Source organism: Leopardus geoffroyi, chromosome C2, assembly GCF_018350155.1.
Source record: "Leopardus geoffroyi isolate Oge1 chromosome C2, O.geoffroyi_Oge1_pat1.0, whole genome shotgun sequence".
Lineage (NCBI taxonomy): Eukaryota > Metazoa > Chordata > Mammalia > Carnivora > Felidae > Leopardus > Leopardus geoffroyi.
Window position 1 is genome coordinate 14,198,558 of NC_059333.1, and position 70,590 is coordinate 14,269,147.

The 70,590-nt window shown below is 38.8% G+C and overlaps 10 protein-coding genes across 10 annotated transcripts; all 10 read left to right on the forward strand.

Moving 5' to 3' along the window:
* Nucleotides 1-26,114: 26,114 nt before the first annotated feature.
* Nucleotides 26,115-26,679, forward strand: LOC123576014 (keratin-associated protein 6-2-like). Its single transcript, XM_045437049.1, has one exon. It carries the CDS (start codon nt 26,154-26,156, stop codon nt 26,439-26,441), a length of 288 nt encoding a protein of 95 aa, XP_045293005.1. The 5' UTR covers nt 26,115-26,153; the 3' UTR covers nt 26,442-26,679.
* Nucleotides 26,680-30,256: 3,577 nt separating this feature from the next.
* On the forward strand, nt 30,257-30,849 carry LOC123576015 (keratin-associated protein 6-2-like). Its single transcript, XM_045437050.1, has one exon. It carries the CDS (start codon nt 30,295-30,297, stop codon nt 30,538-30,540), a length of 246 nt encoding a protein of 81 aa, XP_045293006.1. The 5' UTR covers nt 30,257-30,294; the 3' UTR covers nt 30,541-30,849.
* A 3,152-nt stretch (nt 30,850-34,001) lies between these two features.
* LOC123576016 (keratin-associated protein 6-2-like) lies at nt 34,002-34,590 on the forward strand. Its single transcript, XM_045437051.1, has one exon. It carries the CDS (start codon nt 34,040-34,042, stop codon nt 34,283-34,285), a length of 246 nt encoding a protein of 81 aa, XP_045293007.1. The 5' UTR covers nt 34,002-34,039; the 3' UTR covers nt 34,286-34,590.
* Nucleotides 34,591-38,093: 3,503 nt separating this feature from the next.
* On the forward strand, nt 38,094-38,705 carry LOC123610650 (keratin-associated protein 6-2-like). The gene has a single exon (XM_045501523.1). The coding sequence runs from the start codon at nt 38,132-38,134 to the stop codon at nt 38,402-38,404; it is 273 nt and encodes a 90-aa protein (XP_045357479.1). The 5' UTR covers nt 38,094-38,131; the 3' UTR covers nt 38,405-38,705.
* Nucleotides 38,706-42,273: 3,568 nt separating this feature from the next.
* LOC123610651 (keratin-associated protein 21-1-like) lies at nt 42,274-42,854 on the forward strand. The gene has a single exon (XM_045501524.1). The coding sequence runs from the start codon at nt 42,312-42,314 to the stop codon at nt 42,543-42,545; it is 234 nt and encodes a 77-aa protein (XP_045357480.1). The 5' UTR covers nt 42,274-42,311; the 3' UTR covers nt 42,546-42,854.
* Nucleotides 42,855-46,000: 3,146 nt separating this feature from the next.
* Nucleotides 46,001-46,566, forward strand: LOC123610654 (keratin-associated protein 21-1-like). The gene has a single exon (XM_045501528.1). The coding sequence runs from the start codon at nt 46,039-46,041 to the stop codon at nt 46,258-46,260; it is 222 nt and encodes a 73-aa protein (XP_045357484.1). The 5' UTR covers nt 46,001-46,038; the 3' UTR covers nt 46,261-46,566.
* Nucleotides 46,567-50,183: 3,617 nt separating this feature from the next.
* Nucleotides 50,184-50,767, forward strand: LOC123610652 (keratin-associated protein 21-1-like). Its single transcript, XM_045501525.1, has one exon. The coding sequence runs from the start codon at nt 50,222-50,224 to the stop codon at nt 50,453-50,455; it is 234 nt and encodes a 77-aa protein (XP_045357481.1). The 5' UTR covers nt 50,184-50,221; the 3' UTR covers nt 50,456-50,767.
* A 3,165-nt stretch (nt 50,768-53,932) lies between these two features.
* LOC123610653 (keratin-associated protein 6-2-like) lies at nt 53,933-54,507 on the forward strand. The gene has a single exon (XM_045501527.1). It carries the CDS (start codon nt 53,969-53,971, stop codon nt 54,194-54,196), a length of 228 nt encoding a protein of 75 aa, XP_045357483.1. The 5' UTR covers nt 53,933-53,968; the 3' UTR covers nt 54,197-54,507.
* Nucleotides 54,508-63,260: 8,753 nt separating this feature from the next.
* Nucleotides 63,261-63,895, forward strand: LOC123610649 (keratin-associated protein 21-1-like). The gene has a single exon (XM_045501522.1). The coding sequence runs from the start codon at nt 63,297-63,299 to the stop codon at nt 63,591-63,593; it is 297 nt and encodes a 98-aa protein (XP_045357478.1). The 5' UTR covers nt 63,261-63,296; the 3' UTR covers nt 63,594-63,895.
* Nucleotides 63,896-68,263: 4,368 nt separating this feature from the next.
* On the forward strand, nt 68,264-68,830 carry LOC123576018 (keratin-associated protein 21-1-like). The gene has a single exon (XM_045437052.1). The coding sequence runs from the start codon at nt 68,302-68,304 to the stop codon at nt 68,521-68,523; it is 222 nt and encodes a 73-aa protein (XP_045293008.1). The 5' UTR covers nt 68,264-68,301; the 3' UTR covers nt 68,524-68,830.
* Nucleotides 68,831-70,590: the final 1,760 nt, after the last annotated feature.

Here is a 70,590-nt window from a genome sequence, read left to right on the forward strand (position 1 = left end):
AGAGAGAGAATCTCAAGTAGGTTCCACGGTCACTGTGAAGCCTGACATGGGCTTCATCTCAGGACGGTGAGATCATGACCTGTGCAGAAATCAAGAGTCAGACACTTAACAGACTGAGTCACCCAGGCATCCCTATGCATGCAATTTTTCAATAGAAAGTAATCAACTTGGTTCTTGTTAAGATGAAACTTTAGGAAGAGTCAAATTATATCCTAAAATATATCAAGGTAGCCTTGTGATTTCTTGGCGTGTTTCTGAATTCTGGGGACTTCCAAATACAAAGTCGGGTTTGGATGTAATTATTCCAATTACCTATTAAGATATTAAAATTGTGTGCAATCTGTTCTAGAGTTTTGTCTTTTTTTTTTTTTTTTTGTACCATACCTACTATTTGAACAATTTTTTTACTTCGATCTGAAAAACCTTGGCTACCATAATCAATCTAAATAGAAACTGTTAGTTTCCTCACTTGAATGTTATGGTTGAACCTGGAGATAGTCATACCAGCCCTGAGCTGACAGTAACTGTATTGTTAGCTTGGGCTGCATTTTGATGCCCATAGACTGGGTGGCTTAAACACTAGAAATTTATTTTTCTCAGTTCTGGAGGCTGGGAAGTCAAAGGTCAACGTTCCCTGGTGAGAGCTCTCTTCTTGGCTTTCAGATAGCCTCCTTCTTCCTGTGTCTATTCCATGGTAGGGAGAGAAGAAGTAAGCTCCCTTGTATATTTTCTTATAAAACAACACTAATCCCTTCATGAGGGTCCCCCTCGTGATGTCATCTAATCTTAATTAGCTCCCCCAAACCCCATCTGTAAATACTATCACACTGGGGGTTATGGCTTCAATATATGTATTTGGAGGTAGGGGAGACACAGTCCAATCTTAACCTTATGTTAAGTGAAAGTCAGGCTAGTCTACCAAGTGTCATAGATGGTATAGGGAATCGTGGAAACTCTTGCAGCCTGTTTTAAAATCTAGTTCATCATGAGTCTTTTCATGGATTTCAAATTCTTGGCTGTATACAGAACATTTCATAGGATTGTAAGGGCACAGTTGTATCTTCTTTGAGATAAGTTTTTTCTTTCAGTATCGTATGCAATGTGTTGCCACAGTTCCTCTTGAAACAGCCGGCAAAACTATGCATTTGGCACAAAATATATCCCGGCTATCAGATCTCACATGGCTTGCCAGTCTGTCCTAATTTTGGAGACTTGTTAGTTGCAAACACAGTCTTAGAACTTGATTTCTTATGTTTCTAACATCAACATCAGCACAACTCAGGCCACAATGCATGCCCTTCCTTGCACTTCTGTTCCGCACGATTTAGGGCCATGGCACAACTGACTTTCCTGGACTCTTCTATAATTTTTTTTTTTAAGAAGTAATGACAAGTTATTGAAATTTATGTTCTCCCACATATTTAGCCAATTACAGTTTGTTGGTGATCCAGAGCTTCTGAGAAAGGAATTGTCTGATATAAAACTGGTAGTGTCATTCCCAACAGGAACACTTAGGCACGCCTAAATTATACTTTGTCATGATTACCCGACTTGCTGTTATACCAAGATGACAAAATAAATGATATAATGACTATAACTGTGTTTATAATAAGGAATTGTGGTGGTTACAACAATAGCCAGAGGTGTAAAGTTAATAACTGGATCATTTTTTTACGAGCATTTCCTGGGTGTGGAATACCTAGCGGAGATGAATTATCAGAGCTTTCATTACTCATTTTAATTACTGTTATTGCCAAGTAATATAAAGTCTGGGCCATTTTCTCACCATGCTTTGTGGGAATCTTTCCTTGATCCCAAAGAGCTTCTTACACCTTGAAATCACCTTAACTGTAAAGAAAACTAAAATAATAAATATTAAAATTATGTTATCATTGCCAAGTTGCAAAGGTCTGAAAATTTAACATTATCATTCATTTCTCCTTTTTCTTCACTACTAGAACCAATCTCTTGCCTAATGTGGTTTGTATTTTTTTTTATAACTCCCCCTTCTTTGGAGTGCCATTTCAACTGCTCTAGGCCAGAAATTTCTTGCCTTTTATTTTGTGCAATGACTTCACGAAGGTTCTCTGTGACTTTAGGTTTTCTCCAATTTATACTAGACATTACCACAAGAATTAATTTTTTGCATCCAGTCCAATTCCATCCTATTTCACAAATAATTAATGAGAGCGCGCGCGCACACACACACACACACACACACACACACCAGTTGCTGCGTTTGAGAGGCAATGGGAGAATATTAGACAAACAGAAGAAAACACATTGTACCCAAGGTGTTCACAGACTTTAAAAGAAAAGAAACAAACAAAAAAAGTAAGATGAAGATTGTAAAAAGTTATGTCCAGGATGCCACGTAGTTGATTTTAAAGAATACTTGTCTATGAATCTTTACTTTGTATATTAGATTTAAAATGAATAATAAAACAAGAGATAAAAGTAATTCCTCTTCTTTTTAAATTTTTTTTTTCAATGTTTATTTATTTTTGGGACAGAGAGAGACAGAGCATGAACGGGGTAGGGGCAGAGAGAGAGGGAGACACAGAATCGGAAACAGGCTCCAGGCTCTGAGCCATCAGCCCAGAGCCTGACGCAGGGCTCGAACTCCCGGACCGCGAGATCGTGACCTGGCTGAAGTCGGACGCTTAACCGACTGCGCCACCCAGGCGCCCCAGTAATTCCTCTTCTTAATTCAAGTGTTTACTCTTATGAAATCCATTAATGTAATATTGCAGATGGACACTGCTCGGTATAAAAAAAGGAGGTCCTAAAAACCTCACAAAAGAGGTGAAGACTGGGTTTGCCAGATAGTCACCTGATGGAAATATTCCAGGCAGGAAAAGTAGCACCAACCAAATTCAACATCATTGTATCCTGAGAAGTTTGGTGAGGTTAAGAACATATAGAGTATGTCATGTTAAGTTCAGCATTTGTGTGTCACTCTTATGGAGACAGGGAGTACTGAATTAGTGAAGACACACAATCGGACTGGTAGCTTAGAAAAAATTATGGTGGTGGTTTGCAGGATGGGCTGGTGCTAGAAAGATCAAATAATTTGTATCAATAATGTGGGAAAGATGATAATGATGATATATGACTAGAGGATGGCCTGAGAGGATGGTACAGATTTTAGAGATATGTGTAGGAGATAGAATCTATCAGGAGATAGATATGCTTGTAGAGAATGAGAAATAACTGGAGAAGGCAGAGGTAAGGCACCCCTAATAATTAAAGGATGAGCAGAAGATATATTAAAAGGAGACAGTGAAAAATAAGGATTTCTCAGAGTGGTGGGGTTGGAGCTAGAAACTAAGGAATGCAAGTGTTTAAGAAAAATCAGACAGATAAAAGAGGAACTGAAAACTGGAACATGGGTCATAATTAGCATTTTTGCCAAGAGCAGTTGGGGTGGATGATGGGGTTGGAGTACAGTTCTGAAATGGAGATGACACGGAAAAGAAGCACAATTGGGTCACAGATAGGTGATGTGCAGGCTCAAAAGAGAATTCCTAAAATACAAATTTAAAGCTAGAAGCAGGGACACATATTTTTAAGATTCAGCATCCTGATGCCTGTTATATGGTACGTGTTTAATAAATGCTTACCAGTTGTCTGATGACCATAGAAAAGCAAGTAAGAACATTAATGCAAATGAAGATTATTGTAATAAAATCTACTTTGTGGTAATGGAGGTGGAAAACACATTTATAATAAATCCTGGAGTCTGGAAGGATTGATATTTCAGATGATTATTATAGGAAAGAGTAATCACAGCACCTACAATAATTAAACAAGGATGAGGAAGCTTTGAATGAAAGGCACGTCTTTAACAGGATTTATGACACTCTATATGTTTCAAAGTTAAAACTTCTAGGAAAATTAATGTTCTTTCTCCCTAACTGTATTTAAAATTTTTTAAATGTTTATTTATTTTTGAGAGAGAGAGAGAGCAAGGGAAGGGCAGAGAGGGAGACAGAGGATCCAAAGCAGGCTCCACACTGACAGCAGAAAGCCGGATATGGAGTTTGAACTCACGAACCATGAGATCATGACCCGAGCTGAAGCTAGACACTCAACTGACTGAGCCACTCAGGTGCCCCCTCCCTAACTCTTAATGTTACACAACTCCTTGTCATAAAAATGGGGTCCATTCCTCCACAACTAGAGAACAGCATAGTGTTACCACAAACACAGAATACCTTGAGTTTGAAGGTGTTCAGTTTGTAGCAAGTATAAGAGTTAATCAAGGTGCTCTACTTATGAAGTGTTAATGGTTCAACTAAATGGTGAAGGTCAAAAAGGAAATTAAAAAAAAAAAGATTTGGGATTGAAAAGAGTCATCAGTGTGTGTTACTTAGAACATGTAGTGAATACAAGCTCTATAAAAAGAAATACTCAGCAATGAATTATTTTATTTATCCCTGTCCTGTTTGGGGATATTAAGGAAAAAGTATAAACATTGGATTAGAAAGACCAACTAAACTTCTGATGGTGAAGAGCTGCGTGATCTTGTAAGTAACTTAATCTCTGACACCAGTCTGTTCATTTATAAAATGGGAAGAACAAATTACAAAACATTTCTCACAGGACTCTTGAAAATAACATGGGCTAAGACGTGTGGGAGTGCTTTATAATCAAATACAATTGTTAATATTTGTGGTTATTTTAGCCATTATTGTTGAAATGTATGTCCTTGTCTCTATATTAAGATAATAAAAATGGAATATTATAATTGGAAGGATCTTCAGTATTATCAAATCTAATGATTCTTTGTCTTTAATTCCTTAATTAATTCATTTTCTCACTTATTCTTTCATTTATTAAACCTTCATTTGCTTTGTGCATCCTTTGAATCACACATTGGGCCAGGTCTTAGGGGTAAATAAACAAAATAAAAGTCCTTTCTGGGAAGCAAATGAAATTCAGTAAGGAAAGTAGACAAAGCAAAAATTATAGTATGATATGCAGGGATTATGATAGGGTAAGGATCAGGTTATGACCTCAGAGAAGGGGTATGTGGATCAAATTATGGGAACCTTAGAGGGCCTCCTAGAGAAGGGGAAGTCCGTGTTGAGTCTCAAATGATGAGTCAGATTTTGCTAGAAATTATTCTTGTGGGAGTATGTCTTAGGCATTTGAAGCAACTTATAGGAAATGTGGAATTAATCTTTGGTATTCCGGAAAGCACTGTGTAGAGAGGCTAATGAAGAGAGAGTGTTGTCAAATATGTTTTAATAGCGTGGACTTGGGTGATGTCAATGGCCTTCAAGGCTGGTGATTGTCTTGATATACCTTTTCAATAACAGCAAATTATACTGAAACTTTACAACAAATTTGGAATCTCCAAATAATGAGCTCAGCTCATTTTATGCAAATTACTGTGGTGATGAGAAGCAGAGTCAGACTGAAGTAAGCCGTACCCATTTCTCACAGTATGGGAGAGTCCCAGGTGTGTGGGTGACATTCATGTGTGAAAAAGTTCCTACCACAATTTACTGATCCTGAAACCGTGGGCTGCTACTTTTATGGAAACTCATATAGAGGCTGTGGCTATGTACCTAGTTATGGCTGTGAATGGAGCTACAGAGGACCGAATTGTGGATACAGTTCAAGATATCACTGTGGATTTGGATCCAGATATGGCTGTGGATATGGTTCTGGCCATTTTGCTACAGATGTTATTTTTCTTGCTGTTAGAACAAGCATATCCTTTGCCTCTGAAGTGATTCTTCTAAGTAAAATCTATGTCAAGTCTTTGTCTGACAAGGCTACGTCCATCTTAGAACTAGGTTATTACTTACTTGAAACCACTTAGGCATAAATAAGTGTTATCATGAATAGAAGCTGAGTGACCAGTTGTTCCACATTGAGCTGAAGATTGGAGATCTGAGTTGGATTATTTTTCAAAAGAAACTCTGTATTTCCTGATTCTGTATTATGAACTCTCTCTGGGTGAAGAAAATCACACTTCCCATTCCCATCAATATGCTTCTTTGGATCCTATCAGTTTGGGTATCCCCTCCCCCCTTTTGTTTGTTTGTTTGAATCTTATTATCTTGGGCAACATACATTACAGATGAATCTTACGTTTTCCATTGGTTCAACCCAAACATTGATCTGTATACATTTATTTTCAGTAATTTGTGGTTGATTATTCTTTTTATCCCATATTGACATACTTCTACACAAACAGGGAAATTAATTTGGCAGTGAAATCTAAAATAGATATTAAGAAGGACAGCTGAGAATTTTGGTGAATACTCTGAAAGAGAACATGTGGTCTTTGAACAACAAATTTCTCCTATATTTAGGGATATTGTGAGATATATAGCAGTATTGCAAGAGGACATGGGGACGGTGTTCAGGATCCAAAGTAATTTTGAACAAGAATAGCAAACCTGGAGGACTTATGCTTTCAGGGATATTGAAACTTATTATGGATCTATAGCAGTTAATTACTGTATTGTTATCTGAGTGCCAAATTGGCTCAGATATAGAGAAATATGCAAATGAAAGAAAAGAGTTCAGAAGCAGGGCATCCCATGTATGGTTTTCCATTGTGACAAAAATGACTCTGTGTGAGGTTTAAATATTATTTTTTCTAATAAATGGTACCGATCATTGAATATCCATATCTTTGAGAAAGAAACTAACCCTATCTTAAGCCATACACAAAAGTCTGTTAAAAAGAAGCATAGATCTAAATGTGAAAGTTGAAATGAGAGACTTCTGACACAAACATTGGAGAATATCTTCAAGATCTTGGAGTAGGCAAAAATTTCTTTAAAAAAGTGTAAAACATCAAGGAAAAATGGATATGTTGGGCTATCAAAATAAGTTGAGAACTTTTGTTTAATCAAAAACATCCACTAAGAGAGTAAAAGGAAAGCTATAGACTGGAAGAAGACATTTACAATATCTATTTACATTTGATGAAGGACTTGTATCCAAAATACATAGAGAATTATACATTTATAAGGAAAAAAGACATTCTAGTAGAAAAATGAATACAAGACTTGGATACTTCACCAGGGAGGATATAAATAGCCAATATACATTTTATTTATTTATTTATTTATTTATTTATTTATTATTTTATTTTATTTTTTTGCATTTGGGTTCTTTTTTAAAAAAATAATTTATTATTATTATTTTTTAATTTACATCCAAGTTAGTTAGCATCTAGTGCAACAATGATTTCAGGAGTAGATTCCTTAATGCCCCTTACCCATTTAGCCCATCTACCCTCCTACAACCCCTCCAGCAAACCTCTGTTCTCTACATTTAAGAGTCTCCTATGTTTTGTTCCCCTCCCTGTTTTTATATTACTTTTGCTTCCCTTCCCTTATGGTCATCTGTTTTGAATCTTAAAGTCCTCATGTGAGTGAAATCATATGGTATTTGTCTTTCTCTGACTAATTTTGCTTAGCATAATACCCTCTAGTTCTATCTGTGCAGTTGCAAATGGCAAGATTTCATTCTTTTTGATTGCCGAGTAATACTCCATTGCATATATATACCACATCTTCTTTATCCATTCATCCATCGATGGATATTTGGGTTCTTTCCATATTTTGGCTATTGTTGATAGTGCTTCTATAAACATTGGGGTGTGTGTGCCCCTTCGAAACAGCACACCTGTATCCCGTGGATAAATACCTATTAGTGCAATTGCTGGATTGTAGGGTGGTTATATTTTTAATTTTTTAAAAAATTTTTTTTTCAACGTTTTTATTTATTTTTGGGACAGAGAGAGACAGAGCATGAACGGGGGAGGGGCAGAGAGAGAGGGAGACACAGAATCGGAAACAGGCTCCAGGCTCTGAGCCATCAGCCCAGAGCCTGATGCGGGGCTCGAACTCCCCGACCGCGAGATCGTGACCTGGCTGAAGTCGGATGCTTAACCGACTGCGCCACCCAGGCGCCCCATATATTTTTAATTTTTTGAGGAACCTCCATACTGTTTTCCAGAGTGGCTGTGCCAGTTTGCATTCTCACCAGCAGTGCAAAAGAGATCCTCTTTCTCCGCATCCTCACCAACATCTGTTGTTGCCTGAATTGTTAATGTTAGCCATTCTGACAGGTGTGAGGTGGTATCTCATGGTGGTTTTGATTTGTATTTCCCTGCTGATGAGTGATGTGGAGCATTTTTTCATGTGTCAGTTGGCCATCTGGATGTCTTCTTTGGAGAAGTGTCTATTCATGTCTTTTGCCCATTTCTTCACTGGATTATTTGTTTTTTGGGTGTTGAATTTGATAAGTTCTTTATAGATTTTGGATACTAACCCTTTATCTGATGTGTCATTTGCAAATATCTTCTCCCATTCTGTTGGATGCCGTTTAGTTTTGCTGATTGTTTCCTTCGCTGTGCAGAAGCTTTTTATTTTGATGAGGTTTCAATAGTTCATTTTTGCTGTTGTTTCCCTTGCCTCCAGAGATGTGTTGAGTAACAAGTTGCTGTGGCCAAGATCAAAGAGGTTTTTGCCTGCTTTCTCCTCAAGGATTTTGATGGCTTCCTGTCTTGCATTGAGGTCTTTCATCCATTTTGAGTTTATTTTTGCGTATGGTGTAAGAAAGTGGTCCAGGTTCATTTTTCTGCATGTCACTGTCCAGTTTTCCCAGCACCATTTGCTGAAGAAACCGTCTTTCTTGCTTTGTCAAAGATGAGTTGGCCATACATTGGTGGGTCCTTTTCTGAGTTCTCCATTCTGTTCCATTGATTTGAGTTTCTGTTTTTGTGCCATAGCCAATAAACATTTTAAAAGGTATTTGTCTTCACTAGTCATTAGAGATATGCAAATTGAAACTACAATGCCATATTATTACATGTCAACCAAAATGGCAAAACTATAAAAGACAATATCAAGTGTTACTAAAGATATGGATAAATGGCACTACCACTTAACTTCCAGAAGGATCTATATTGGTACAACAATTTTGGAAAATTGCTTGGAATTAATTTTTAAAATGAGCCTATTCATAGCTTATGATCAAGTATTTCTACTCTTGACTATTCCCCAAAGAAATACATACCTACGTTTATCAAAGGACATACACAGGAATGTTCCCGGTGGCCTTATTTTTAATAGCCAATGCATGAAACAACTCAAATGTTCATCAACAAAATGCACAAATGAAACGTCTTTTCATAAAGTGATATACTGTGAAGAAATGAGAAAGAACTCATGCCTTTGATATATACAAAATGAAAAAAACTACACAAATGCAATGATGAACAAAGGAAGTCAGTCACAAACCGATGGATGGGTGTAATTCCACCTGTGTAATATTTAAAAACAGACAAAATTAATTTATGATATGAAGAGTTGGGATACTGGTTGTACTTTTGGTTATCCTTTTTGGGAAGAGAATTGGAGCAGTAACTAGGAGGATGTATGAGAGGGTCTCTGAAAATTTGATTTTGTTACATTTTTGGATCTAGACAATGGTCACTCAATTGTGCTCACTTTGCGAGATGTTGTTGAGCAGCACACTTTGATTCTGTACTTTTCTGCATGCATGTTTTACTGCAATGGAAGGTTTGTAAATATTCTGCCATCTGTCTCATAAAGGATTTATCTCTGGCCAACTACTCATTAACGACCATTCATTATGCCATGTCTGTTCTCTATTTGCAAACTTTCTCCCTTTCTCTCTTTCTTTTAGTATGCACAGTAATTTAGTTCTCTTTGTAGCCATCATCCAGGATGCTTCTGGGTTCTTACTTTTCTCTGCTAAAAATAAAAACTGTCTACAAGGTTGCATTTCTAAATCAAGGAACATTTATTCCCTGGAGATGAATTCTGTCTACTTCTCCATCTCCTGGAGATGTGGAATTAATTACACCACATTTTTATTTGTATTTCCCTTTGGGAAGTGGCATTCAGGAGAGGCACAGGGAAGATTTTCATTTTTACTTAGTAAGACTCATGATAGAATGATTTAAGTTAAATAGGTATAGGCATGGATTAGAGCAAGACACCATGTGGGGTGCCTGGGTGGCTCAGTAGGTTGAGCTGCAGACTGTTGATTTCAGCTCAGTTCGTGATCCCAGGATCCTGGGATCCAGTTCCGTGTTGGGCTCCATGCTGAGTGTGGAGCCAGCTAGGGATTTTCTTTCTCCCTCTCTCTTTCTCCCTCTCTCTGTCCCTCTCCCTTGCTTGCTCTCTCTTGCTGTCTCAAATAACAAAGAAACAAAACAAAATAAGATGCTATGGAGAGGAATGAGGGTATAAGGGAAATGATATGTTATAATCATGTGATATTTGTGATACTCTGATTTATAAGAAAACATTGATTACCACTAAGATCTCCTGTTACAAGAAAGAATGATTTCAGTTCCTTAAAATTGGACATTTCAGAGCCTAAACCTAATGACATATAATGATTAAAAATCCAGAATCTGGCATAAACATTCTTGATTTTGATGTTCTAATCTTCTCTCTGTCATTTACTTGATTTGTGATCTTGGAAAATTTATTTTCTTGTCTAAATTGTATTTGAAGAGATAAATTATAGGGAATAATAGTGCCTTTTATAAGAGTGTTGTGAAAATTAAGTGTAGCTTTATAGAGTAGGGTTTATTATATTCTAAGAGTTAATTATCAAAATGTCATCAAAATCATTTGTTGGTAATAGACTTTCAAGGAAGAATTGCAACTACTCACAATCAAACATATAGAAATATTTCCAAATAAGATGTCATCTCAGAATAAAAATTGTTTATACCTTAGTTACTGAACTCCAAAGTGGTATATGACACCAGACTACTTTCATTATATTTTAAATAGTAAATAATTATTTAAAGCATTTCAGGAAAAAAAAAGGCCACTAAAAGTAAGATATTATATTTCCATGGTTTGGCTCTTTTGATTTTCTGTTTCTTCATAAAATAATATAGTAATTATTTCAAGACATCAGTTACATTTGACAATTAGTTTGATTATAATGATCTTAATGAGAATATTGAATACTTAAGCAGAGTAGTAAGATTGAATACACTTCACTTAACTTGCAAGGGAATGAATAGTAAAGAAGTGAACAAAATTTGTACGGGCTACTGTTTTAAGAAGCTTCATGGTCAAGAGAAACAGGGAGACCAATAGTCATTGAAGATATAGGGTGAAGAGGAACTTCCAAAACATTATACCTGGGAACATAAGACTAAAATATATATTCTTCAATGTTGCAACTCCCTGGGGCTTTGCTCATGTACTAATAATCTATTGCTATGTAACTATAGCCTTAGAAGCCTAAAACAATATATATTCACTATCTGCAAGTTGGTCAGAAGGTTGGGAACAACTTAACTGGGACTCTGGTCAGGGTCTCACGAGGCTAAAATCAAGTTGTTGGTCAACCAACTGGAGGCTGAACTAGAAAGATCTACGTGAAAGTTTCTTCAGGTTTTGGGCAGAATTCATCTCCTTAATGCTGTAGAATTCATTCCTGTCATTTGGTTCTTCAAATCCAGGAATGGAGAGATAGGGTGGAGAGAAAGAGAGAGAGAGAGAGATGTGAATGCTGCATTGGATTAGTCAGGTATACCTAGGATGATCTCCTTTTTGATTAACTTAAAGTCAACATTTAGAGACCTTGATTACATCAGCAAACCCTTCACTTTTGCTATATGAGGTGACCCAATCCTGGAATGATATCCCATCATATTTATGATGTTCTAACTGGTTAGAAGAATATTTCAGCTCCTGCCTCTACACAGGGTGAGGGGATTATAAAAGAGTGAAAACCAGTTGATGAGAGTCACAAGGGCCATCTTAGAGTTCTATTGGCCATGGCCTGCCATCTTATATATGATCTATGTTTAACAACAGCTTGTTGCTTATTAAGACAACAAACTAAATTAATTAAAAATACTGTCATTATAAAACTAGTTGAAAGAGAAGGAATGTGAGGGAAAACATGCAGAAAAATACTTGGCCTCAGGAAGAAATGAAGGAAGATGCCTACCTTGTGATGGATAAAAATTATCAAAATTTACCAGTCATGATTGAACAATAAAGAAGTTTTACAAATAGCTGAGAACTTGAAGCTTTGTCTTTGCTTGAGTATTTTTGATCTTTGGTACTATACTAAAAACAAACAACAAAAAAGAAAAAAAAGGACAGAAAAAAAAAGAGAAAATTCCTGCAGTGATTCCACTTTTTCTCTCTCTATTCTCCTTTAGTGTGATTTAATGTTTATAAGAGAGCAAAAGTGGAAGAAATACAATAGGTGTGTGAGCCATTCACAGTGACCTACTTGCAAAACAAACTAATTATATCATTAAAATAAAAATAACAGATGACCACGATATGGGAAATACCAGGAAATAATTCAGTGTTAAATTATCAGATATGTTGAATATTGGCATTTGAAAATGGAAGCATGGACAATTGCTTTAGATTCTAGAATAAAAAGAAGCCCTGTTTCATAGTATTTAAAGTGGTAGGAATGGGAGGGAGCAGGCCACAGTGTCCTTGGTGGGATGTATTTGAAGACTGTGGGGTACTGCATTTCGTTTGCTTTGTCCAACTCAAGAGGCTATAACCATAATGAATAAGTGGAAGATTCAAGGGGTTAGACTTATTGAGATAAGAAATCCCTCTAAAAATTAGTTCTGCCTGAAAAGCAGATTGGCAGTGTGCTTGGTTCCCGTCTCTGAAGGTATTAAAGCAGCCCAAGGCCCCAGTTTGTAGACATGTTGCGGACAGAATTCCAGAATCGAGGAGAGAAGCAGGACTAAGTGTTCTCTCAAGTGCCTTCTTACTGTAGCACTCTGGGATTCTGTATGTGCAGCACGGCATTGAAATACGAAGGCTTGGGGAGAATGATGGCGCTGAATCTAGAAACAGAAAAAAAAAATGTGATGCAGGGAGAGGTCAACTCGTAGTAGTTAGTTAGGAAACCCATCCCATTATGGAGAGATATCTTCTAGAATTGAATAACTTTGAGATCCAAAGTAGGAAGCAGATTGTGTGTGTGTGTGTGTGTGTGTGTGTGTGTGTGCACACTTTGTGGAAATCTAAAAATTCACCTCTGTGGGCCAAACACTATTTTAGATTCTGAGCCATAAATATTTATTTATCGATGTTTATGAAATATGTGTTGAACTGTACCAGGGGCTGTGGATTTAATGGTATAAGATAAAGTTTTGGACTCTAAAGAGTTCTCACTCTGGTATACAGGGGAGATAAGAAGATCACAGATTCCATTTTATATCAAAAATAAAACTTGTTAAATAGCACTTACTAGAGGCCAGGTGCTACTCTAAGGGGTTTACAGATACTAACTTAAATTCTCCTCAACAACGTTAAGAAGTAGATATTGCCATTATAGTCTTTTTATAGATGAGGAAACTGAGGCACAGAGAGGTAAAGAGAATTGCCCAAGATGCTAGAGCTAGGAAGTGGAGAATTTGAAGCTAGGCTCCATGTTTTTAGAGTGCCACACCAAGAGGCCTCTTTTGAAGAGGTGTGTGGCCAGCCTGCCTCAGCTTGTGAGGGGTTAACTATGTGTGACTCTTCCCAAACCCACACTGGGGACATCATGTTGCTAGTTTAAAGTTGGTTAAGATGGAAATAATTATTAATTTTTTTTTTCTGGTGAAACAGTTTACCAGCCCCCACTGGCAGCTTACAGTACAGATGACATGTGTACTGTAACTCTAAAAGTTACACATGGGGTGTTTTGGGAGAAAAAACTTAAAAGAGAGGCATCGAAATCAGACATGATGGGGAATGAGAAGTTCAGGACACCTGAATTCATTCTTTTTTTTTTTTCTTTTTCCTTCCAAGTTTTTATTTAAATTCCAGTTGGTTAACATACAGTGCAATATTAGTTTCAGGTATAGGATTTAGTGATTCATTCTTGAAGGATGAATGGGAGGCAGACTATCAGATGACTGGGGAAATGACCGTATAGGCCAAAGAAGGGAAAAGGAATCAATAAAGTATCATCTTATTGACAGGAGTTTGGCCTTTTCTGGAACAGCCAGATTTAGGAGCGACAGTCCCAGGTTTCTCTTACAAATGTTCTCACAGACTGAGTGTCTTGGAACACCTGGCTAGAAGATGTCATATCAGCTGATCTGCAATAGTCAGCAGGACCTACCTTGTCAACACGAAAGTGGGAACAGAGAAAGATCATGTTAGACAAGAGTGTTGCATCGAAATCCACAAAAATGGCTCTGAGAGGAACCCAGCATAGACAATATTTCCATCAGGAATCCTAAGTACCTTGGGTACTATTTGTTGTTGAAAGCTGAGAGACTCTGGAGAGGTTGGGACTATTTCTGAATAAATGAATGAATATTCCTGGGAACTAGCTATCTCTTTGTTATGACAAGTCTTCAGTAAGAGACTGGGAAATCATCTTGTACGATGTGGATCAGGAGAATCATCTCCGGATCTGGAAGTTATTGGGTAACTACTTGTGAGCGGGGAGACTTTGGGAAAAGGGCATTCTCCTTCAGTTTCATTTTTCTCCTTGATGTGAAGCTGGGATTCAAACAATTGCTGTCTCCTTCACAATATTTTTTTACTGGGACCAAATAATTTTGTTTTTTTATTTATAAAGTCACTGTGCAATGTAAGCATATAGAGATATTTCTGTTGGAGAATATTTCTTTGTTTGAGAGAATGGCTCATTAGTTTCTTTCTTTCTTTTTTTTTTTCCCCCCAATAGTTTCTTGATTTAGCACTGATGGCTTTTGGTAAATTGCCACGAGGTAAAAAGTATACTTAGTACAGTCTTTCCCTTCATGTGTACTATACATAATAATGTTCCTAAGTCATTATTTAGCAGGCCACAACTATTCGTATCAAGGTTAATGAACTCTGAATTATGTCACGATGCCAAGCCTAGTAACATACTGCGTAGCATTTGTTTTTGGCAATAAATTATTGTACAATGTGCTCCAGGCAATGTGTGGTAAAGCTTCTATAGCTGGTTTATTGTCTGAATGCTTGGTCTTGCTTGTTTCATTCATTCAGAAAATATTAAGATCCTTTTGTAATAAGATGTCCAGACTTTAGTATATCAATTTGAAAACATATAAGGATATAGTACAGCGAGATCAGTAGAGTTGTCACCAGCAAATATTGATTGGTTGTATTTTGGGGGGACTCAAGTGTTTTGAGGATAAAATTGTTGAGTAAGTAATTAAAATTCAATAAGAAGATGGAGGCTTATGCTGTTAAATGCTCCAGAGGAGGTTAAATAATACCAAGATCTGTTTAGTACCCAGGCAGTAAGCCACCCTTGGTGACTTACTGAGAGTACTAGCTTTAAAGTGCTAATAGGGGATGGAATGCAAACTGAAATTAATTGAAAAAATTAATAGGTAAGAGGAAGTCCACCTTCTGGGCACAGCCCACATTTGAAGAAGTTTCATTGGGAAGGAAAGCAGGGAGGTAGAGTGAATGCTGGACCAGCCGCAGGGTTAAGAACTAATGCCTAAAATATTGATGGAAACTTGAAGGTCTGTGAACCCATGTTTTTCCTACATACGTCCTCCCAATTCTTAACATTGTACCTGGAGCCAGCTACATAATTTGAAGGCTCAGTGCAAACTGAAAATGTGATACCCCTTGTTTAAAAAGCTGAAAAGTAAATCTTTTTCCTGTATCCTGTGGTCTCTTTTGACATGTTGCGGTTGCTTTTTGTTCACTCTTTAATGTCATGTGCTCTTGGGCACAGGGATACCTACTGAGGGAGGCTAGCCTCTCACAGAGCCTAGACCCCAACCTCTCCCATGCCTGTGCCCAGGCTCCCATGGAGGGAGGGGCAGAAGGTGGCAGCAGCCACTGGGTGGGACTGGGACAGTAGAAAACTGAGGAGGCATTTGGGGAGGGAGTAGGTGGTGGGAGGTGGGACTTCATATGAGAAGACACAACAAGTCCCTAGTCCCATTGTTCCAGCAGAGTTCACTTACAAACCACAAATTCAAAGACAGAAGTAGTAAGGACCTGTGTAGGTTGGCCTGACTGTGCTTCATATATAGCGTGTACTCAGTCCATGTGGGATAAATTGAATTGATTTGTTTAGTGACTATCTCGTGAAGAATCCAATTAAACTTGTGTCGGTAAACATCATCATTCTCGACTTGTCTGGGGAGAAGGCAGGCCAGACTTTGCCATGGGATGGGATCATAAAATTTTAAAGGATCACATGTGTATTGGAGATTTTGGGGGTAGGGTAGGAATGGCCACAGATACTCATGCTGGAAGTCCAAGCTTCAAGATGGCTTTTACTTTCTGGCTTAATTCTGTATGGTCACAGTTAAAGTTAATATACTTTTACATAGGCTTAAATCCAGAATTAAAGCACTTATAAACAGCCATATTCATTCTCTCCTACATCCAAGTCTTCTGTTCGGGAAGAAGAATAGTAAGCAATTCTGATGTCAAGGGGCAAAACCTTGAGGAATAGGTAATAATGGTACTTTGTTCATTGAGGGATGCTTGGAAGTCACAGAAGTATAGTTAAAGTTGACTTGCATTTGGTGTATACAAATCTGTGAGGGTCAAAACACAATGTATGAAATGACCTACTAATATAAAATAGAAAGTTTATGGAGGTTGACAATTTATGAAATACAAATATTGGCATTTTGATTTTTAATGAGATCTAATTTATTGGATTCTGACTTTCTGTCAAGGTCAAATGTAAGCAGTATAGAATTTGAAGTCAAATAAGTAAGTTATATCTCTATCTATCATTATACAAGTATGTGATTCTGGCCAAGTCACTTTAAAACATTTTTTTAATGTTTATTTATTATTGAGAGACAGAGAGAGACAGAGCATGAGCATGGGAGAGGCAGAGAGAGGAGAAGACACAGAATCAGAAGCAGGCTCCAGGCTCCAAGCTGTCATCACAGAGCCCGATGCGGGGCTCGAACCCACAAACCGCGAGATCATGACCTGAGCTGAAGTCAGACACTTAACTGACTGAGCCACCCAGACACCCCCCCAAGTCACTTTTTTAAATGTGAACACAGTAATATTGTTTTGTATAAAATGAGAATAATAAGAATAGTCTTGCCTAACATGGATTAACACACACACGTACATAACATACAAGCCCATATGTACAAATACACATACAATGTAAAAGTCACTGAATTTAATTAGAGGACAAAACACATATTTTGGTCTATGTAAGGTCATGAGTCACACGAAAGATAGGTTTTTTAGTAGAACCGGAGTGATGAAAAAGAAGTCAATTTTATTCCAGGCTCATTATTAACCGGAGATAAACCCCGGTTAAGAGCAAACCTAAGACTTCCTGACAGAATTGGAATGCCTAGTGAAATGAGCTCATTTGAAGCAAATTATTATGTGACTGAGTAGGCAGACTTCGTGTTTCTCATCCACCTCTGACTGTATGTAAAGTTCTGAGACCATGAGTACCATCCAGGCTTGCAGAACCATCCTGCACCTGCTCTCCCCCTCTCATATACTTACACCTCATTGACATTTTCACCCCCTAAACGCCAGGGACTGCTACTGCTCTGGAGACTCCCGTAGAGGCTGCGGATGCAGCTGTGACTATGGCCGTGTCTGTAGGCACGGGTATGGGATATGGATCTGGCTATGGCTGTGGCCCAACGGGTCAAGCCCTGGTTCTGGCTGCAGTTGCCACGGCTCCCATTCATTTTGCTGCAGGAGATGCTTATTCCTTGCTGTTAGAAAATCACTACCGGAGCATCCTTTGCTGCTAAAGTGGCAGTAGGAAATCTGTTCCAAGGAGTAGTCATTGACGACTTTTATTCCTGTGAATGTTTTTGCCCTAGATGGGCTTTAAGGTCGATGGAAGAAAGAAGATAAAATTCCAATTGTTTTCTGAAATTTAACTCTTCCATCTCATGGTTTCTTTCCACACCGTAGCCTTGGCCACAAGTACTAATGCTCCACATTTGGGCAAATCAGTTCCCCAGTGAAATGCTTCTTTGAATCTAGTACGTCTGTCACCAGTTTTGCTTTAAGTCATCAGTGAGTACAGATTTTGAAAGTTCCCTGTCTTTTTTTTTTCCTTTCCTGTGATGTTATGGGGTTTTCCAAACAGTTCTCAAAATTTTTTCTTCAATAATTTTCTGTTAGTGATTAATCACATCTACAGTAACAAAAACCTCACCCACTTGTGTCTACATATGCACAGAAATCAGAGTTGTGTTTATGGAGAATGAAACTGGTAGTGTCTTGTTGAATTGTCTGGAAGAGGGAACAATACGAGTTGAGCGAATGCAGGGTAGATGTCACGTAGGTCTGAGTGGAGTATCGACACCAGTAAAGGGGAAGAAGTGATAGACTTCTGAACCCATCTGGAGGTCAAATCTCTGAATTCTGGGTATAATGAGGGGGAAGATAGAAGGAAGAGAAGCTTAGTGAAAATGTATGCTTAGAATATCTAGATTCGTGTGCCACTTGTGTGGCACGAGTCGGTTGAGCATCTGACTCTTGATCTCAGCTCAGGTTATGATCTCAAGATTCATGAGATTGACCCCAGTGTTGGGCTCTGTGCTGACAGTGCAGAGCCTCCCTGAGATCCTCTCTCTCCCCCTCTCTCTCTGCCCCTACTCACCTTGCATGTGCTCTCTCTCTCTCTTTCAAAAATAAATAAACATTAAAAAAATTAAAAAAATATATAGTCTTCTGGATACTCAGCAGTGTAGAAAGGAGTTGTTATCTAGTTTAGAGACTAAGGAAAGAGATGAAAAGCTTGTATTAATGGTAGATATTGTGGATAATCTATCTATCATCTATCTATCTATCTATCTATCTATCTATCTATCTATCTATCATCATCTATCATCTGTCTTTCTATCATTTATCTATCATCTATATACCTATCATCTATCTATCTATCTATCTATCTATCTATCTATCTATCTACCTATCATCTATGTATCTATACCATCATCATCATCTATCTGTCTTTCTATCATCTATCTATTTATCATCTAAATGGACCCACTTCTCAGTGAATTCATAATCTCACGTAGGAGAAATATGGTAAGATTGACAATAGAATGAAGTGATTATTTTTATGGTTATATGCTATAGGAGATATACAATACAATGTGGTTATTTAGTAGTGTGAGAGTCAGGATTGTTCCAAGCAGAGGGGACGCTTGAGTTGAGGCCTGAGCACGAATAGGACTTGGCCAGGCAGAAAGGAGAGCAGGACGAGCAATCTTCATATGCATTTATGATCACTGCTTGGGGAAGTGTAATCACGAAGCAGATCTGGAGAGGAATTCCCAGGCTTTCCCTCCTCTCTTAAGAGCATCTAGACAGCAGACATACATGAACAGGAGAGGGCAGGGCCAGGAAGAGCATAGGCTGATGAGCCTACCAGCAGAAGACTAAGAAGACGTGGCTGATACTCATCTGCTGTGTGACTTCAGACTAGTGACATAATCACTCTGATCCTCAGCTTTTTTCTGCAAACACTTGCATGTCAAGTAGATGCTCTATTCATTCCATAAGCATATGATAATGCATTGAGATAACGTGTAAAGACACTTTACAAAATACAATGTAGATGGACTGGTTAGCAGAGATTTTCCATTGTTTAATGAGAGTTTAGAGAAGAAGATTTTTTGTGATTAGAAGCTAGAAAAAATTGTATTATGAGGGGGAATTTATATTCATCACAGATTATGGGAATCTCTAGAATGTGTTTCACATGGATATTGAGGATTCACTGTTTAATAAATCTTTAATCTTGACTGAAATCTCTTATTATAAGATGATACTTAATCAAGCTATCTAAACAGACATAGTCCTAAAAATTAAGTACATTTCTGGGGCGCCTGGGTGGCTCAGGCGGTTAAGCGGTTGACTTCTGTTCAGGTGATGATCTCACAGTTCCTGGGTTGGAGCCCTGTGTCAGGCTCTGTGCTGACAGCTTGGAGCCTGGAGCCTGCTTCAGATTCTGTGTCTCCCTCTCACTCTGCCCTTCTCCTGCTCACACTCTGTCTCTCTCAAAGATAAATAAACATTAAAAAAAAATTAAGTACATTTCTACTATGGACTGATCTTTTGACCCTTCTGGAATTTCAAAAAACCCACATCACCTTTTTATATGGTATGTACTTAAACATGTTCCCAAAGGATATGCTTTGTAAATACAATATTGAATCATTCTCTAATTGCTGAACTTGAAAATATGCATGATATCATATCCAATGATATTATGTTGACACTGTAGTTTTAGTAACAAATTACCATACAAAATAGTTAATTCAGGGTGTAAAAATGTCCCTAGGAGAGTAATTTATGTCCCTAGGGGTTTTGCTGCTTCATCATGAAGACTACAAAGTTATTATGTTAAGTGCAGACACAATCAGCATTTCTGCACAAATAAGTATAGATATTTGAAAAACAATTATTTTATGAGAACTTAAAACTATGATGTGAGAAAAATAAGATGAAGGGAATAACATTTATTGAGAACAATTCCTACCTAAAGCACTGAATAGGCATGAAACAAAGAAAACAATTCTGTAATGTGCTCAGACCCAATTTTAGAAAGAAGAAACTAGTGTTCAGAGGATTTAAGCATATATCCAAATCTTTTAAAACTTATATGTGGCACACCAATATTTGAACATATGTTTGAATTAATCCATCCATTTTTTTTTATTGGAGAGATATTGATTAAGTACAAATTACTGAAAGGCATTGTACTCAGAGCTGGTCATTCAGGGATGCAGAGAATAGAGATTGTCTTTTTCATCACGGATCAGTATCCAGCATTGTGAATGGAAAGGTATTGAAAATAATTCAATATAGATGGAAGAATGTTTCAATAATCTAGGGGTATTTTTGCATGAAAGAAGGTGTTGGCAGTGACCCTGAAAAGAAAATGGTCTGTTCTAAAGAATTTGTGAAGCACAATTTATAATTTTGAATTTCAAGGATGAAAGATAAGGAAAGAAACTGAAGGTAAGTGGAATGGAATGTATTTTCTTTAAGTTTATTATTAAGATGAAACATAGAGAGTGATCAGATTAGACCAGTGGAAAATATTCAAAGAAGAAAAAATGAAGGCTTATTGACTGAAGAAAAAATGTTTATTTATTTATTTTTTTTTTTAAATTTTTTTTTTTTTTTAATTTAATTTTTTTTTTTTTCAACGTTTATTTATTTTTGGGACAGAGAGAGACAGAGCATGAACGGGGGAGGGGCAGAGAGAGAGGGAGACACAGAATCGGAAACAGGCTCCAGGCTCTGAGCCATCAGCCCAGAGCCTGATGCGGGGCTCGAACTCACGGACCGCGAGATCGTGACCTGGCTGAAGTCGGACGCTTAACCGACTGCGCCACCCAGGCGCCCCAGAAAAAATGTTTATTAATAGAAGTTCTCAAAAAGTGAAATTGACAGTTTTGTAAAGATCCCTGTTGAAGGTTTTCAATGAAGTTCTGAATCGCCACTCTTCCCCTTGCCCTTGATGTTTGAGTATTCAGTACCATGAATGATCTTTCATAGTTTGTACTCCTTTCCAACTTGGATTTAATAGTTGTTATAGTAAATTTAAATTTTGTATTCTGTTTGATTCTGAAAATGGTGATTTAAGTAAAATCTAGACAAGTAAGATAAGCTAAAAACTCTTCCACAAACAAACAAACAAATAAACAAAATCCTACTTTTTTGTAAGATTAGCCAAAATATCTTCCACAAACAAAACCCCACTTTTTATGACTATATATATATATATATATATATATATATATTTAAAGGTGTGTTTGTTTATTTTAAGAGACAGAGGGAGAGAGAGAGAGAGAGAGAGAGAGAGAGAGAGACTGTGAGCACATGCATAAAAGCCAGTGGGGAAGGGGCAGAGAGAGAGAAAGAGAGATTGAGAGAGAGAAAGAGAATCCCAAACAGGCTTCGTGCTGTCAGCACAGATCCTGACACGGGGTTGAACTCACAAACCATGAGATCATGACCTGAGCTGAAGCCACACACTTAACTGACTGAGACATCCAGGCACCCCTATGATTGCATATTGATTATAGAAAGGTCAGATGTTTGATATAGAATGAGAAGAAAGGGTATATTTGGATTTATACACTTACAGGTATAGAAGCTTATGTGTAGATGCATAACTATAAACCAGAGTTTCTAGATCCCAGTACTATTGATATTTTGGACCAGCTATTTCATTGTTGTTGGGGCTGTTCTGTGCCCTGAAGAATTTGCAGCATCCCCAGTTTCTACCACTACATGCCAGTAGCATTCAACCACACCCAAGCCTTGACAGTTGACCACCTGTCTAGATATTGTCAATTGTCTCCAAGATTCCAAGAGGCAAAATCACTCACAGGTTGACAACTACTGATACGGATGCGCTAATAGGTTCATAGTTTGTTTCTCTTGTGGTGTGGAAAGTGGATGAGTAGAGACAGTAGAGACAGTTAAAATGTAGGATGGCCCAGAGAGAACCACTAGATCTCCTTCTTTTGAGGAGTCTCTTTATGTGTGCAGATGCTTAATCCTGGGATAAGAGTGTGTGACCATCTTTGCAAATTCCCAGTTCCCAAGACAGCACCTTGGCTGTGGCATGTGCTTACTTAGTGTCTGTGGAATTCAGCTAAGTTGCTGAAGGAATGTTTCGCAAACAAAGCAGTCAACACAAATGCATAAGTTATTTACAAACTATTGTAATTTTAGAACTACGTGCAGAGATGAGAAAAACTCAATTAGAAAAATAATGGGATTCTGGTTAGGTCAAGTGAAAATTTAATATATTTCCCCTGGAAGATGGGATGCAGGTAAATAGATTTGTAGTCCTGTTCTTTGGATTAAATATAGTGTTAGAATTTTTAGGGCTACAGAGTTTCTGGGACTAAAAAGCTGGGAGGGACTATGTATGCAAGGACCAAAGCACTGGAGGTCCTGATATTGTTTCTTTAACCCTCCACATCCTGCAGGTGGGGTGTGTGGTCTTCCTAAGTTTGCTTCAAGAGCCAGTTGTCTTTATAATTTACATATATATATTTTAAAAGTTTATTTATTTATTTTGAAAGAGAGAGAGATAAAGCGTAAGTGGGAGAGGGGCAGAGAGAGATGAGAGCGAGAATCCCAAGCAGGCTCCACATTGTCAGCACAGAGTCTGAAGTGGGGCTTGAACTCACGAACCAAACCAGGAGATCAAGACTTGAGTGGAAATCAGACGCTTAACCAACTGAGCCACCCAGGTGACCCTAGAGTTTATATTCTTTTAAATGGAAGTTTATGGAGTTTAAATGCAAGTCCTTCTGAGATGGCAATTGAATGCAAGTGCAAAAGGAGGCAATAGAATAGGTATTTTCCCATTTGCTTGATTCCAACAAGATGTACCTACGTGAGAAGTGTCATTGACAGTGGACTACCCCGTGGAAGAAACAAGGTGAGAAGGAAAGGCTGGGCAAGACATGATGCTGAGTCCTGCAGAGCACCTCATTTTCTGCTCTGTTCTGAATCTTTTTCTGAAATGTCAAGAACTTGGAGCAAGTGTCCTTCTGATCACTTGCCACTAACCGAACCTAACCGGATCACCGTGTGGAAAATCATACAGGATAACAAGTCTGAGGAAGGGGCCAGGGAGGGAAAAAAGGAGACTGAGGAATTCTGAAAATCGTATTCAACTCTAGTCTTTACTGTATTATGGATAGGGATGAATTTTGTAATTTTTTGGTGATAGGGATGCAGAATTGAGGTTCCTTGAAAGGTATATTTTTCCCATGAATTCTTTGCTTATCCCAGTCACTTTTAGGATATCAGAAGGATATTTTGCTGTGGAGTGCTGAGTTGTGTTGCACATGGAATTTTGTAATTGAGGTAATGTATGGATGGTATTGAGGTTATATACACACACACACACACACACACGTATGTATGTGTGTGTATCTATACATCTACATGTATGTATATATGTATCTGATCCAAGTGCTAATTATAGGTGTCTTCTTGAAAAATGACAGTGGTTCAGCTGAGGCTATGAAAATCAATCAAAAAATTAGAGAAAATAGGGAAAGAAGTCATACATAGTAGACATTTCTGGAATGTGGTAGAAATTTGAAGGCTAAAAATAAACAAGCAAGTGCTATTTTCTGTATCCTGGTCATTAAAAAAAATTATTGATTTACTTTGAGAGAAAGAGGGAGAGACAGTGTGAGTCGGGGAGGGGCAGAGAGAGAGGAGAAAGAGAATCCCAAGCAGGCTCCGTGCTGTCAGAGCAGAGCCCGACTCGGGGTTTCATCTCATGAAACTTGAGATCATGACCTGAGCCGAAATCAAGAGTCAGACACTTAACCGACTGAGCCATTTAGGTGCCCCAATCCTGGTCATCTTTTGATCTTCGGTAGAAAGACTATTTATTCAGTGTGGCATCAAAACACCTTGCTACATTTCTTTCTCTCAGATTTGGGTTTATAGTTTAACTTCCACTGATCCTTAAATCTGTCTTGTATAAAATGTGGACCAAACACCAGCTCTGCCCAAAGGTTCCAACATTGAAGGGACAGTGCTTCCTCTAGAATATCATTAGTAAAAAAAAAAAAAAAAAAGTAGTTTCAAGAAATCTTGGCAAGTGCTATGACATATGTCTGCATATAGGAGCAAAGAGGAAGATCATTCAATCCAGACAGTAGCAGCAAGGAAAAGCTTTGTGTAGGAAGTGATTACAGACCTGAGTGTAAAGGAAAGTTTTATTAACTGAGAATTAAGGGTAGCCAGAAAATATTACTGGCATTAGAAAGGACACACACTTTCCTCTTTTGTATGTTGAGAAGGCAAGTATGATAGAGTAATTTGGAAGAAAGGGGACATACATATTGTATTTCAAAATCACAATGAGCATTTTTGTCAAAGACTGAGACCTTCTGTCAACCAGGTAATCTTGGGAACTTTGAATGAGTAGAGTGGAATCTACATATAAATAGGGGTAAAAGTTGATTTGTGTGCTACTTTATGTCATGACAGTGTCAGGAATTGAGAGCGGGCTCTTGCTGTAGGTATCTTAAAGTCATTCACTCTTCTGCTTCTGAACTAAATGTGCAATGAACAATAGTGGTAGGAGAAGGAAAAACAGGTTTATTAAATTGAAGGAAGGCACTGGTACCTCATGATATGAAACTCTGATAAGATCTGCACTGGAAAAAAAAAGTTTCGTTTTTGGTTTAACTGAGGCATTCTGTTTTCTCATCCAAATAAACTGCAAGACACTTACGTAGCCACAGAAAAATGAGACAGAAAAGGAGGGCTGCCATACTCCCCAGGACCTCAGTTTGCCTGGTATGTGGAAGAAGAACATATAAGAAGATACACGCATATATAGCACAGTTCTCCAAACTTATTAATAGTCAGTGTCCCAGTGAAAGTGAATGAATTATCAGATGTTGAACTGCTTCTTGGGATTTGAGGAGGATTGAACAAAGGGGTGGAGGAATGGAAGTTGAGGGTGAGTGGGAAAAGCCTGGCAGAAAGTAGCAAGGATTCCAGAAAGGAGATAGGAGTTATTTTCTTCCCTATTGGCAGAGGCAGCTATTTTACAAAAGAGAAGAGATCAGGAGTTACAGGTGCACCTGGGTGGCTCAGTTGGTTAAGTGTCTGACTTGGGCTCAGGTCATAATCTCAAGGTTTGTGAGTTCTAGCTTTGGGCTCTGTGATGACAGTGTAGAGGCTACTTCAGATTCTTTCTCTCCCTCTCTCTGCTTTCTCCTGCTTTCTCATTGTTTCTCAAAAATAAATGAATAAACTTAAAAAAAAAAAGAGGGGCAGAATTTTTCTATTCCCCTCAGCCTTGTTATATATATTGAAGGATAGGAGGTTGTGAAGGCGAGTATCAGTTTTATGGACAGCACATGATTCTAGTGAGACGATTCTTTGGCAGAGTGAATTAAAATTCTGTTCTTTAAATAAAACAAGAGTGTCCAAAAATAATGAGCTCATTTATCCCAAGCCATTATTGATTGTTCACGGTGCCTGGCACACCACAGCTACTTACATGTTTGTTGGGAATGTCAAGGAATGAATGGCATGCTCTGCCAATCATTGACAGTATATAAAGGTCCAAGGCTAGTAGCAGACACACAGTTCACGACATCCTCTCGCAACCCACGTGAATTCTTTTCTCTTGACAACAACATGTGTTGCAACTACGGCAGCTCCTGTGGCTATGGCTGTGGATATGGCCCCTATTATGGCTGTGGTTATGGAACAGGCTATGGCTGTGGCTATGGTAGGGGATGTGGCTGTGGATATGGCTCCTGGTATGGCTGTGGCTCTGGCTGTGGATATGGCTCAGGTTACGGCTCTGGCTATGGCTCCTGCTGTGGCTATGGCACCAGATATGGCTGTGGCTGTGGCTATGGCTCTGGTTGCTGTGGCTACCAGCCATTTTGCTATAGAAGATGTTATTCTTCTTGCTGCTAGAACATCACTGTCCAAGCCACATTTGCTTCTGAAATGACACACCTTAATAGAGGGCTGAGTCAAGGATCCATACCCCAAGATTTCTATATCCAAGAAATTGTATTCTTCACAGAGGCTTTGACCACTGGTCAGCTATTGTAGGATGGCATCTTGCGGCTGTATAGTATCCTCTTACTTTTTTTCATATATTGGTCTTTACTTCCTTAATCTGGATTCTGCATTGTGACCGTGGCAACAATCCTAACACCCTGCAGTTGGGCAAATCCTTTATTCTCAATAAAATGGTTCTTTGCTTCTAACACGTCTCTGTGTTCTTGCTTGTGAATTGCTCCTTTTTTCAGGTGTTATGGCTTCTCTTGAAAATTGGGCTGACAGGGGCGCCTGGGTGGCGCAGTCGGTTAAGCGTCCGACTTCAGCCAGGTCACGATCTCGCGGTCCGTGAGTTCGAGCCCCGCGTCGGGCTCTGGGCTGATGGCTCAGAGCCTGGAGCCTGTTCCCGATTCTGTGTCTCCCTCTCTCTCTGTCCCTCCCCCGTTCATGCTCTGTCTCTCTCTGTCCCAAAAATAAATAAACGTTGAAAGAAAATTGGGCTGACAGTGTTTCATGAATGTGGGGCTCCTCCTTGATATAATACAAGCATTTCTACTCATACGTGAATCAGAGAAAATGTCTTCTTCACCTGTTTCTCATATTCCTCTTGCTAAGGTCCTCAAAACCCAACACAAATCACATAGTATTTCAGAACTGTCACCTGGATATCACAGTGTATCTAGAATGGAGGTGGAGGGGAAAGATAAGGAGGAATGACATCTCTTCAGGAGGTTGTGACACAAGCTCAAGGGAGAGGATGTGTGGTCTGAGTACTTAAAGGATGAATAGAGTGGAAGAGAGAGTTTCCAGGATTAATGAGAAATTAGAAATGGACTCAGGTGTCTAACGAACTAAGGAAAGGATAATTTAGAAGAAAGATGTGGTGTTGTATCCTCTGTATTTTAATGGAAGTCCGGATGTATTTGTTGGCATATATTGAGAGTGAGGATATTGATTTCAGTCACTTAACTCACAAATAGTTTAGAATGTTTATTAAAGGGAACTATCCTACATGCTGAAGATACAGGAGCAAAATTGTAGACAGGATTCCTACTGTCAGAGCATTTCCATTCTAGTAAGTGAAAATTAAAAAAAAAAAAAGAATTAATTTGGATAAATTTAGAGAGATAATTCCTATGGAGGAAATAAAACAGCATCCTTGGGAAGAGAGTGCAGGATGAAGTATTGGAGAGTTAGTTCAAGGAGGTATTTTGACATTTTGTGTAAAATGAATTAATGCCCATTGAAAGAAATACTAGAATGAACAGCTGTAGGTATAAAGGGGAAAGAGAAATTCATTAAGTTTTGGGTATGATCAGTGGTGCCACAATTTTTGGTTGAAAAGAGCAATGATCTAGTGCTTTAAATGAGCTCTCTTTGTTTGGGGCAGATATAAGAATGAGATTAATAGTTCCAGTTGATTTTCTGAGTTTGAGGGCTGACTACTTTGTTAGGTTCTGACTTCAGTGTTCTATCCCCGTGTGACTTTCCAAATCTCTAACATTTGACCCTACATAAGAAAATGTTTTTTCAGACTCAATTTCCACCAATAGAAAAAATGACTCATTGTCTCATCTCCATGACAAGAGTCACTGCACAAAGTTTGGATCTGAGGAACTTGGAGCTAGGAGACTTTAAAACATGGCCAATGCCAAGGAAGATGGCTCTGCCATCAAGGACAGCCCTGAAGTGAGATTATACCCAGGATATAATGTGTCTTGCTGATGAATAAATAAGGCTTCTTTTAAGGGTTGAATAGTTTTCATAGATAGGATATTTGTAAGTCATTTCTGGGGACTGACTGTGCTCTGGGTTAATCTGAGGTGGGTACCACTTACAAACAGCAGAAAGGAATGCTAATAATTACAGTTTGTTAAAAATTTACTCATTGTTTCATTATGTTCTTTGAAGGCTTTCTGAAAGAGGGAAGAATATCAAATTAGGCACGTGTGTAATAATTTACAAATCCAGTAAAGGGTTAATCATTTATTAGGCATATAAGATAATTTATACATCAGGAAAAATGTGTTCATAAACTGACGACTATCTCCAAATGTGAAATTTGAGGCTCACTCAAAGAACATTTGTGACTCTCAGCTTGAATGGATTAAGAACATTGTGATAATATATTGAATTATCTTATAACTACTAAATGCACACCAACATTTGAACACATTTTTGTTTTAATTCATTTTTTAATTGGGGAAATATTGACTGATTTCAAATTATGTGCCAGGAACTCTACCTACTGGTGACACTGATGCTTTCTTCTGCCGTAATGGATCTGTATCCAGAGATCTGAATGGAAAGGTACTAGAAATAATGCAATTAAAGCTAGAAAACTTTTCCAATAGTTCAGGAGTATTGTGACAAGAAAGAGGGTGTTAGAAAAACAAGTGTGTATTCTAGGGATTTTGTGCATTAGAGTTTATAGCTGTGAATTTCAAGAATGGTAGAAAAGTAGAAAAAATTAAGTCAAAGAACAATTGTAATGGATATATTTTCCTTAAACTTCCTGTAAGGGATGAATCACAGCAGAGTGATCAGATAGACCAGTGACCAGTATTAGAAAAAGTAGTAGGAAATACTGTCAAGTGAAGGAAAAATGTCTACTAAGGAAGGATCACAGGAAAGGAAATCAGCAGTTTTATGAAATTCCCAATTGAAAGCATTTAGTAAAAGACTGGATGTCACACATTTCTTTGTTGGGAAATTTTAGTGTGGAGTAGAGGGAATAATCTTCCTGAATTTGTACTCTTTTCCAGCTTGGATTTTATAGTTGTTACATTAAAAAGTAATGCAAATTTTGGATTCTGCCAGATTCATAAAATGGTGATTGATGTAAAGCCTAGACAATGAAGATAAGCAAAAACATCCCAAGAAACAACCATACAAACAAAAAACAGAGACGCCTTCATTTCTCCCTTCCCTCCCTCCTTCCTTCCCTCTTTCCTTCCCTCCTTTCTTTCTTTCTTTCTTTCTTTCTTTCTTTCTTTCTTTCTTTCTTTCTTTCTTCCTGTTCTTTTCTGGACTTCATGTCTGGTAATGGAATGCTTCTATATTTGGTTTACCTGAAGAGAAAGGAAATATTTGGAATTAGACACCAATAAATAGAGAAGCTATAGATGAAAGGTTATAAACCAAGATTTCTAGATCTCAACACTATTGGCATAGTATAGTAGATATTTCATTGTTGTTGGGGTTTGTTCTGTGGCTGGAATTAGAGTCTTCCCTCATTTCTCCCACATGCAGCTAGTAGGTATCTGCAATAGGTATCTGGATGTCAGAATCCTGGCAAGATGTTGTGATGTTTCCAGGAAGGAGATGAAGTATTTCTTTCCTTATGGGCAGAGGTAGATATTTTGGGAGTGTGGAAAGATCAAGGAGGACAAAACTTTCCAAAATTTCCCTCAGCCTTATTATATAAAGTATGTTAAAAGATAGGACGTTGTAAACATGATTCCAGTTTTACCTAAAGCACATGATTCTCCTGAAATATTTTTTTTTTGTCAGAGTGAATTAAAATGCTGTTCTTTAAATAAAACTGGAGTCTCCATATTAATGAGCTCACGTTACCCAAGACATTATTGTTTGTTGACAGTGACTGGAACAACACAGTTGCTTACATATTTGTTGGGTAAGTCAGGGGATGAGTGACATGCTCTGCTAATTACTGACAGTATATAAGGGTCCAAAGCAAGTAGAAGACACGCACTTCACCACATCCTCTCACAACCCACGTGAATTCTCTTCTCTTGGCAAGATGTGTTGCAACTACAGCAACTCCTGTGGCTATGGCTGTGGATATGGCTATGGCTGTGGATGCGGTCCCTATTATGGCTGTGGTTATGGCCTCCGTTATGGCTGTGGCTATGGCTCAGGATATGGCTGTGGCTATGGCTCCTGCTGTGGCTATGGCACCAGATATGGCTGTGGCTATGGCTATGGCTCCAACTTCTGTGGCTACCGGCCATTTTTCTATAGAAGATGTTATTCCTCTTGCTGGTAGAACATCACTGTCCAAGCCCCACTTGCTTCTGAAATGACATGCCTTAATAGAGGGCTGATTCATGGATCCATTCCCAAGATTTATATTTCCAAGTAATTGCATGCTTCATAGGAGTTTTGACCTCAGGTGAACATTTGTGGGATGACATCTTCTGGCTTGAGGCTGTGTAGTATTATCCGACTATTTTCCAAATGTTAGTCTTTACTCCCCTAATCTAGATTCTGTGTTGTGACTGTGGCAATGATCTTTTCATCCCACATTTAACAAATCCCATATTCTCAATAAAAATGGTTCTTTGCTTGTAACACATCTCTGTGTTTTTGTTTGTGAATTACTCCTTTTTTGAGATGTTGTATCCTCTCTTGATAATTGGACTGACGACATATTTCATGAATATGAAGGCTCTTCCTTGACATAATACAAGCATTTCTTCTCTTATGTGCATCAGAGATAATGACTTCTCCAACTATTTCTTGTATCCCTAACACCACAACACAAATCACACAATATAAGAACTGTGTCCTTGAAATCACACTGTATTTAGAATGGAGTTGAACAGGTAAGGGGGAGTTACAACACCTCTTCAGGAGATTGTGACACAAGTCCAAGGGAGAGGAGGTATGGCCTGAGTGCTTCAAGGATGAATGGAATGGAAGAGAGAGTTTCTAGAATTAATGAGAAATTATAAGCAGCCTCAGCTGAGGTAAAAAGAACTAAGGAAATGCAAAGTAAAAGAAAAATGTGGTATCGATCACCTGCATAATGAAGGCAGTCCAAATATATCTGTTGGCATATATTGAGTTTGAGTAAATTGATTTAAGTCAATTAATTGACAAATTGTTTTGAATGTTTTTGAAAGGGAACTGTCTTACACCCTGAAGGCACAGTAGAAAAGTTATAGGTGAATTTCTTGCTCTCAGAGTGGTTCCATTCTAGTAGGTTAATAAAAAAAAAAAAGAGAAGAAGAATTAATCAGATAAATTTAGAGAGATAATTTCTATGGTGTGAATAAAACAGCATCCTTGGGAAGAGAGTGCAGGTTTAAGTTTTGCAGAATTAATTTAAGGAGGTTTTCTGTCATTTTGTGTCAAATGAACTGATGTCACTTTCAAGAAAATACTAGAAAGGACAGTTGTAAATGTAAAGGGGAAAGAGAAAATCATGAAGTTTTGGGTATGATCAGTGGTGCCACAATTTTTAGTGCAAAAGAACAAAGGCTAGTGCTTTAAATGGGCTCACTGATGGGGGCAGATGTAAAATGAATTAATAGTTCCAGTTGATTTTCTGAGTTTGAGGGAGTACTACTTTGTTGTACTACTTTGTTGTAGACCTCTAACATTTAGGTCCTACAACAAAAAATGTCTTTCAGACACAATTTCAACCAGCAGAATAAAAGACTCAATGTCTCATCTCCATGACAAGGGTCACTGCACAAAATCTGGGTCTGAGAACCCTGGCTCCTGGAGACTCCACAACATGGCCAATTCCAGGGAAGATGGCTCTGCCATCAGGGTCAGTCCTGGAGGGAAACTACACCCAGGATATAATGTGTCTTACTGATGAGGAAAGAGATGTTCTTTCAAGAGCTGGACAATTCTCACAGATGGGACATCTGTAAGTCATTTCTGGGGACTGACTGTGTTCTGGATAAATCAGAGGTGAGAAAATTGTATACACAGGGAGAGTCAATTCCAATCATTACAGTTTGTTGAACATAGAACTTACGGTTTCAGGACGTTCATTTTCATTGAACACTACCTGAAAGAGGGCAGAATAGTATTTATTAGGCACGTATCTCATACTTTCTATTTCTAGTAAAGGGTTTATCATTTATTAGGTATGTGAGATAACTTGTATATCTGGAGAAATAACTTTGAAAACTAACAGATATCTTCCAAAGGTGAAATTTGTGACTGTTTTAGCCATGAACATTTGGAACTTTTGGCTTGAATGAATTGAGAACATTATGACCTATATCCACATTCTTATAGATTCTAAGTGATACCAACATTTGAACATGGTTTTGTTTTAATATGTCTGTTTGTTATTGGCAGAAATATTGAGTTGAGATTATGTGCCAGGCACTATGCTTAGAACTAACCGATGATTCAAGGACACACAGAAGAAAAGATCTTTTTCTGCCATTAAACATCAGTGTCCCGAGCTCTTAATGGAAGTGTATAGAAATAAGGCAATAAAGATAGGAAGTGTTTTTCATTAGTTCGTGGGTATTGTGAGCAGAGAGTGGCTGTTTAAAAAGTATCATGTCTATTTCAGGGAACTCGTGCATTGGAATTTATGGTTTTGAATTTCAATAATGATGGAAAAGTAGGAAAATTAAAGGTAAAGAACATTTGTAAGGGGATATATATATGTGTTATATTTGTTGTTAGGGATGAAACATAGTGGAGTGATCAGATAACCCACGAGTAATATTAGAAAAAAAAAACAGTAGGAAATATTCTCAACCGGAGGAAAAATATCTAATAATGAAACTTCTCCGAAAAGGAAATCAGCAGTTTTATTAAAATCTCCGTGGAAGTCAATCAATAAAGGACTGAATGACACTCATTTCTTGATGTTGAAATTTGAGTGTGGAGTAGAAGAAATGATACCCGATTTGTACTCATTTCCAGCTAGGATTTCATAGTTGTTACAGTGAAAAGTAATTTAAATTTTGGATTCTGCCTGAATCTGAACATAGTAACCTAGACAATGAAGATAAACAAAAACATCACAAACAAACAAACAAACAAACAAACAAACAAAATTCCCCCCCCCCCCCGTATGTCTGGTGAATAAAAGGTTGGACTTTAGTTGAGAAGAAAGGGAATATTTGGATATAGACACTAGTAAAGAGAGAATCTCATTTATAGATGTAAGGCTACAAAGCTAGGTTTCTTGATCTCAGCACTTTTGCCATTTGACATGAGGAATTTCAATGATGTTGAGGGCTATTCTGTGTCCTGAAATGGGCATCATCCTAGGTTTTACCACACAGAGCCAGTAGGTATCTACAGCAGGTATGTGGGTGCAAGAAGCCTGGTAAAATCTTGCAATGATTCCAGAAAGGAGATGAATTTTTCTTTCCTTATGGACAGAGGTAGATGTTTTACGAGTGTGGAGAGATCAAGAAGGAGAAATATTTCCTAAAAATCCCTCAGCCTTCTTGTTAAATGATCGGAGATTGTGAACATGGATTTTACTTTTACTTAGAGCACATGATTCTACCAAGAAATGTTTTATGGCAGAATGAAATAAAATGCAGTTTTTAATAAACCTGGAGTCTCCTTAATAATGAGCTTACATTACCCATGACATTGTTGATTGTTGACAGTAACTGGCACAGCACAGTTGCTTACATATTTGTTGGGTAAGTCAGGGGATGAGTGACATGCTCTGCTAATTACTGACAGTATATAAGGGTCCAAAGCAAGTAGAAGACACGCACTTCACCACATCCTCTCACAACCCACGTGAATTCTCTTCTCTTGGCAAGATGTGTTGCAACTACAGCAACTCCTGTGGCTATGGCTGTGGATATGGCTATGGCTGTGGATGCGGTCCCTATTATGGCTGTGGTTATGGCCTCCGTTATGGCTGTGGCTATGGCTCAGGATATGGCTGTGGCTATGGCTCCTGCTGTGGCTATGGCACCGGATATGGCTGTGGCTATGGCCATGGCTCCAACTTCTGTGGCTACCGGCCATTTTTCTATAGAAGATGTTATTCCTCTTGCTGGTAGAACATCACTGTCCAAACCCCACTTGCTTCTGAAATGACACACCTTAAGATAGGCTCATTCAAGGATCTCTACCCCAAGATTTATATATCGGGAACATTGCATGTGTCATAGAAGATTTGACCTCCAGTAACATTTGTAGCAGGGCATCTTGTGGCTTGAGGCTATGGAGTATCATCTAACAGTTTTCTAAAAAGTGTGGGCTTACTCCCTTAATATGGATTCTGTGTTGTGACTGTGGCAAGGATTTGAACATCCCACATTTGGGCAAATCCCTTATTCTCAATAAAAATGTTTTATTCCTTCTATCAAATGTCTCTAGTCTCTCTTGAGAAAGCCTCCTTTCTCTAGGTGTTATGGCCTCTCTTGAAAATTGGACTGACAATATATTTCATGTACCCGGGTCTCTTTCTGGATATCATACCAGCATTTCTTCTCTTACATGCATCGATATAATGTCTTCTCCACCTAAGTCTCATATCCCTAACACCCCAACACAAATCACACAGTATTCCAGAACTGTACCCTGGAAATCACACTGTAGGTAGAATGCATGTGGAGGGAAAAGACGAGGATGAGGAGGGATGGCATCTCCTGGGAGGTTGTGACAGAAGCTAAAGGGGAAGGGGGTGTGGCCTAAGCACTTAAAGAATGAATGTGATGGAAGAGAGAGTTTCTAGTATTCATGAGAAATTGGAAGCTGCCTCAGCTGAAGTGTAAAGAAGCAAGGAAGGGGTACGTTAGAAGAAAAGCGTGGTATCATATCATCTGAATTGGATGGATTTGCTAATATATTTGTTGGCATAAAATGAGTTTGAAGAAATTGATTTAAGTCACTTAATTAACAAATATTTTTGAATGTGTTTGAAAGAGAACCATCCTACACACTGAATACACAGTAGAAAAATTGTAGATGAATTTCCTACCCTCAGAGTGTATATATTTTGTTGGTTTTAATAAATATTTTACAAATTAATTATGACAAATTTAGACACATAATTTGCTTGGAGAGAATAAAACAGCTTCCTGGGGAAGAGAATGAAGGTTCACTAAATATTGGAGAGATAGTTCGGGGTGGTACTTTGATGTTTGGTGTCAAACGAACTGATCAAGTTGAAAAAATGGCCAGAAAGGGCAGTACCAAGCAGAAAGGGGAAGAGAAATTCATTATGTGTTAGGTATGATCAGTGGTGCCCCAATTTTCAGTTGAAAAGAGGAAGGTGTAGGGCTTTAATGGTGTCCTTTAGTGTCTTCCCTGGTGCGTATACAAGAATGGGATGAGAAGCCCAGTCCTTTCTGAGTTTGAGAACCTTCCGTTTGTTGGGGTCTGTCTTCAGTGTCCTTTCCTCAGGTGCCATTCCAGAACTCTCACCTTTAGATCCTACAATAGAAAATGTATTTCAGACTCAAATTCAACCAGCAGTGAATAACCAATCACTGACTCATATGCATGACAAAGGTGAGTGCACAAAGTCTGAGTGTGAGGATCCTAGAGCCAAGAGACTCTAAACCATGTCAAATTCCAAGGAGGATGGCCTTGCCATCAAGGACAGCCCTGGATGGAGGCTATGCCCAGTATATTAAGTGTCCTGCTGATGAAGAATTAAGCCTTCTCTCAAGAGATGGAATATATGGGATAGTCTAAATCTGGAACACATGGGATAGTCTAAATCTGATGTGATGACTGAGTGTGCTCTGAATTAGTCTAGGATGGGTACATCCTACAAACAGGGAAAAGAATTCTAATAATTACAGTTTGATGAAAATCTATTCATTGTTTCATTATGTTCCTTGTCTTTGAAAGCTTCTGAAGGAGGGAAGAATGTCATCAATTAGGCACGTACATTATAATTTACATACCTAGTAAAGTTCTGGTTATTTATAAGGCATAGAAGAACATATGGAACAATGTGTTCACAAACAGACAACAATATTAATTAATTTGAAAAATTTTCATTTATTTATTGATTTTTTGAGAGATAGTGTCAGCATGGGAGGGGCAGAGTGAGACGGAGACAGAGAATGTGACTCAGGTTTCAGGCTCCAGGCTGTCAGCATAGAGCACTACACGGGGCTCGAACTCACAAACTGTAAGATCATCACCTGAGCTGAGGTTGGACTCTTAACCAACTGAGCCACCCGGGAATCCCCAGACAACTATCTTTAAAGTGTGAAATTTGAGACTCTCTTAGTCCAAGAATATAGGAGACTTTCAGGTTGAATGGAATGAGAATATTGCGATAATATATTGAATTATTTTATAACTTCTAAATGGCACACCAACATTTGAACACATTTTTGTCTTAATGCATTTTTTAATTGGAGAAATATTGACAGAATTCAAATTATGTGCAAGGCTGTACTTCATCTGGAAAGAGGGGTAGACGGCATAAAAGATTTTTTTTTTTCTGCCATTATGCATCTATATTCAGACACCTGAATGGAAAGGTACTAGAAATAATGCAATAGAGCTAGAAAACTTTTTCAATAGGTCAGGAGTATTGTGACAAGAAAGAGGGTGTTAGAAAAGCAAAGTGTATATTCTAGGGATTTTGTGCATTAGAGCTTATAGTTGTGAATTTCAAGAATGGTAGACAAGTAGAGAAAATTAAGCTACAGAACAATTGTAGTGGGTATATTTTCCTTAAACTTCTTGTAAGGGATGAATCACCACAGAGGGATCACATACCCCAGTCTAAAAGTAGTAGGAAATACTGTCAACTGAAGAAAAATGTCTACTTAGGAAAGATCACAGGAAAGTTAATCAGCAGTTTTATGAAATTCCCGGGTAAAAGCATTCAGTAAAAGACTGGTTGTCACACATTTCTTTGATGGGAAATTTTAGCGAGGAGTAAAAGGAATGATTTTCCTCAGTTTGTACTCCCTTCCAGCTTGGATTTTTTAGTTGTCATAGTAAAAAGTAATGCAAATTTTGGATTCTGCCAGATTCATACAATGGTGATTTATGTAAAGCCTAGACAACCAAGATAAGCAAAAATATCCCAAGAAACAACCATACAAGCAAAAAACAGAGACACCTACCTTCCTTCCTTCCTTCCTTCCTTCCTTCCTTCCTTCCTTCCTTCCTTCCTTCCTTCTTTCCTTGTTTTCTTTTTGACTTCATGTCTGGTAATGGAATGATTGGATAAAGGGTTTAGTTAAGAAGAAAAAGAAGTATTTGAAATTAGACACCAATAAAGTGAGAATATATAGATGTAAGATTCAAACCAAGGTTTTTGATCTCAACACTATTGGCATTGTACAGCAGAAGTTCCAGTGTTGTTGGGCTTTGTTCTGATGGCTGGAATGAGCATCTTCCCTCGTTTATCACACTTGGAGCTAGTAGGTATCTGCAGTAGGTATCTGGGTGTGAGCAGGCAGGCAAAAATTTGCAATGATTCCAGAAGGGAGATGGGAGTTATTTCCTTCCCTATGGGGACAGGTAGATAGCTTAGGAAAGAGGAGATATCAAGAGGACAAGATTTTCCTAAATGTCCGTCAACAGTGATATATAAGGTAAATTAAATGACAACAGGTTGTGAAGGTGGGTACCAGTTTTACATATGGCACATGATTCTAGTGAGAGATTCTTTGGCAGAGCAAATTAAAATGCTGTTCTTTAAATATAACTGGAGACTCCAACAGAATGAAGTCACATTTACCAAGACTTTTATTGATTGTTGACAGTGAGTGGCATACCAGAAGTGCTTACATATTTGTTGGGTATGTCAGGGGATGAATGGTATGTTCTGCCAATTACTGACAGTATATAAAGGTCCAAGGCTAGTAGAAGACACACAGTTCACCACATCCTCTCGCAACCCACGTGAAATCTCTTCTCTTGACAAGATGTGTTGCAACTACGGCAACTCCTGTGGCTATGGCTGTGGCTATGGCTATGGCTGTGGCTATGGGCCCTATTATGGCTGTAGTTATGGACCTGGCTATGGCTGTGGATATGGCTCCTGGTATGGCTGTGGCTCTGGCTGTGGATATGGCTCCTGCTGTGGCTATGGCCCCAGATATGGTTGTGGTTGTGGCTATGGCTCCGGCTGCTATGGCTCTGGCTGCTATGGTTACCGGCCATTTTGCTATCGAAGATGTTATTCTTCTTGCTGCTAGAACATCACCCCATTGTCCTCTAAATAAGACACATCTAATGAGAGGTCTGAATCAAGGATTCATACCTCACACTTTCTATATCCACGAAATTGCATGCTTCACAGAGGCTCTCACCTCCAAGCAACATTTCTAGAATGGCATCTTGTGCCTCAAGGCTGTGTGGTTTCATCTGACTCTTTTATAAATGTTGGTCTTTATTCCCCTATTCTGGATTCTGTCATCTGACTGTGGCAACGAGCCTAACACCCCACAGTTGGGCAAATTGCTTATTCTCAATAAAAATAATTCTTTGCTTCTAATATATCTCTGTGTTCTTGCTTGTGAATTACTCCTTTTTTTGGAGTATTATGACTTCTCTTGAAAATCTAGGTGACAATATGTTTCTTGAACATGAGGGGTCTTCCTTCATATAATGCAAAAGTTTCTTCTTTATGTGCATCAGAGAAAATGCCTTTTCTACCTGTGCCTTGCACCCCTCATGCCCAGCCCCTCACACCTCAACACAAATCACAGATATTTCAGAACTTTCATCTGGAAGTCACACTTAGTGTAGAATGGAGGCAGAGAGGAAAGACAAGGAGAGATGTTACCTTTTTAGGAGGTTGTGACACATGCTCCAGGGAGAGGAGGTGTGGCCTGAGTACTTCAAGGATGAATGGAATGGAAGCGGGAGTTTCCACATTAACGAGAAATTAGAAATGGACTCGGGTGTCTAATGAACTAAGGAAAGGAAAATTTAGAAGAAAGATGTGGTAGTATATCATCTGTAATTTAATGGAAGTCCGAATGTATTTGTTGGCATATATTGAGAGTGAGGAAATTGATTTGTGAGTCACTTAACTCACAAATAGTTTAGAATGTTTTTGAAAGGGAACTATCCTACACTCTGAAGATACAGGAGGAAAATTTGGAGTACTTTCTTGCTCTCAGAGTGTTGACATTCTAATGGCGATATTTAAAAATAAGTAGGAATTATTTGAAATTAATTTGGAGAGATCATCCCTATGGAGGCAATAAAACATCTTACTGGGGAAAAGATTGCAGGCTGAAGGATTGTGGAGAGAGTTCAAGGAGGTATTTTGACATTTTGTGTCAAATGAACTCATGCCATTTGAAACAAATACTAGAAAGAACAGTTGTAAGTATAAAGGGGAAAGAGAAATTCATGAAGGTTTGGGTTTGATTGGTGGTGCCACATATTGTAGTGGAAAAAAGGAAGGGATAGTTTGGGAGTTGCGAGCTTACTATTGTGTTGGGTTCTTACCAAAGTATCTTTTCCTCATGTGCCTTCCAGAACTCTAACAGACCGTACATCAGAAAAAAGTCTCTTCAGACTCAATTTCTGCCAGCAGAAAAAATGACTCACTGTCTCATCTCCGTGACAAAGTCACTGCAGAAAGTCTGAGTCTGAGGACACTGGAGCTAAAGGTCTCCATCCACAACATGGCCAATTCTAAGGAAGATAACCGTGCCATCAAGGTCAGCCCTGGCATGAGGCTATGCCCAGGATATTAAGTGTCCTGCTGTGGAAGAAACAGAGCTTCTGTCAAGGGTTTGAAGTTTTCAATATGGAACATTCTAAGTCTGTTCTGAGGACTGCCTGTGCTCTGCGTTAGTCAAGGGTGGGTAAATCCTACAGACAGGGGAAGGAATTCCAATAATTACAGTTTGTTAAAAATCTACTCATTGTTCCATTATGTTCCTTGTCTTTGAAGGCTTTCTGAAGTAGGGAAGGACATCATTAGTTAGGCGTGTATATCACAATTTACATATCCATAAAGGGTCGAAAATTTATTAGGTATATAAGATAACTTGCACGTCTGTGACAAGGTGTTCATAAACGGACAAGTATCCTCAAAATGTGATATTTGAGTCTCACTAGTTAAAAACTTTTGAGACTTTCAGGATGGAAAGAGTAGAATGGAATGAGAACCTGGTGATAATATATTGAATTATCTTATAACTTCTAATGGCACAGCAACATTTGAACACGATTTTGTTTTAATGCATTTCTTTACTGGGGAAATATTGGCTGAATTCAAATTATGTGCCAGGCTCTACTTCGTCTGGAAAGAGGGGAGCACAGAAGAGGAGATTATTTTTCTGCCATTATGGATCTGTATTCAGAAACCTGAATGGAAATTTCAGGTTAGAAATACTGCAAGAGGGGCACCTGGGTGGCGCAGTCGGTTGGGCGTCCGACTTCAGCCAGGTCAGGATCTCGCGCTCCCTGAGTTCGAGCCCCGCGTCAGGCTCTGGGCTGATGGCTCAGAGCCTGGAGCCTGTTTCCGATTCTGTGTCTCCCTCTCTCTCTGCCCCTCCCCCGTTCATGCTCTGTCTCTCTCTGTCCCAAAAATAAATAAACGTTGGAAAAAAAAAAAAAAGAAATAGTGCAAGAAAGCTGGAAAACTTTTCCAATAGTTCAGGAGTATTGTGACAAGAAAGGGGTTGTTAGAAAAGCCAAGTGTGTATTCTAGGGATTTTGTGCATTAGAGTTTATAGCTGTGAATTTCAAGAATGGTAGAAAAGTAGAGAAAATTAAGCCAAAGAACAATTGTAGTGGGTATATTTTCCTTAAACTTCTGGTAAGGGATGAATTAGAGCAGAGTGACTAGATAGAGTAGTCTAAAAGTCATAGGAAATACTGTCAACTGAAGGAAAAATGTCAAGAAAGGAAAGATCACAGGAAAGGAAATCAGCAATTTATGAAAATCCCAGGTGAAAGCATTGAGTAAAAGACTGGATGTCACTCATTTCTTTGATGGGAAATTTTAGCGTGGAGTAGAAGGAATGATCTTCCTGAGTTTGTACTCCCTTGCATCTTGGATTTTAGAGTTGTCACAGTAAAAAGTAATACAAATTTTGGATTCTGCCAGATTCATAAAATGGTGATTGATGTAAAGAGTAGACAACGAATATGAGCAGAAACATCCCAAGAAACAACCATACAAACAAAAAACAGAGACACCTTCCTTTCTTCCTTTCTTCCTTTCTTCTTCCTTCCTTCCTTCCTTCCTTCCTTCCTTCCTTCCTTCCTTCCTTCCTTTCTTTCTTTCTTTCTTTCTCTATTTCTTTGTCTCTTTCTTTCTTTCATTCTTTCTAATTCCTTCCTTCCTTCCTTCCTTCCTTCCTTCCTTCCTTCCTTCCTTTCTTCTTTCCTTCCTTGTTTTCTTTTTGAGTTTATGTCTGGCAGTGGAATGATTGAATAATGGGTTTAGTTGAGAAAAAAAGGAAGAATTTGGAATTAGACACCAATAAAGAGAGAATATATAGATGTGAGGTTACAAACCAAGGTTTCTAGATGTCAACACTATTGGCATTGTACAGCAGAAGTTCCAGTGTTGTTGGGCTTTGTTCTGATGGCTGGAATGAGCATCTTCCCTTGTTTATCACACTTGGAGCTAGTAGGTATCTGCAGTAGGTATCTGGGTGTGAGCAGGCAGGCAAAAATTTGCAATGATTCCAGAAGGGAGATGGGAGTTATTTCTTTCCCTATGGGGACAGGTAGATAGTTTAGGAAAGAGGAGATATCAAGAGGACAAAATTTTCCTAAATGTCCCTCCACGATGATACATAAGGTAAATTAAATGACAGTAAGTTGTGAAGGTGGGTACCAGTTTTACATATGGCACATGATTCTAGTGAGAGATTCTTTGGCAGAGTAAATTAAATGCTGTTCTTTAAATATAACTGGAGACTCCAACAGAATGAAGTCACTTTCCCAAGACTTTTATTGATTGTTGACTGAGTGGCATACCAGAAGTGCTTACATATTTGTTGGGTATGTCAGGGGATGAATGGTATGTTCTGCCAATTACTGACAGTATATAAAGGTCCAAGGCTAGTAGAAGACACACATTTCACCACATCCTCTCGCAACCCACGTGAAATCTCTTCTCTTGACAAGATGTGTTGCAACTGCGGCAACTCTTGTGGCTATGGCTGCGGATATGGCTACGGGTGTGGCTATGGGCCCTATTATGGCTGTAGTTATGGACCTGGCTATGGCTGTGGATATGGGTGTGGATACGGCTCCTACTGTGGCTATGGCACCAGATATGGCTGTGGCTGTGGCTATGGCTCTGGTTGCTGTGGCTACCGGCCATTTTGGTATAGAAGATGTTATTCTTCTTGCTGCTAGAACATCACTGTCCAAGACACATTTGCTTCTGAAGTGGCACGGCTTAAGGGAGGGCTGATTCATTGATTTATACCCCAAGATTTCTATATCCAATGAATTGCATGCTTTCTGTAATTGTGACCTCTAGTTAGCATTTGTATGAAGGCTTCCTGTGGCTGAAGGCTATGTGGTATCCTCTGACTACTTTCGAAATGTTAGTCTTCACTTCCCTAATCTGGGTTCTTTGTTGAGACTGTGGCAACATATCTAAAATCCCACAGTGAGGCAAATCCCTTATTCTCAATAAAAATGTTTCACTTTTTTTCTAACTAATCTGTGTGTTCTTGCTAATGAATGACTCCTTTTTGAGGTGTATGGCACCTTTTGAAACTTGGGCAACAATATATTCCATGAACCTGGGTCTCTTCCTAGATATAATATAAACCTTTCTTCTCTTATGTGCATCGGAGATAATGTCTTCTCCTATTTCTTGTATCCATAACACCTCAACATAAATCACACTGTGTAAGAACTATGTCCTTGAGGTAACACCGTATCTAAATGGAGCTGAAGGCTGGAAGGGTAAGAGGAAGAGTTAGGACACCTCTTTGGGAAGTTGTGACACAAGCTCAAGGGGGAGGAAGTATGGCCTGAGTGCTTCGAGGATGAATGGGGTTGAAGAGAGAAATTTTGGGATTAATGAGAAATTGGGAGCCGCCTCTGTTGAGATGTAAGAAACTAAGGAAATGAGAAGCAAAAGAAAAACATGATATTGTATTATCTGCATTTTGATGGAAGTGCAAATACATTTTTTGGCATATACGGAGTTTCAGTAAATTGATTTAAGTCAATTAATTTCCAAATCGTTTTGAATGTTTTTGAAAGGCAACTGTCATACACTCTGAAGGCACAGTAGAAAAGTTATAGGTGAATTTCTTACTGTCAGATGGTTTCATTCTAGTAGGTTAAAAAAAAAAGAAGAATTAATTCAGATAAATTTAGAGAGATAATTCCTATGGTGTGAATAAAACAGCATCCTTGAGAAGATGGAAGTATTGCAGAGTTAGTTCAAGGATGTATTTTGACATTTTCTGTCACATGAACTGATGTCAGTTTCCAGCAATACTAGAAAGGACAGTTGTAAATGTAAAGTAGAAAGAGAAATACATAAGGTTTTGGTATGATAGGTGCCACGAGATTTAGTGCGAAAGAACAATGGCTAGTGCCTTAAATGGGCTCTCTAATGGGGCAGATATAAAATGAGATTAGTAGTTCCGGTTGATTTTCTGAGTTTGAGTGCATACTATTTTGTTGGATTCTGATTTCAGTGTGCTTCTCTCATGTGCCTTTACAGACCTCTAACATTTAGATCCTACAACAAAAATTGTCTTTCAGACACAATTTCAACCAGCAGAATAAAAGACTCCCTGTCTCGTCTCCATGGCAAGGGTCACTGCACAAATTCTGGGTCTGAGAACCTTGGTTCTGGAGACTCCACCACTTGGCCAGTTCCAAGGAAGATGGCTCTGCCATCAAGGTCAGTCCTGGAGGGAAACTACGCCCAGGATATAATGTGTCTTACTGACGAGGAAAGAGATGTTCTTTCAAGAGCTGGACAAGTCTCACAGATGGAACATCTGTAAGTCATTTCTGGGGACTGACTGTGTTCTGGATAAATCAGAGGTGAGAAAATTGTATACACAGGGAGAGTCAATTCCAATCATTACAGTTTGTTGAACATAGAACTTACGGTTTCAGGAGGTTCATTTTCATTGAACGCTACCTGAAAGAGGGCAGAATAGTATTTATTAGGCACGTATCTCATACTTTCTATTTCTAGTAAAGAGTTTATCATTTATTAGGCATATGACATAACTTGTATATCTGTAGAAATGACTTTGAAAACTAACAGATATCTTCCAAAGGTGAAATTTGTGACTGGTTTAGCAATGAACATTGAGACTTTCGGCTTGAATGAATTGAGAACATTATGACCTATATCCACATTCTTATAGATTCTAAGTGATACCAACGTTTGAACATGGTTTTGTTTTAATGTGTCTGTTTGTTATTGGCAGAAATATTGAGTTGAGATTATGTGCCAGGCACTATGCTTAGAACTAACCGATGATTCAAGGACACACGGAAGAAAAGATTTTTTTTTTTGCCATTAAACATCAGTGCCCGAGCTTTTAATGGAAGTGTATAGAAATAAGGCAATAAAGTTAGGAAGTGTTTTTCAATAGTTTGCGGGCATTGTGAGCAGAGAGTGGGTGTTTAAAAAGTATCATGTCAATTTCAGGGAACTTGTGCATTGGAATTTATGGTTTTGAATTTCAATAATGATGGAAAAGTAGGAAAATTAAAGGTAAAGAACATTTGTAAGGGGATATATATGTTTTATATTTGTTGTTAGGGATGAAGCATAGTGGAGTGATCAGATAACCCATAAGCAATATTAGAAAAAAAAAACAGTAAGAAATATTCTCAACCAAAGGAAAAATACCTAAAAATGAAACTTCTCTGAAAAGGAAATCAGCAGTTTGATTAAATCCCTGTTGAAGTCATTCAATAAAGGACTGGATGACTCTCATTTCTTGGTGTTAAAATTTGAGTGTGGAGTAGAAGAAATGATACCTGAATTTGTACTCGTTTCCACCTAGGATTTCATTGTTGTTACAGTGAAAAATAGTTTAAATTTTGGAATCTGCCTGGATGTGAACATAGTGACCTGGACATTGAAGATAAGCAAAAACATCACAAACAAATAAACAACATCCCCCCCCCCCCACCGTATATATGGTGATGAAAGGGTTGGACTTTCAGTTTATTTGAGAAGGAGGGGAATCCTTGGACATAGACACGAGTAAAGAGAGAATCTAATTTATAGATGTGAGGCTATAAAGCTAGGTTTCTCGATCTCAGCACTTTTGACATTTGACATGAGGCACTTCAATGGTGTTGAGGGATTTTCTGTGTCCTGAAATGGGCATCATCCCTAGCTTTTACCACACAGAGCCATTAGATATCTACAGCAGGTATGTGGGTGCAAGAAGCCTGGTAAGATGTTGCAATGATTCCAGTAAGGAGATGAATTTTTCTTTCCTTATGGACAGAGGTAAATGTTTTACAAGTGTGGAGAGATCAAGAAGGAGAAATATTTCCTAAAAACCCCTCAGCCTTCTTGTTAAATAATTGGAGATTGTGAACATGGATTTTGGTTTTACTTAGAGTCCATGATTCTACCGAGAAATGTTTTTTGGCAGAATGAAATAAAATGCTCTTCTTTAATAAAACTGGAGTCTCCTTAATAATGAGCTCACGTTGCCCAAGACATTGTTGATTGTTGACAGTGACTGGCACAGCACAGTTGCTTACATATTTGTTGGGTAAGTCAGGGATGAGTGACATGCTCTGCTAATTACTGACAGTATATAAGGGTCCAAAGCAAGTAGAAGACACGTACTTCACCACATCCTCTCACAACCCACGTGAATTCTCTTCTCTTGACAAGATGTGTTGCAACTACGGCAACTCCTGTGGCTATGGCTGTGGATATGGCTATGGCTGTGGATGCGGTCCCTATTATGGCTGTGGTTATGGCCTGCGTTATGGCTGTGGCTATGGCTCCTGCTGTGGCTATGGCACCAGATATGGCTGTGGCTATGGCTATGGCTCCAACTTCTGTGGCTACCGGCCCTTTTTCTATAGAAGATGTTATTCCTCTTGCTGGTAGAACATCACTGTCCAAGCCCCACTTGCTTCGGAAATGACACGCCTTAAGAGAAGGCTCGTTCAAGGATCTATACCCCAAGATTTATATATCCGGAACATTGCATGTGTCATAGAAGATTTGACCTCCAGTAACATTTGTAGCATGGCATCTTGTGGCTTGAGGCTATGGAGTATCATCTAACAGTTTTCTAAAAAGTGTTGGCTTACTCCCTTAATATGGATTCTGTATTGTGACTGTGGCAAGGATTCAAACATCCCACATTTGGGCAAATCCCTTATTCTCAATAAAAATGTTTTATTCCTTCTATCAAATGTCTCTAGTCTCTCTTGAGAAAGCCTCCTTTCTCTAGGTGTTATGGCCTCTCTTGAAAATTGGACTGACAATATATTTCATGTACCCGGGTCTCTTTCTTGATATCATACAAGCATTTCTTCTCTTATATGCATCGATATAATGTCTTCTCCACCTATGTTTCATATCTCTAGCACAGTACTGCAGAACTGTGCACTGGAAATCACACTGTAGGTAGAATGGATGTGGAGGGAAAAGACGAGGACGAGGAGGGATGGCATCTCCTGGGAGGTTGTGACAGAAGCCAAAGGGGAAGGGGGTGTGGCCTGATCACTTAAAGAATGAATGTGATGGAAGAGAGAGTTTCTGGTGTTCATGAGAAATTGGAAGCTGCCTCCGCTGAAGTGTAAAGAACCAAGGAAAGGGTACGTTAGAAGCAAAGCGTGGTATCATATCATCTGAATTGAATGGATTTGCTCATATATTTGTTGGCATAAATTGAGTTTGAAGAAATTGATTTAAATCACTTAATTGACAAATCCTTTTGAATGTGTTTGAAAGAGAACTATCCAACACATTGAATACATAGTAGAAAAATGGCAGATGAATTTCCTACTCTCAGAGTGTTTACATTTTGTTGGTGTTAATAAATATGTTACAAATTAGTTATGACAAATTTAGACACATAATTTGCTTGGAGAGAATAAATCAGCTTCCTGGGGAAGAGAATGAACGTTCATTAAATATTGGAGAGATAATTCGGGGTGGTACTTTGATGTTTGGTGTCAAACCAACTGATCAAGTTGAAAGAATGGCCAGAAAGGGCAGTACTAAGGAGAAAGGGGAAGAGGAATTCATTATGTGTTGGGTATGATCAATGGTGCCACAATTTTCAGTTGAAAAGTGGAAGGAGTAGGGCTTTAATGGTGTCCTTTAGTGTCTTCCCTGGTGCGTGTACAAGAATGGGATGAGAAGCCCAGTCCTTTCTGAGTTTGAGAACCTTCCGTTTGTTGGGGTCTGACTTCAGTGTCCTTTCCTCAGGTGCCATTCCAGAGCTCTCACCTTTAGATCCTACAATAGAAAATGTATTTCAGACTCAAATTCAACCAGCAGTGAATAACCAATCACTGACTCATATGCATGGCAAAGGTGAGTGCACAAAGTCTGAGTGTGAGGATCCTAGAGCCAGGGGCCTCTAAACCATGTCAAATTCCAAGGAGGATGGCCTTGCCATCGAGGTCAGCCCTGGATGGAGGCTATGCCCAGTATAGTAAGTGTCCTGCTGATGAAGAATTAAGCCTTCTCTCAAGGGATGGAATTATCACACATGGGATATTCTAAATCTGATGTGATGACTGAGTGTGCTCTGAGTTAGTCTAGGATGGGTACATCCTACAACAGGGAAAAGAATTCTAATAATTACAGTTTGTTGAAAATCTATTCATTGTTCCATTATGTTCCTTGTCTTTGAGGCTTCTGAAGGAGGGAAGAATATCATCAATTAGGCATGTATATTATAATTTACAATCTAGTAAAGTTCTGGTTATTTATAAGGAATAGAAGAACATATGGAACAATGTGTTCACAAACAGACAACTTATTTATTTATTTATTTATTTATTTATTTATTCATTTATTTATTTGGATTTTTTTTCATTTATTTATTTATTTTTTTTGAGAGACAGAGTGTCAGTGTGGGAGGGGCAGAGTGAGAAAGAGACACAGAATCTGAATCAGGCTTCAGTCTCCATGCTGTCAGCAAAGAGCACTACACGGGGCTCGAACTCACAAACCGTAAGATCATCACCTGAGCTGAGGTTGGACACTTAACCAACTAGCCACCCTGGCACCCCCAGACAACTATCATTAAGGTGTGAAATTTGAGACTCTCTTAGTCCAAGAATATTGGAGATTTTCGGGTTGAATGGAATGAGAATATTGCGATAATATATTGAATTATTTTATACCTTCTAAATGGCACACCAACATTTGAACACGGTTTTGTTCTAATGCATTTTTTAATTGGACAAATACTGATGGAATTCAAATTATGTGCGAGGCTGTACTTTCTCTGGAAAGAAGGGTGCACAGAATAAGAGACTTTTTTTCCCTGCCCTATGCATCTGTATTCAGAAACCTGAATGGAAAGGTACTAGAAATAATGCAATAGACCTAGAAAACTTTTTCAATAGGTCAGAAGTATTGTGACAAGAAAGATGGTGTTAGGAAAGCAAAGTGTGTATTCTAGGGATTTTGTGCATTAGAGCTTATAGTTGTGAATTTCAACAATGGTAGAAAAATAGCGAAAATTAAGCTAAAGAACAATTGAAGTGGGTATTTTCCTTAATTTCTTTTAATTTTCCTTAAATTTTCCTTAAATTTGTTGTAAGGGATGAACCACAGCAGAGGGATCACATACCCCAGTCTAAAAGTAGTAGGAAATACTGTCAACTGAAGGAATTATGTCTACTAAGGAAAGATCACAGGAAAGGAAATCAGCAGTTTTATGAAATTCCCGTTTGAAAGCATTCAGGAAAAGACTGGATGTCCCACATTTCTTTGATGGGAAATTTTAGCGTGGAGTAGATGGAATGATTTTCCTGAGTTTATACACCCATACAGCTTGGATTTTATAGTTGTCACAGTAAAAAGTAATGCAAATTTTGGATTCATAAAATGGTGATTGATGTAAAGCATAGACAATCAAGAAGAGCAGAAATATCCCAAGAAACAACCATGCAAACAAAAAGCAGAGACACCTTTATTTCTCCCTTCCTTCCTTCCTTCCTTCCTTCCTTCCTTCCTTCCTTCCTTCCTATCTTTCTTTCTTCTTTTTTTCTTCTTTCTTTCTTTCTTTCTTTCTTTCTTTCTTTCTTTCTTTCTTATTCCTTCCTTCCTTCCTTCCTTCCTTCCTTCCTTCCTTCCTTCCTTTCTTTCTGACTTCATGTCTGGTAATGGAATGATTGGATAAAGTGTTTAGTTAAGAAAAAAGGAGGTATTTGGAATTAGACACCAATAAAGAGAGAATATAGAGATGTGAGATTCAAACCAAGGTTTCTAGATCTCAACACTATTGGCATTGTACAGCAGAAGTTCCAGTGTTGTTGGGCTTTGTTCTGATGGCTGGAATGAGCATCTTCCCTCATTTATCACACTTGGAGCTAGTAGGTATCTGCAGTAGGTATCTGGGTGTGAGCAGGCAGGCAAAAATTTGCAATGATTCCAGAAAGGAGATGGGAGTTATTTCCCTCCCTATGGGGACAGGTAGATAGCTTAGGAAAGAGGAGAGATCAAGAGGACAAGATTTTCCTAAATGTCCCTCAACAATGAGACATAAGGTAAATTAAATGACAGTAAGTTGTGAAGGTGGGTACCAGTTTTACATATGGCCCATGATTCTATTGGGAGAATTCTTTGGCAGAGCAATTAAAATGCTGTTCTTTAAATATAACTGGAGACTCCAACAGAATGAAGTCACTTTCCCAAGACTTTTATTGATTGTTGACAGTGAGTGGCATACCAGAAGTGCTTACATATTTGTTGGGTATGTCAGGGGATGAATGGTATGTTCTGCCAATTACTGACAGTATATAAAGGTCCAAGGCTAGTAGAAGACACACATTTCACCACATCCTCTCGCAACCCACGTGAAATCTCTTCTCTTGACAAGATGTGTTGCAACTACGGCAACTCCTGTGGCTATGGCTGCGGATATGGCTATGGCTGTGGCTATGGGCCCTATTATGGCTGTAGTTATGGACCTGGCTATGGCTGTGGATATGGGTGTGGATACGGCTCCTGCTGTGGCTATGGCACCAGCTATGGCTGTGGCTGTGGCTATGGCTCTGGTTGCTGTGGCTACCGGCCATTTTGGTATAGAAGATGTTATTCTTCTTGCTGCTAGAACATCACTGTCCAAGAAACATTTGCTTCTGAAGTGGCACGGCTTAAGGGAGGGCTGATTCATTGATTTATACCCCAAGATTACTATATCCAATAAATTGCATGCTTTCGGGAATTTGTGACCTCAAGTTAGCATTTGTATGAAGGCATCCTGTGGCTGAAGGTTATGTGGTATCCTCTGACTATTTTCCAAATGTTAGTCTTTACTTCCCTAATCTGGGTTCTTTGTTGAGACTTTGGCAACATATCTAAAATCCCACAATTAGGCAAATCCCTTATTCTCAATAAAAACGTGTCATTTTTTTCTAACAAATCTTTGTGTTCTTGCTTGTGAATGACTCCTTTCTGAGGTCTTATGTTATCTTTTGAAAATTGGGTAACAATATATTTCATGAACCTGGGTCTCTTCCTAGATATAAGCATTTCTTCTCTTATGTGCATCAGAGATAATGTCTTCACCTATTTCTTGTATCCATAACTCCTCAACATAAATCACACTGTGTAAGGAGTATGTCCTTGAGATAACACTGTATCTAGATTGGAGCTGAAGGCTGGAGGGTAAGAGGAGGAGTTAGAACATCTCTTCGGGAAGTTGTGACACAAGCTCAAGAGGGAGGAAATATGGCATGAGTGATTCAAGGATGAATGGAATTGAAGAGAGAATTTTTGGGATTAATGAGAAATTGGGAGCTGCCTCTGCTGAGATATAAAATACTAAGGAAATGAGACGCAACAGAATAATGTGGTATTGTAACATCTGCATTTTTATGGAAGTGCAAATACATTTATTGGCATATACGGAGTTTCAGTAAATTGATTTAAGTCCATTAATTGCCAAATAGTTTTGAATGTTTTTGATAGGCAACTGTCACACGCCCTGAAGCCTCAGTAGAAAAATTATAGGTGAATTTCTTGCTCTCAGAGTGGTTCCATTCTAGTAGGTTAATAAAAAAAAAAAAAAGAAGAAGGATTAATCAGATAAATTTAGAGAGATAATTCCTATGGTGCGAATAAAATAGCATCCTTGGGAAGAGAGTGCAGGTTTAAGCTCTGGAGAATTAATTGAAGGAGGTTTTTTGACATTTTGTGTCAAATGAACTGATGTTACTTTCAAGAAAATACTATAAAGACAGTTGTAAAGGGGAAAGAGAAAATCATGAAGTTTTGGGTATGATCAGTGGTGTCCCAGTTTTTAATGCAAAAGAACAATGGCTAGTGCCTTAAATGGGCTCTCTAATGGGGCAGATATAAAATGAGATTAGTAGTTCCGGTTGATTTTCTGAGTTTGAATGCGTACTACTTTGATGGATTCTGATTTCAGTGTGCTTCTCTCATGTGCCTTTACAGACCTCTAACATTTAGATCCTACAACAAAAATTGTCTTTCACACAATTTCAACCAGCAGAATAAAAGACTCAATGTCTCATCTCCATGACAAGGGTCACTGCACAAAGTCTGGGTCTGAGAACCCTTGGTCCTGGAGACTCCACCACATGGCCAATTCCAGGGAAGATGGCTCTGCCATCAAGGTCAGTCCTGGAGGGAAACTACACCGAGGATATAATGTGTCTTACTGACGAGGAAAGAGATGTTCTTTCAAGAGCTGGACAATTCTCACAGATGGAACCTCTGTAAGTCATTTCTGGGGACTGACTGTGTTCTGGATAAATCAGAGGTGAGAAAATTGTATACACAGGGAGAGTCAATTCCACTCATTACAGTTTGTTGAACATAGAACTTATGGTTTCATTAGGTTCGTTTTCATTGAACACTACCTGAAAGAAGGCAGAATAGTATTCATTAGGCACCTATCTCATACATTCTATTTCTAGTAAAGGGTTTACCATTTATTAGGCATGTGAGATAACTTGTATATCTGGAGAAATAACTTTGAAAACTAACAGATATCTTCCAAAGGTGAAATTTGTGACTGTTTTAGCCATGAACATTTGGAACTTTCGGCTTGAATGAATTGAGAACATTATGACCTATATCCACATTCTTATAGATTCTAAGTGATACCAATGTTTGAACATGGTTTTGTTTTAATGTGTCTATTTGTTATTGGCAGAAATATTGAGTTGAGATTATGTGCCAGGCACTATGCTTAGAACTAACCGATGATTCAAGGACACACAGAAGAAAAGATCTTTTTCTGCCATTAAACATCAGTGTCCCGAGCTCTTTATGGAAGTGTATAGAAATAAGGCAATAAAGATAGGAAGTGTTTTTCAATAGTTTCTGGGCATTGTGACCAGAGAGTGGCTGTTTAAAAAGTATCATGTCTATTCCAGGGAACTCATGCATTGGAATTTGTGGTTTTGAATTTCAATATTGATGGAAAAGTAGGAAAATTAAAGGTAAAGAACATTTGTAAGGGGATATATGTGTTGTATTTGTTGTTAGGGACGAAGCATAGTGGAGTGATCAGATAACCCATAAGCAGTGTTAGAAAAAAAAAACAGTAGGAAATATTCTCAACCGGAGGAAAAATATCTTATAATGAAACTTCTCTGAAAAGGAAATCAGCAGTTTTATTAAAATCCCTGTGGAAGTCATTCAATAAAGGACTGGATGACACTCATTTCTTGGTGCTGAAATTTGAGTGTGGAGTAGAAGAAATGATACCTGAATTTGTACTCGATTCCAACTAGGATTTCATAGTTGTCACAGTGAAAAGTAATTTAAATTTTGGATTCTGCCTGGATATGAACATAGTGACCTAGACAGTGAATTAAGCAAAAACATCACAAACAAACAAACAAACAAACAATATTCCCCCTTCCCCCCCACTGTATGTCTGGTGAGTGAAAGGTTGGAGTTTCAGTTTAGTTGAGAAGAAAGGGAATATTTGGTCTTAGACACTAGTAAAGAGAGAATCTCATTTATAGATGTGAGGCTACAAAGGTAGGTTTCTCGATCTCAGCACTTTTGACATTTGACATGAGGCATTTCAATGATGTTGAGGGCTATTCTGTGTCCTGAAATGGGCATCATCCTAGGTTTTACCACACAGAGCCAGTAGGTATCTGCAGCAGGTATGTGGGTGCAAGAAGCCTGGTAAAATCTTGCAATGATTCTAGAAAGGAGATGAATTTTTCTTTCCTTATGGACAGAGGTAGATGTTTTACAAGTGTGGAGAGATCAAGAAGGAGAAAATTATCCTAAAATCCCCTCAGCCTTCTTGTTAAATGATTGGAGATTGTGAACATGGAGTTTGGTTTTACTTAGAGTCCATGATTCTACCGAGAAATGTTTTTTGGCAGAATGAAATAACATGCTGTTTTTAATAAACCTTGAGTCTCCTCAATAATGAGCTCACGTTGCCCAAGACATTGTTGATTGTTGACAATGACTGGCACATCACAGTTGCTTACATATTTGTTGGGTAAGTCAGGGGATGAGTGACATGCTCTGCTAATTACTGACAGTATATAAGGGTCCAAAGCAAGTAGAAGACATGCACTTCACCACATCCTCTCACAACCCACGTGAATTCTCTTCTCTTGGCAAGATGTGTTGCAACTACGGCAACTCCTGTGACTATGGCTGCGGATATGGCTATGGCTGTGGACGGGGTCCCTATTATGGCTGTGGTTATGGCCTCCGTTATGGCTGTGGCTATGGCTCAGGATATGGCTGTGGCTATGGCAGCAGATATGGCTGTGGCTATGGCTATGGCTCCAACTTCTGTGGCTACCAGCCACTTTCCTATAGAAGATGTTATTCCTCTTGCTGCTAGAACATCACTGTCCAAACCCCACTTGCTTCTGAAATGACACGTCTTAAGAGAAGACTCATTCAAGGATCTATACCCCAAGATTTATATATCGGGAACACTTCATGTGTCATAGAAGATTTGATCTCCAGTAACATTTGTGGCATGTTATCTTGCGAATTGAGGCTATTGAGTATCATCTAACAGTTTTCCAAAAAGTGTTGGCTTACTCCCTTAATATGGGTTCTGTGACGTGACTGTGGTGAGGATCTGAACATCCCACATTTGGGCAAATCCCTTATTCTCAATAAAAATGTTTCATTCCTTCCATCAAATGTCTCTGTTCTTTCTTGTGAAAGCCTCCTTTCATGAGGTGTTATGGCCTCTCTTGAACATTGGGCTGACAATATAATCCGTGTACCCGGGTCTCTTTCCTGATATAATACAAGCATTTATTCTCTTTTTTTCCAATCCACCATTTTTTTAAATTGGAAATTTATTGTCAAATTGTTTTTCCATACAACACCCAGTGTTCATCCCAAAAGTTGCCTTCCTCAATACCCATCACCCACCGTCCCCTCCCTCCTACCCCCCACCAGCCCTCAGTTTTTTCTCAATTTTTAAGAGTCTCTTATGCTCTGGCTCTCTCCCTCTCTAACCTCTTTTTTGTCTCTTCCCCTCCTCCATGGACTTCTGTTAAGTTTCTCAGGATCCACATAAGAGTGAAAACATATGGTATCTGTCTTTCTCTTTATGACTTATTTCACTTAGCATAACACTCTCTAGTTCCATCACGTTGCTGCAAAAGGCCATATTTCATTCTTTCTCATTGTCAAGTAGTATTCTATTGTGTATATAAACCACAATATCTTTATCCATTCGTCAGTTGATGGACATTTAGGCTCTTTCCATAATTTGGCTATTGTTGAGAGTGTTGCTATAAACATTGGGGTACAAGTGCCCCTATGCATCAGCACTCCTGTATCCCTTGAGTAAATTCCTAGCAGTGTTATTGCTGGGTCATAGGGTAGGACTATTTTTAATTTTTTGAGGAACCTCCGCACACTTTTCCAGAGCGGCTGCACCAGTTTGCATTCCCACCAATGGTGCAAGAGGGTTCCCATTTCTCCACATCTTTTCCAGCATCTATAGTCTCCTGATTTGTTAATTTTAGCCACTCTGACTGGCGTGATGTGATATCTGAGTGTGGTTTTGATTTGTATTTCCCTGATGAGGAGCGACGTTGAACATCTTTTCAGGTGCCTGTTGGCCATCTGGATGTCTTCTTTAGAGAAGTGTCTATTCATGTTTTCTTCCTGTTTCTTCTCTGGATTATTTGTTTTTCGCGTGTGGAGTTTGGTGAGCTCTTTATGGATTTTGGATCCTAGCCCTTTGTCTGATATGTCATTTGCAAATATCTTTTCCCATTCCATTGGTTGCCTTTTAGTTTTGTTGAGTGTTTCCCTTGCAGTGCAGAAGCTTTTTATCTTCATGAGGTCCCAATAGTTAATTTTTGCTTTTAATTCCCTTGCCTTTGGAGATGTATCAAGTAAGAAATTGCTGCGGCTGAGGTCAGAAAGGTCTTTTCCTGCTTTCTCCTCTAGGGTTTTGATGATTTCCTGTCTCACATTCACGTCCTTTATCCATTTTGAGTTTGTTTTTGTGAATGGTGTAAGAAAGTGGTCTAGTTTCATCCTTCTGCATGTTGCTGTCCAGTTCTCCCAGCACCATTTGTTAAAGAAGCTGTCTTTTTCTGATTGGATATTCTTTCCTGCTTTGTCAAAGATTAGTTGGCCATACTTTTGTGGGTCTAGTTCTGAGGTATCTATTCTATTCCACTGGTCTATGTGTCTGTTTTTGTGCCAATACCATGCTATCTTTATGATTACAGCTTTGTAGTAGAGGCTAAAGTCTGGGATCTTGATGCCTCCTGCTTTGGTGGTCTTCTTCAAAATTACTTTGGCTATTCGGGGCCTTTTGTGGTTCCATATGAATTTTAGGATTGCTTGTTCTAGGTTTGAGAAGAATGCTGGTGCAATTTTGATTGGGATTGCATTGAATGTGTAGATAGCTTTGGGTAGTATTGACATTTTAACAATATCTATTCTTCCAATCCATGAGCATGGAATGTTTTTCCATTTCTTCATATCTTCTTCAATTACCTTCATAAGCTTTCTATAGTTTTCAGCATAGAGATCTGTTACATCTTTGGTTAGGTTTATTCCTAGGTATTTTCTGCTTCTTGGTGCAATTGTGAATGGGATCAGTTTCTTTAGTTGCCTTTCTGTTGCTTCATTATTAGTGTATAAGAATGCAACTGATTTCTGTACATTGGTTTTGTATCCTGCGACTTTGCTGAATTCCTGTATCAGTTCTAGCAGACTTTTGGTGGAGTCTATTGGATTTTCCATGTATAATATCATGTCATCTGCAAAAAGTGAAAGCTTAACTTCATCTTTGCCAATTTTGATGCCTTTGATTTCCTTGCGTTGTCTGATTGCTGATGCTAGAACTTCCAACACTATGTTAAACCACAGTGGTGAGAGTGGACATCCCTGTCATGTTCCTGATCTCAGGGAGAAAGCTCTCAGTTTTTCCCCATTGAGGATGATATTAGTTGTGGGCTTTTCATACATGGCTTTTATGATGTTTAAGAATGTTCCTTCTATCCCGATTTTCTCGAGGGTTTTTATTAAGAAGGGATGCTTTATTTTGTCAAATGCTTTTTCTGCATCGATTGACAGGATCATATGGTTCTTATCTTTTCTTTTATTAATGTGATGTATCACATTGATTGATTTGCGAATGTTGAACCAGCCCTGCAGCCCAGGAACGAATCCCACTTGATCGTGGTGAATAATTCTTTTCATATGCTGTTGAATTCGATTTGCTAGTATCTTATTGAGAATTTTTGCATCCATATTCGTCAGGGATATTGGCCTGTAGTTCTCTTTTTTTACTGGGTCTCTGTCTGGCTTAGGAATCAAAGTAATACTGGCTTCATAGAATGAGTCTGGAAGTTTTCCTTCCATTTCTATTTCTTGGAATAGCATAGAAGGATAGGTATTATCTCTGCTTTAAACGTCTGGTAGAACTCCCCTGGGAAGCCATCTGGTCCTGGACTCTTATTTGTTGGGAGATTTTTGATAACTGATTCAATTTCTTCGGTGATTATGGGTCTGTTCAAGCTTTCTATTTCCTCCTGATTGAGTTTTGGAAGAGTGTGGGTGTTTAGGAATTTGTCCATTTCTTCCAGGTTGTCCAATTTGTTGGCATGTAATTTTTCATAGTATTCCCTGATAATTGTTTGTATCTCTGAGGGATTGGTTGTGATAATTCCATTTTCATTCATGATTTTATCTATTTGGGTCATCTCCCTTTTCTTTTTGAGAAGTCTGGCTACAGGCTTGTCAATTTTGTTTATTTTTTCAAAAAACCAACTCTTGGTTTCGTTCATCTGCTCTACAGTTTTTTTAGATTCTATATTGTTTATTTCTGCTCTGATCTTTATTATTTCTCTTCTTCTGCTGGGTTTAGGCTGCCTTTGCTGTTCTGCTTCTATTTCCTTTAGGTGTGCTGTTAGATTTTGTGTTTGGGATTTTTCTTGTTTCTTGAGATAGGCCTGGGTTGCAATGTATTTTCCTCTCAGGACTGCCTTCGCTGCATCCCAAAGCGTTTGGATTGTTGTATTTTCATTTTTGTTTGTTACCGTATATTTTTTAATTTCTTCTCTAATTGCCTGGTTGACCATTCATTCTTTAGTAGGGTGTTCTTTAACCTCCATGCCTTTGGAGGTTTTCCAGACTTTTTCCTGTGGTTGATTTCAAGCTTCATAGCATTGTGGTCTGAAAGTATGCATGGTATAATTTCATTTCTTGTATACTTATGAAGGGCTGTTTTGTGACCCAGTATATGATCTATCTTGGAGAATGTTCCATGTGCACTCGAGAAGAAAGTATATTCTGTTACTTTGGGATGCAGAGTTCTAAATATATCTGTCAAGTCCATCTGAGCCAATGTCTCATTCAGGGCCCTTGTTTCTTTATTGATCCTGTGTCGAGATGATCTATCCATTTCTGTGAGTGCAGTGTTAAAGTCCCCTGCAATTACCACATTCTTATCAATAAGGTTGCTTATGTTTACGAGTAATCGTTTTATACATTTGGGGGCTCCCATATTGGGCGCATAGACATTTATAATTGTTAGCTCTTCCTGATGGATAGACCCTGTAATTATTATATCATGCCCTTCTTTATCTCTTGTTACAGCCTTTAATTTAAAGTCTAGTTTGTCTGATATAAGTATGGCTACTCCAGCTTTCTTTTGGCTTCCAGTAGCATGATAAATAGTTCTCTGTCCCCTCACTCTCAATCTAAAGGTGTCTTCAGGTCTAAAATGAGTCTCTTGTAGACAGCAAATAGATGGGTCTTGTGTTTTTATCCATTCTGATACCCTATGTCTTTTGGTTGGCACATTGAATCCATTTACATTCAGTGTTATTATAGAGAGATACGGGTTTAGAGTCATTGTGATGTCTGTATGTAGCGATGTCTCTGGTACTTTTTCTCACAGGATCCCCCTTAGGATCTCTTGTAGGCCTGGTTTAGTGGTGATGAATTCCTTCAGTTTTTGGTTTTTTGGGAAGACGTTTATCTCTCCTTCTATTCTAAATGACAGACTTGCTGGATAAAGGACTCTCGGCTGCATATTTTTTCTGTTCAACACATTGAAGATCTGCTGCCAATGCTTTCTGGCCTGCCAAGTTTCAAAAGAGAGATCAGTCAGGAGTCTTATAGGTCTCCCTTTATATGTTAGGGCAAGTTTATCCCTTGGTGCTTTCAGAAGTTTCTCTTTATCCTTGTATTTTGCCAGTTTCACTATCATATGTTGTGCAGAAGATCGATTCAAGTTACATCTGAAGGGAGTTCTCTGTGCCTCTTGGATTCCAATGCCTTTTTCCTTCCCCAGTTCAGGGAAGTTCTCAGCTATTATTTCTTCAAGTACACCTTCAGCACCTTTCCCTCTCTCTTCCTCCTCTGGGATACCAATTATGCGTATATTATTTCTTTTTAGTGTATCACTTAGTTCCCTAATTTTCCCCTCATACTCCTGGATTTTTTTTTATCTCTTTTTCTCAGCTTCCTCCTTTTCCATAATTTTATCTTCTAGTTCACCTATTCTCTCCTCTGCCTCTTCAGTCTGAGCCGTGGACGTTTCCATTTTATTTTGCATCTCATTTAAAGCATTTTTCAGCTCCACCTGACTATTCCTTAGTCCCTTGATCTCTGTAGCAATAGATTCTCTGTTCTCCTCTATTCTGTTTTCAAGCCCAGCGATTAATTTTATGACTATTATTCTAAATTCACTTTCTGTTATATTATTTAAATCCTTTTTGATCAGTTCATTAGCTGTTGTTATATCCTGGAGATTCTTTTGAGGGGAATTCTACCCTTTGGTCATTTTGGATAGTCCCTGGAGTGGTGCGGACCTGCAGGGCACTTCCCCTGTGCTGTGGTGTATAACTGGAGTTGGTGGGAGGGGCCGCAGTCAGACCTGATGTCTGCCCCCAGCCCACCGCTGGGGCCATAGTCAGACTGGTGAGTGCCTTCTCTTCCCCTCTCCTAGGGGCGGGATTCACTGTGGGGTGGCGTGGTCCATCTGGACTACTTGCACACTGTCAGGCTTGTGGTGCTGGGGATCTGGCATATTAGCTGGGGTGGGTAGGCAAGTTGCATGGGGGCAGGAGGGGCAGGCTTAGCTCGCTTCTCCTTAGGTGATCCACTTCAGGAGGGGCCCCTCTTCTGTGGGCCTCTCGTCTGCACTTGGGTTCAGAGACTCCATTCTGCTAGTCTTCTGGTGGTTTTCTGGGTTATTTAGGCAGGTGTAGGTGGAATCTAAGTGATCAGCAGGATGCGCGGTGAGCCCAGCATCCTCCTACGCCGCCATCTTCTGCTGGTCCCACAAATACTTTTGAATGTGTTTGAAAGAGAACCATCCGACACACTGAATACATAGAAGAAAAATGGCAGATGAATTTCCTACTTTCAGAGTGTTTACATTGTTGTTGTTAATAAATATATTACAAATTAATTATGACAAATTTAGACACATAATTTGCTTGGAGAGAATAAACTGCTTCCTGGGGAAGAGAAGGAAAGTTCATTAAATATTGGAGAGATAGCTCGGGGTGGTACTTTGATGTTTGGTGTCAAACCAACTGATCAAGTTGAAAGAATGGCCAGAAAGGGCAGTACTAAGGAGAAAGGGGAAGAGAAATTCATTATGTGTTGGGTATGATCAATGTTGCCACAATTTTCACTTGAAAAGAGGATGGAGTAGGGCTTTAATGGTGTCCTTTAGTGTCTTCCCTGGTGCGTATACAAGAATGGGATGAGAAGCCCAGTCCTTTCTGAGTTTGAGAACCTTCCATTTGTTGGGGTCTGACTTCAGTGTCCTTTCCTCAGGTGCCATTCCAGAGCTCTCACCTTTAGATCCTACAATAGAAAATGTATTTCAGACTCAAATTCAACCAGCAGTGAATAACCAATCACTGACTCATATGCATGGCAAAGGTGAGTGCACAAAGTCTGAGTGTGAGGATCCTAGAGCCAAGAGACTCTAAACCATGTCAAATTCCAAGGAGGATGGCCTTGCCATCGAGGTCAGCCCTGGATGGAGGCTATGCCCCGTATATTAAGTGTCCTGCTGATGAAGAATTAAGCCTTCTCTCAAGGGATGGAATTATCACACATGTGATATTCTAAATCTGATGTGATGACTGAATGTGCTCTGAGTTAGTCTAGGATGGGTACATCCTACAACAGGGAAAAGAATTCTAATAATTACAGTTAGTTGAAAATCTATTCATTGTTTCATTATGTTCCTTATCTTTGAAGGCTTCTGAAGGAGGGAAGAATATCATCAATTAGTCATGTATATCATAATTTACATATCTAGTAACGGTCTGGTTATTTATAAGGCATAGAAGAACATAAGGAACAATGCGTTCACAAACAGACTACTATATTTATTTTTTTATTCATTTGAATTTTTTTTTATTTTTTTTGAGAGACAGAGTGTCAGGGTGGGAAGGGCAGAGTGAGAAAGAGACACAGAATCTGAATCAGGCTTCAGTCTCCAGGCTGTCAACACAGAGCTCTACATGGGGCTCGAACTCACAAACCATTAGACATCACCTGAGCTGCGGTTGGACACTTAACCAATGAGCCACCTGGGAACACCCAGACAACTGTCTTCAAAGTGTGAAATTTGAGACTCTCTTAGTCCAAGAATATTGGGGATTTTCAGGTTGAATGGATTGAGAATATTGCGATATATATTGAATTATTTTATAACTTCTAAATGGCACACCAACATTTGAACACGGTTTTTAAAATGCATTTTTTAATTGGAGAAATATTGAAGGAATTCAAATTATGTGCCAGGCTGTACTTCATCGGGAAACAGGGTTGCACAGAATAAAAGACTTTTTTTTCTGCCATTATGCATCTGTATTCAGAAACCTGAATGGAAAGGTACTGGAAATAATGTAATAGAGCTAGAAAACTTTTCCAATAGTTCAGGAGTATTGTGACAAGAAAGGGGGTGTTAGAAAAGCAAAGTGTGTATTCAGGGATTTTGTCCATTAGAGATTATGGTTGTGAATTTCAAGAATGGTAGAAAAGTAGGGAAAATTAAGGTAAAGAACAATTGTAGTGGGTATATTTTCCTTAAACTTCTTGTAAGGGATGAATCACAGCAGAGGGACCACATACCCCAGTCTAAAAGTCGTAGGAAATACTGTCAAGTGAAGGAAAAATGTCTACTAAGGAAGGATCACAGGAAGGGAAAACAGCAGTTTTATGAAATTCCCAGGTGAAAGTATTCAGTAAAAGACTGGATGTCACTTGTTTTTTGATGGGAAATTTTAGCATGGAGTAGAAGGAATGATCTTCCTTAGTTTCTACTCCCTTCCAGGTTGGATTTTAAAGTTCACAGTAAAAAGTAATACAAATTTTGGATTCTGCCAGATTCTTAAAATGGTGATTGATGTAAAGCGTAGACAACGAAGACAAGCAGATACATCCCAAGAAACAACCATACAAACAAAAAGCAGAGACACCTTCATTTCTTCCTTCCTCCCTTCGTTCCTTCATTCCTTCCTTCCTTCCTTCCTTCCTTCCTTCTTTCCTTTCTTCCTTCCTTCTTTCCTTCCTTCCTTCCTTCCTTCCGAACATCTTTCTTTCTCTTTCTTTCGTTCTTTCTTTCTTTCTTTCTTTCTTTCTTTCTTTCTTTCCTTCTTTCTTTCCTTCTTTCTTTCTTTCTAACTCCTTCCTTCCTTCCTTCCTTCCTTCCTTCCTTCCTTCCTTCGTTCCTTCCTTCCTTCCGTCCTTCTTTTCTTTTTGACTTTATGTCTGGCAATAGAATGATTGGATAAAGGGTTTAGTTGAGAAAAAAAGGAAGTATTTGGAATTAGACACCAATAAAAAGAGAATATGTAGATGTTAGATTCTAACCAACGTTTCTAGATCTCAACACTATTGGCATTGTACAGCAGATGTTCCAGTGTTGTTGGGCTTTGTTCTGATGACTGGAATTAGCATCTTCCCTTGTGTATCACACTTGGAGCTAGTAGGTATCTGGGTGTGAGCAGGCAGAAAAAAATTTGCAGTGATTCCAGAAAGGAGATGGGAGTTATTTCCTTCCCTATGGGGACAGGTAGATAGCTTAGGAAAGAGGAGCGATCAAGAGGACAAGATTTTCCTAAATGTCCCTCAACGATAATACATAAGGTAAATTAAATGACAACAAGTTGTGAAGGTGGGTACCAGTTTTACGTATGGCCCATGATTCTATTGGGAGAATTCTTTGGCAGAGCAATTAAAATGTTGTTCTTTAAATATAACTGGAGACCTCAACAGAATGAAGTCACATTTCCCAAGACTTTTATTGATTGTTGACAGTGAGTGGCATACCAGAAGTGCTTACATATTTGTTGGGTATGTCAGGGGATGAATGGTATGTTCTGCCAATTACTGACAGTATATAAAGGTCCAAGGCTAGTAGAAGACACACAGTTCACCACATCCTCTCACACCCACGTGAAATCTCTTCTCTTGACAAGATGTGCTGCAACTACGGCAACTCCTGTGGCTATGGCTGTGGCTATGGCTGTGGCTATGGCTACGGCTGTGGCTATGGCCCCTATTACAGCTGGAGTTATGGACCTGGCTATGGATGTGGATATGGCTCCCGGTATGGCTGTGGCTCTGGTTGTGGATATGGCTGTGGATATGGCTCCTGCTGTGGCTACGGCCCCAGATATGGCTGTGGTTGTGGCTATGGCCCCGGCTGCTATGGCTCCGGCTGCTATGGTTACCGGCCATTTTGCTATAGAAGATGTTATTCTTCTTGCTGTTAGACATCACCCCATTGTCCTCTAAATAAGACACATCTAATGAGAGGTCTGAATCAAGGATTCATACCTCACATTTTCTATATCCACGAAATTGCATGCTTCTCAGAGGCTCACACCTTGAAGCAACATTTCTAGAATGGCATCTTGTGCCTCAAGGCTGTGTGGTATCATGTGACTCTTTTCTAAATGTTGGTGTTTTTTCCTTTACTCTGGATTCTGTCATCTGACTGTGGCAACGAGACTAACACCCCACAGTTGGGCAAATTCCTTATTCTCAATAAAAATGATTCTTTGCTTCTAATATATCTCTATGTTCTTGCTTGTGAATTACTCCTTTTTTTGAGGTATTATGACTTCTCTTGAAAATCTAGGTGACAATATTTTTCATGCACATGAGGGCTCTTCCTTCATATAATGCAAGCGTTTCTTCTCTTATGTTCATCAGAGAAAATGCCTTTTCTACCTGTGCCTTGCACCCCTCATGCCCAGGCCCTCACACCTCAACACAAATCACAGATATTTCAGAGCTTTCATCTGGAAATCACACTCTATGTAGAATGGAGGTGGAGGGGAAAGGCAAGGAGGTATGTTACCTCTTTAGGAGGTTGTGACACATGCTCCAGGGAGAGGAGGCGTGGCCTGAGTACTTCAAGGATGGATGGAATGGAAGAGAGAGTTTCCAGATTAATGAAAAATTAGAAATGGACTCGGGTGTCTAATGAACTTAGGAAGGGAAAATTTAGAAGAAAGATGTGGTGTTGTATCATCTGTAATTTCATGGAAGTCTGGATGTATTTGTTGGCATATATTGAGAGTGAGGAAATTGATTTCAGTCACTTAACTCACAAATAGTTTAGAATGTTTTTGAAAGGGAACTATCCTACACTCTGAAGATACAGGTGGAAAATTGTGGAGTACTTTCTTGCTCTCAGAGTGTTAACATTCTCATGGCGATATTTAAAAATAAGTAGGAATTAGTTGAAATTAATTTGGAGAGATCATCCCTATGCAGGCAAAAAAACATCTTACTGGGGAAGCGATTGCAGGCTGAAGGATTGCGGAGATAGTTCAAGGAGGTATTTTGACATTTTGTGTCAAATGAACTGATGCCATTTGAAAGAAATACTAGAAAGAACAGTTGTAAGTATAAAGGAGAAAGAGAAATTCATGAAGGTTGGGGTTTGATTGGTGGTGCCACAATTTGTAGTGGAAAAAAGCAAGGGATAGTTTGGGAGTTGCGAGCTTACTATTGTGTTGGGTTCTTACCAAAGTGTCTTTTCCTCATGTGCCTTCTAGAACTCTAACAGAGTGTACATCAGAAAAAAGTGTCTTCAGAGTCAATTTCTACCAGCAGAAAGAATGACTCACTGTCTCATCTCCATGACAAAAGTCAGTGCAGAAAGTCTGAGTCTGAGGACACTGGAGCTAAAGGTCTCCATCCACAACATGGCCAATTTCAAGGAAGATAACCCTGCCATCAAGGTCAGCCCTGGCATGAGGCTATGCCCAGGATATTAAGTGTCCTGCTGTGGAAGAAACAGGGCTTCTGTCAAGGGTTTGAAATTTTCAATATGGAACATCCTAAGTCTGTTCTGAGGACTGCCTGTGCTCTGGGTTAGTCAAGGGTGGGTAAATCCTACAGACAGGGGAAGGAATTCAATAATTACAGTTTCTTAAAAATATACTCATTGTTCTATTATGTTCCTTGTCTTTGAAGGCTTTGTGAAAGAGGGAAGAACATCATCAGATAGGCATGTATATCTCAATTTACATATCCATAAAGGGTCGAATATTTGTTAGGTATATAAGATAACTTGCACGTCTGTGACAAGGTGTTCATAAACGGACAAGTATCCTCAAAATGTGATATTTGAGTCTCACTAGTTAAAAACTTTTGAGACTTTCAGGATGGAAAGAGTAGAATGGAAATAGAACATGGTGATAATATATTGAATTATCTTATAACTTCTAATGGCACAGCAACATTTGAACACGATTTTGTTTTAATGCATTTCTTTACTGGGGAAATATTGACTGAATTCAAATTATGTGCCAGGCTCTACTTCATCTGGAAAGAGGGGTGCACAGAAGAGGAGATTATTTTTCTGCCATTATGGATGTGTATTCAGAAACCTGAATGGAAAGTTACTAGCAATACTGCAAGAAAGCTGGAAAACTTTTCCAATAGTTCAGGAGTATTGTGACAAGAAAGGGGTTGTTAGAAAAGCCAAGTGTGTATTCTAGGGAATTTGTGCATTAGAGTTTATAGCTGTGAATTTCAAGAATGGTAGAAAAGTAGAGAAAATTAAGCCAAAGAACAATTGTAGTGGGTATATTTTCCTTAAACTTCTGGTAAGGGATGAATTAGAGCAGAGTGATCAGATAGAGTAGTCTAAAAGTCGTAGGAAATACTGTCAACTGAAGGAAAAATGTCTAGAAAGGAAAGATCACAGGAAAGGAAATCAGCAGTTTTATGAAATTCCCAGGTGAAAGCATTGAGTAAAAGACTGGATGTCACTCATTTCTTTGATGGGAAATTTTAGCGTGGAGTAGAAGGAATGATCTTCCTGAGTTTGTACTCCCTTGCATCTTGGATTTTAGAGTTGTCACAGTAAAAAGTAATACAATTTTTGGATTCTGCCAGATTCATAAAATGGTGATTGATGTAAAGAGTAGACAACGAATGTGAGCAGAAACATCCCAAGAAACAACCATACAAACAAAAAACAGAGACACCTTCCTTTCTTCCTTCCTTTCTTTCTCTTTCTTTCTTTCTTTCTACTCTCTCTCTTTCTTTCTTTATTTCTAAATTCTTCCTTCCTTCTTTCCTTCCTTGTTTTCTTTTTGACATTATGTCTGGCGATGGAATGATTGAATAATGGGTTTAGTTGAGAAAAAAAGGAAGTATTTGGAATTAGACACCAATAAAGAGAGAATATATAGATGTGAGGTTACAAACCAAGGTTTCTAGATCTCAACACTACTGGCATTGTACAGCAGAAGTTTCAGTGTTTTTGGGCTTTGTTTTGTTGGCTATAATTAGCATCTTCCCTCATTTATCACACTTGGAGCTAGTAGGTATCTGCAGTAGGTATCTGGGTGTGAGAAGGCAGGTAAAAATTTGCAATGATTCCAGAAATATGATGGGAGTTATTTCCTTCCCTATGGGGTAGGTAGCATAGGAAAGTGGAGAGATTAAGAGGACAAAATTTTCCTAAATGTCCCTCAACGATGAAACATAAGGTAAATTAAATGACAGTAAGTTGTGAAGGTGGGTACCAGTTTTACGTATGGCACATGATTCTAGTGAGAGATTCTTTGGCAGAGCAAATTAAAATGCTGTTCTTTAAATATAACTGGAGACCTCAACAGAATGCAGTCACATTTCCCAAGACTTTTATTGATTGTTGACAGTGAGTGGCATACCAGAAGTGCTTACATATTTTTTTTTAATTTTTTTTTTAACTTTTATTTATTTTTTTGGAACAGAGAGAGACAGAGCATGAACGGGGGGAGGGGCAGAGAGAGAGGGAGACACAGAATCGGAAACAGGCTCCAGGCTCTGAGACATCAGCCCAGAGCCTGACGCGGGGCTCGAAATCACGGACCGTGAGATCGTGACCTGGCTGAAGTCGGACGCTTAACCGACTGCGCCACCCAGGCGCCCACATTAGAAATATTCTCAACGAAAGGAAAAATATCTAAAAATGAAACTTCTCCGAAAAGGAAATCAGCAGTTTTATTAAAATCCCTGTGGAAGTCATTCAATAAAGGACTGGATGACACTCATTTCTTGGTGTTGAAATTTGAGTGTGGAGTAGAAGAAATGATACCTGAATTTGTACTCGTTTCCACCTAGGATTTCATAGTTGTTACAATGAAAAGTAGTTTAAATTTGGATTCTGCCTGAATATGAACATAGTGACCTGGACAATGAAGATAAGGAAAAACATCACAAAGAAAAAAACAACATTTCCCTGCACCCCCACTGTATGTCTGGTGATGAATGGGTTGGACTTTCAGTTTAGTTTAGAAGAAGGGGAATCTTTGGACATAGACACGAGTAAAGAGAGAATCTAATTTATAGATGTGAGCCTACAAAGGTAGGTTTCTCGATCTCAGCACTTTTGTCATTTGACATGAGGCATTTCAATGGCGTTGAGGACTTTTATGTGTCGTGAAATGGGCATCATCCCTAGCTTTTACCACACAGAGCCAGTAGATATCTGTAGCAGGTATCTGGGTGCAAGAAGCCTGGTAAGATATTGCAATGATTCCAGAAAGGAGATGATTTTTTCCTTCCTTTTGGACAGAGGTAGATGTTTTACGAGTGTGGAGAGATCAAGAAGGAGAAATATTTCCTAAAAATCCCTCAGCCTTCTTGTTAAATGATTGGAGATTGTGAACATGGATTTGGTTTTACTTAGAGTCCATGATTCTACTGAGAAATGTTTTTTTGGCAGAATGAAATAAAATGCTGTTTTTAATAAAACTGGTGTCTCCTTAATAATGAGCTCACGTTGCCCAAGACATTGTTGATTGTTGACAGTGACTGGCACAGCACAGTTGCTTACATATTTGTTGGGTAAGTCAGGGGATGAGTGACATGCTCTGGTAATTACTGACAGTATATAAGGGTCCAAAGCAAGTAGAAGACACGTACTTCACCACATCCTCTCACAACCCACGTGAATTCTCTTCTCTTGACAAGATGTGTTGCAACTACGGCAACTCCTGTGGCTATGGCTGTGGATATGGCTATGGCTGTGGATGTGGTCCCTATTATGGCTGTGCTTATGGCCTGCGTTATGGCTGTGGCTATGGCTCCCACTGTGGATATGGCTGTGGATATGGCTGTGGCTATGGCTATGGCTCCAACTGCTGTGGCTACCAGCCATTTTTCTATAGAACATGTTATTCCTCTTGCTGTTAGAACATCACTCTCCAAGCCCCACTTGCTTCTGAAAAGACACGCCTTAAGAGAAGACTCATTCAAGGATCTATACCCCAAGATTTATATATCGAAAACATTGCATGTGTCATAGAAGATTTGACCTCCAGTAACATTTGTAGCATGGCATCTTGTGGCTTGAGGCTATGGAGTATCATCTAACAGTTTTCTAAAAAGTGTTGGTCTTACTCCCTTAGTATGGAATCTGTGTTGTGACTGTGGCAAGGATCCGAACATCCCACATTTGGGCAAATCCCTTATTCTCAATAAAAATGTTTCATTCCTTCTATCAAATGTCTCTGTTCTCTCTTGAGAAAGCCTCGTTTCTTGAGGTATTATGGCCTGTCTTGAAAATTGGACTGACAATATATTCCATGTACCCGGGTCTCTTTCTGGATATCATACCAGCATTTCTTCTCTTACATGCATCGATATAATGTCTTCTCCACCTAAGTCTCATATCCCTAACTCCCCAACACAAATCACACAGTATTCCAGAACTGTACCCTGGAAATCACACTGTAGGTACAAGGATATGGAGGGAAAAGATGAGGACTAGGAGGGATGGCACCTCATGGGAGGTTGTGACAGAAGCCCATGGGAAGGGGGTGTGGCCTGATCACTTAAAGGATGAATGTGATGGAAGAGAGAGTTTCTGGCCTTCATGAGAAATTGATAGCTCCCTCAGCTGAAGTGTAAAGAAGCAAGGAAAGGGTATGTTAGAAGTAAAGCGTGGTATCATATCATCTGATTTGGACGGATTTGCTAATATATATGTTGGCATAAATTGAGTTTGAAGAAATTGATTTCAGTCGCTTAACTGACAAATACTTCTGAATATGTTTGAAAGAGAACCATCCGACACACTGAATACATAGAAGAAAAATGGCAGATGATTTTCCTACTCTCAGAGTGTTTACATTTTGTTGTTGTTAATAAATATATTACAAATTAATTATGACAAATTTAGACACATAATTTGCTTGGAGAGAATAAAACAGCTTCCTGGGGAAGAGAATGAAGGTTCATTAAATATTGGAGAGATAGTTTGGGGTGGTACTTTGATATTCGGTGTCAAACGAACTGATCAAGTTGAAAAATGGCCAGAAAGGGCAGTACTAAGGAGAAAGGGGAAGAGAAATTCATTATGTGTTGGGTATGATCAGTGGTGCCACAATTTTCAGCTGAAAAGAGGAAGGAGTAGGGCTTTAATGGTGTCCTTTAGTGTCTTCCCTGGTGCGTATACAAGAATGGGATGAGAAGCCCAGTCCTTTCTGAGTTTGAGAACCTTCCATTTGTTGGGGTCTGACTTCAGTGTCCTTTCCTCAGGTGCCATTCCAGAGCTCTCACCTTTAGATCCTACAATAGAAAATGTATTTCAGACTCAAATTCAACCAGCAGTGAATAACCAATCACTGACTCATATGCATGACAAAGGTGAGTGTACAAAGTGTGAGTGTGAGGATCCTAGAGCCAAGAGACTCTAAACCATGTCAAATTCCAAGGAGGATGGCCTTGCCATCGAGGTCAGCCCTGGATGGAGGCTATGCCCAGTATAGTAAGTGTCCTGCTGATGAAGAATTAAACCTTCTCTCAAGGGATGGAATTATCACACATGGGATATTCTAAATCTGTTGTGATGACTGAATGTGCTCTGAGTTAGTCTAGGATGGGTACATCCTACAACAGGGAAAAGAATTCTAATAATTACAGTTTGTTGAAAATCTATTCATTGTTCCATTATGTTCCTTGTCTTTGAAGGCTTTCTGAAGGAAGGAAGAATATCATCAAATAGGCATGTATATTATAATTTACATATCTAGTGAAGTTCTGGATATTTATAAGTCATAGAGAACATATGGAACAATGTGTTCACAAACAGACAACTTTATTTATTCATATATTTCAATTTTTTCATTTATTTATTTATTTATTTTTTTGAGAGACAGATGTCAGCGTGGGAGGGGCAGAGTGAGAAAGAGACACAGAATCTGAATCAGGCTTCAGTCTCCAGGCTGTCAGCAAAGAGCACTACACGGGGCTCGAACT

Bases quoted from the DNA above. Each gene is read 5' to 3' on its own strand.
- LOC123576014 (XM_045437049.1), top strand. From the start codon at position 26,154: ATGTGTTGCAACTACGGCAGCTCCTGTGGCTATGGCTGTGGATATGGC.
- LOC123576015 (XM_045437050.1), top strand. From the start codon at position 30,295: ATGTGTTGCAACTACAGCAACTCCTGTGGCTATGGCTGTGGATATGGC.
- LOC123576016 (XM_045437051.1), top strand. From the start codon at position 34,040: ATGTGTTGCAACTACAGCAACTCCTGTGGCTATGGCTGTGGATATGGC.
- LOC123610650 (XM_045501523.1), top strand. From the start codon at position 38,132: ATGTGTTGCAACTACGGCAACTCCTGTGGCTATGGCTGTGGCTATGGC.
- LOC123610651 (XM_045501524.1), top strand. From the start codon at position 42,312: ATGTGTTGCAACTGCGGCAACTCTTGTGGCTATGGCTGCGGATATGGC.
- LOC123610654 (XM_045501528.1), top strand. From the start codon at position 46,039: ATGTGTTGCAACTACGGCAACTCCTGTGGCTATGGCTGTGGATATGGC.
- LOC123610652 (XM_045501525.1), top strand. From the start codon at position 50,222: ATGTGTTGCAACTACGGCAACTCCTGTGGCTATGGCTGCGGATATGGC.
- LOC123610653 (XM_045501527.1), top strand. From the start codon at position 53,969: ATGTGTTGCAACTACGGCAACTCCTGTGACTATGGCTGCGGATATGGC.
- LOC123610649 (XM_045501522.1), top strand. From the start codon at position 63,297: ATGTGCTGCAACTACGGCAACTCCTGTGGCTATGGCTGTGGCTATGGC.
- LOC123576018 (XM_045437052.1), top strand. From the start codon at position 68,302: ATGTGTTGCAACTACGGCAACTCCTGTGGCTATGGCTGTGGATATGGC.